The sequence below is a fragment of the Muntiacus reevesi genome, chromosome 1, assembly GCF_963930625.1.
Source record: "Muntiacus reevesi chromosome 1, mMunRee1.1, whole genome shotgun sequence".
NCBI classification, from domain to species: domain Eukaryota; kingdom Metazoa; phylum Chordata; class Mammalia; order Artiodactyla; family Cervidae; genus Muntiacus; species Muntiacus reevesi.
The window spans coordinates 49743871-49815959 of record NC_089249.1 but is presented as its reverse complement, the minus strand read 5'-3'; the positions used below and the strand labels follow the sequence as shown (position 1 = coordinate 49815959).

At 45.2% G+C, this 72089-nt stretch overlaps 1 protein-coding gene and 1 non-coding gene across 4 annotated transcripts; one reads left to right on the top strand and one right to left on the bottom strand.

Moving 5' to 3' along the window:
- Positions 1-31646: 31646 nt before the first annotated feature.
- On the bottom strand, positions 31647-63698 carry PARP11 (poly(ADP-ribose) polymerase family member 11). Of its 3 annotated transcripts, none has more exons than XM_065942652.1 (8): positions 63495-63698; positions 46489-46617; positions 45450-45570; positions 43011-43086; positions 39411-39483; positions 39191-39321; positions 37856-38007; positions 31647-36015 (listed from the first exon to the last, which is right to left on the bottom strand). In XM_065942652.1, the coding sequence occupies exons 1-8, from the start codon at positions 63510-63512 to the stop codon at positions 35699-35701; spliced, it is 1017 nt and encodes a 338-aa protein (XP_065798724.1). In that variant the 5' UTR covers positions 63513-63698; the 3' UTR covers positions 31647-35698. The 3 variants fall into 3 exon arrangements, with proteins under 3 accessions (XP_065798724.1, XP_065798733.1, XP_065798742.1); XM_065942661.1 differs by lacking the exon at positions 63495-63698 and adding an exon at positions 50486-50724; XM_065942670.1 differs by lacking the exons at positions 45450-45570; positions 63495-63698 and having other exon boundaries at positions 46489-46616.
- Positions 41212-41282, top strand: TRNAC-GCA (transfer RNA cysteine (anticodon GCA)). Its single transcript has one exon. It is a non-coding gene; the product is annotated as a tRNA-Cys (tRNA).
- Positions 63699-72089: the final 8391 nt, after the last annotated feature.

Here is a 72089-nt window from a genome sequence, read left to right as displayed (position 1 = left end):
CAGCCCTGCTTTCTTGGTGATGCAGGAAAGCAGGGAATGCCTGGAAAGCTGGGGTGACCCTGCTGGGGTGGAGCACTTGGACCCAAGTACTGTGAGTGGGGAGAGCAGTCAGTGGGCTTGCAGGGCACAATGCCAGGAAGGGGTGCTCCCCTCTTCCTGAGCACCCCCCTCTAATCCTCACACCCTTCTCCTGGCGTCTCTGTGTTCTCTTGCCCATGAGCTGCTCTCAACTGTAATGGGAGGTCAGTTCCTCGGGCGTGGCACCCAGGGGAACACTGTGGAGACATTCCCTGTTCCAGTACAGGTATTTCCTGCTGGTCTTTCTTCCTTATTATGAGCGGCTATGATTATAGAGTTTCCAACAGGTGGAGGCCAACAAAACAAACAGACCGTTCAATATTGACTCTCCCGGGCTCCACAGAAGGCTATCATCTGTCCTGCCTCCCAGAGCCTCGCCAGCAAAGGCGAAACCAAACAAGATGGTCAGAGCATGAGAGGGCTGGGCACGCTGCCCACGAAGCAGACTCCAGAAGCGATGGCCCTGGGTTTCCACACTGTCCACCTTTCTCCTCCTGGATCAGCTGGCCTTGGTGGGAAGGAGACATTTTCTCTAAGATCTCAGGGCCCAATTCAGGTTGCATGCTCATTGCTGGGCTTGAAAAAGAAAAGAAGGTAGGGAAATAAAGGCTCCTTGGGGATGCCTCTGAAAACCACAGGCTTCCTCTAGAGAATTCACACACCTAGAATCCTTTAGAGTGGGACAAGTAAGATTTCACTTCCTTGTGAGCCATGACTTTTTACTCTCTCCAGCAGCAAGAGTGGACTTCATCACTCAGATGGTGTCATGGTTAAAGAACCAGAAGAGAGCTAAAAGCAGTGCCAACCCCCCCACTCCCATGATCGTAGATGATGCAACTATGGTCCAGGATGACTTGACCAAAGCTGTGGGGACGGGATTCCTCCTGGGCTCCACTGTAGGACTGCATCTGGTCCCCAGGTCTCGAAAGTGGCCTGTCAGGGACTTCCCCAGTGGTCCAGTGGCTGAGACGCCACACTCCCAAGGCAGGGGGCCTGGCTTCTATCCCTGGTCAGGGAAGTATTAACAGATTCCGCAAACTGCGGCTAGAGAGCCCACGTGGTTCCGTGAAGACCCTGCAGGCCAAAACCAAGACCAGGCGCAGCCAAAGAGATGAAGAAATGCTGTCCTCCTGTGGTGTACATGTACTGCAACTTAGATATAGTGTATTAACACGGATAAGTGGAACCCAGAAAGATGGTACTGATGGACATTTTTGCAGGGCAGCGGACATACAGAACAGTCTTGTCGGAAGGAGAAGGTGGAACAAACGGAGAGAGTGGCGTGGAAACACACACACTACCGCGTGTAAAATAGATAGCCGGGGGAACGTGCTGTATGATGCAGGGGGCACAACCTCGTGCTCTGTGACAACCCAGAGCAGGTGGCCTGGGGATGGGGGTGGACGGAGGTTCCGGAGGGAGGGGACATACACACCTATGGCTGATTCATGTTGCTATATGGCAGAAGCCAACACACTATTGAAAAGCAATTCACCTCCAATTAAAAATAAATTAAAAAAAATTTTTTCAGCAGCGTCTGAGAGACAGAGTGCCTGGTGCTCTCCTGTCTGATGTACTACTGTCTCCTATCAGGAATTTCTGAAGCCCAAGTTTACAGAGCAAGGAAGGAAATTGCGCCATAACGAGGCTGCTCCCTAAAGGACGGTAGAAGCTGTATCATTGCTTCTGCTAAAAACAAATTTAAGACTCTATAATGAGTAATATATGGCTCCCCAAATACAGGAAAATACAGATAGAATGAGCTCCTTTGGGAGTGATGAAATTCATGTTTTATATCTACTATTTTGTTCTTTATAGAATGTTGGAGAAAGGAAAATATAGACATTTTGGCCTCCTAATTTCACCTTGTTGGGTGCACATACATACACACAAAACCCAACCCCAGTGCCCTGGCTATTGATGTAATAAATAAGGAAATAAGAAACTCTACTCCATAGAAGGCTTTTCAACCTAGAGTTTTGTGGCGTCGACCAGATTCTAAGCACAATGAGTAGGAAGAAAATTTGTTGCCAGTGAGGTTATGAGATGGCTCCAAATTATTTCTGTCTTCCACCATCCAAAGTTTGTCAGCAGCATCATCATTTTGGGAAGATGTTTTGTTTGGGTGCGGGAAAAGAAGCTTGATTTTTCTAAGCTGGTGTTCTCAACCAAGAATAAATTCTGGACATCAAAAATGTTACCAGCTGACAATTTGGAATTTGAGAGGATAAAAGCTGAATGACCTATTTTTTTAAAGCGATAGTCATCTCTTGACCCATTAGAGAAGAGAAAATAAGATACAACTGCGTAACACTGTTTTAGGAAAAACAACACAGAGGCTATGAAACAGCTCACTAGACAGTAATTAAAGATCAAAATTGTTGTAGGATTTTGCTACTGACTCAAGAGGTTGCAAGTCCTCCTAAGTTCTGTGGACTTCCTCGGGAGTGACTTTGGCCTCCCCACAGTCTCTTTTCCCGGTTTATGAGCTCAAGTTTTCTCATCTCTTTCTGGGCGATACCCTTGACTTCATTCTTTTATTTTCTCCTTCACCTGATACTCCCTACAAAAGATGCCCAGATGATGACAAAGGCAAAGCACAGTCTAGACTGCCCCTTCTCTGCACACACACAAACACACACACACAAACCTTCCATGGGCACCTCTTCTGTGCTTTCAGAATAAAATCCAAAACCTTTAGAGTGTGTGCTCAGTCATGTCTAACTCTTTTCAACCCTTTGGACTATAGCCAGCCCAGCTCCTCTGTCCGTGGGATTTTTCAGGCAAGAACACTGGAGTGGGTTGCCATTTCCTCCTCCAGGGGATCTTCCCGACCCAGGTATCAAACCCACATCTCCTGTGTCTCCTGCATTGGCAGGCAGATTCTTTACCACTGACCCATGGGGGAAACCCTTCAGCCCGGCCTTCAAAGCCCTCAGCACCTGTGAGCCTGCTTCCTGGGGCTCACCCCCAGCAGGCCGTTGAGAGCACCTTGTTGGGACTCCAGCCACAAAGTTGTGTTAACTCTGCTTCCCCACTCAAAGGGCCCTCCCTACTGTCTCCATCCAAAGTCCAGGGCCAGATCCAGCTCTGAAAGGAAGGCCTGGCCCTCATCTCAGGACTGGGAGGGGCATCCTTGCCCCGCCCGGACTCCCAACCACATCTCCCAGAGACGTGATCACTCCGCTGCCTTAGAACCAGTTTATTTGTGGAGTCAGGGCCAGGGAGGGGAAGAGAGGCAGAAACAACTAACTCTTTCACCATGAGCAAGCCTCGAAGTCTCTCTGATCTCGTTTCCTCATCTGTCAAATGTCCTTAAAGAAGGACTGACCCAATGAAGTTGTCTTGGGTGGGGGGTAAACTTGATAATTCACATAGATAGCGCCTAGTCCACAGCCTGGGACTAAGTCAGGGCTCACAGTGGTAGAATGACAGAACATGGGAGAGAGAGGGAGACAAAGGAAGAAAGGCAGGGCGGGGGGTGGGGTGAGGGTAGAAAGGAAGAGGAGGGAAGGGGAGGGAAGAGAAGGAAGAAAAAGAAATCAATGACCTTCTTTTTCTACCAGAGTCAAAGAACTTGCTGCTTCATAGAAGAAAACATACACATACATAACCTTCCTTGGAGAGAAAATTTGACATAAAAATGCCATCAAGATCAGGGAAAGGGTGAAACCAATTAATCTTCTGAGGTCCACCGTGTATATTTATGAGCTGAATTCTATTAGAAACTTAACATCTTCAAAACGGCATCACCTTGTCCACTCCCATTGCTTGTCTGCTAAAGAAACGGGGCAGAGGGCAAGGACTGGTCAGTGGCAGGGTCCAGATCAGAAATCTTTCCGCCCAGAGCTCCAACCTCCCCAAACATCACATCACCAGTCTTGGAAAACACACAATAAAAACCTCCCACCCGGAGGGGAACTTTCAGCATGAGAACAGGAAGAGTTTGATAAACGCTTTCTCCAAAAAGCAACTATAAAGCTTGGTCAGAACTGTCAGAAACAACCATTCCAGCCCTCTGGAAATTGGTTGAAAACACACAAACAAACTGAGCCATGTTTGTTCGTGAAAACGACTGAATTGGTGTTCTTGCCTGGAGCCATTCCCGTCCCCCGCAGTTCTGCTGTTTGATGACTCCACCAGGGCAGGCTGGGGAAACCAAGCCGCCTTTTGTCACAGCCAAAGTGGTCTCTCTTCATTTGGAGAGGTGTCAGTTTAAATGGTGATCTCGGAAACAAGGGGACAGGGAGGCCTGGCAGCTCTGAGAGCTTGAAATTGGGGAGCAACGGACCGGTGATGACCTGGAGATTTAACGGGAAATTGAGGGAGGTGAACCAGCCCTGGGGAGATGGATAAACCCTCCACATGTCATGGGCTGACCGAGGTTGCAAGCGCTCCACAGATAGCAGCAGCCCACGCCGCCCACACAGCCCTGGTCAATGGAACCTGCTCACACGCACAGTGGAGATGCAAGGGCTTGATGGAAAATAGAAGCCTGGGCAGACTTGGGGGCAAAAAAACCCCTGTACATTTGAATGCACTGCCCAGCTCAGCCTCAGATTTATCAGTCGAGAGTGGAGGTCTTATTGGCCCATGGCATTTCAGCTATAATATATATCTTATAACTGAATCACTTTGAGGTACACCTGAAACTAATACAACCTTGTAAATCAAGTTATATTTCATTTAAAAAATAAATAAAGGGGGGAAAAGATAAAGTTCTGAAGGGCATAGCCCAGAGACTAAGGTGCATGAAAAGGTTGAGACTTTTATCATAAAATTATATAGGATGCTTCCCCTCCCCAATACTTTACCACCACATCCACATAACAGGATCCTAACAGTAGGTTTCAACCAAAAGAGCAGAAAAACACGAGGAGCTCATGTAGCAGGAGCTACAGAAATTTTAAGATGTTTCAAACTAAATGAAAAGGAAATACACCTTATCAAAATTTGTCGAATTCAGTGAAAGAAGTGCTTAGACGGAAATTATAGGATTAAATGCATATATTAGAAAAGAAGAAAGATCAAAAATCAATAACCTAAGTTTTCATCTTAGGAAACTTCTAGGAAAAGAGCTAATTAAATCTGAGGGAAGATCTTAATAAATGAAGATGAAATAGTCATGGATTGGAAGACAATGTTGTTAAGATGCCATTTCTCTCTCAATTGATTTTTTGGTTGAAATGACAAGTTGATCCTAAAATTGCGTATGGAAAAATGCAAAGATCTAGAGTAACCAAGAAAATTTTGTAAAAGAAGAGAGAATATTGGAGGGTTTCCACTACATGATTACAAGATATATTAGGAAGCTTCAGTGATCAAGGCAATGTGATATTGGCATTAAGACAGGTATACGGATTACTGGAACAGAATTAAAAGTCCGGAAATAAAACTTGACATTTACGATCCATTGACTGTCAACTAAAGTAACAAGACAATTTGATGGAGATATTGTCATCTTTGCAGCAATAGGAGCTGGGATAAGGGATATATACAACCTAGATCCTTCTCTCAATCATCATAAAAATTAACTCAAAATGGATCATAGTGCTAAGTAAAAGAGCTAAAACTATAAAACTTGTAGAAGAAAGCATAGGAGAAAAATCTTGTGAAAATCTTTATGGCTCCAAAACAAAAGTCACTAAAAAATGGATAAAGTGGGAAGGTCATCTATACACTGCTACATTTAAAATGGATAACCCACAAGGATCTACTGTGTAGCAGGTGGAACTCTGTTCAATGTTAGGTGGCAGACAGGATGGGAGGGGAGTTTGAGGGAAAATAGATACATTGTACATGTAGCAGAGTCCCTTTGCTGTTCACTTGAAACTATCATCACATTGTTAATCACCTATACCCCAGTACAAAATAAAAGGTTTAAAGTTTGGAACAAAAAAAATTTAAAAAAAACATAAAAAACAAAAAACCTTTGTGCTTCAACAAATAACCTTAATAAATGGAAAAATCCAGCCATAGATTGGGGCAAAATATTTGCAAAACATGTACTTGATAAAGGACTTGTATCCAGAACACAAAAAGAACTTTTACAATTCAATAATAAGACAACCCACTTTTTAGAAAAATTCCTGGCAGGAATGAAAATGGTATATCTACTTTGGGAAAATGGTTGTTTCCTTAAGTGAAACAAAAAGTTACCCAAACCCTGCAAATTCACTCTAAGGAATCTACCCCAGAGAAAGAAAGACATGTTCTCACAAAGACTTATAAGTGAATGCTCACAGCAGCATCACTGATAATCACTTCAAACTGGAAATAATCCACACACCCACCAGCTGCTGAATGGATAAACTCCATGTGGAATATCCACACAGTAGAATACTATTCAGCCATAGAAAGGAATGAGATACCAGTGCTTTATTACAGCACGGATGAGCCTAAACAAATCATGTTCCAAGAAGCCAGTTGCACAGCCTATGTATATTATATGATTCATTTATATCAAATGTCCAGAAAAGACAGATTACAGACAGAAAGCAGATTCGTGACTACCTGGACTGAGGGGTGGGAGTCGGTGTTGACTGCAAATGAACTTGATAGAAATTTTTAGGGTGATGGCAAAGTTCTCAGACTGGCTCATGATGATGGTTGTACAACTCTGTGCATTGACTAAAAATAATTAAGTCATATACTCACAAGGAGTGAATTTTAAGGTATGTAAATTACACATCAATAAATCTGTAAACATAAAGTCTGATGTTCAGGGTCAATTCAGCAAGAGAGATGGAGCCCTTTGGAAGATGACAGGAGAGACAGACAACAAGGACAAACAGCAACATCCTGCAATGACATAAATTCCCTCTCCTTCCCCCTGGACCACCCTGGCTGACAGCAGGTGGGCCCGGCTGTAGCCAGTTCTGGTCAGGTCACGCCTTTCCTGTGGTCCAGTGTCCCTGGATTCTCGGATTTCACTGTCATGAGCTCTGGGACATGATGCCAGGTGTCAGCCACCTGCTCAATACTTCAGAGCATTGCAGTATGGTGGCACTTCTGTTACCGGTGACGGTCCACATGGATTTATTATAAATCTAACAAAGATAAATACGTATCTACAGTCATGGCCTTTATACACTCAAAAGAACTAAAATGTACCTTAACACTCTATACTTGCATAAGTTGGTGACACTTTCTGTCCCACTAAGAATACTTACAAGCACTTAAAACATACTTGATGCTTATCCCCCAGGAAGGAGTGTGTGTGTGTGTGTATATTCCGGTGAACTTAGGTGGAAGACTCCTTGTGAGTATATGACTTAATTATTTTTAGTCAATGCACAGAGTTGTACAACCATCATCATGAGCCAGTCTGAGATGTAGTCATCTGATGTTTCTAGTTTTAGCTGAGGGACACATCTGTGAAGGAATGAAAGGAATGAAGGTGATGTTATCACTTCCTCTGCCAACTTTGCCGCTTTTTAGTTTTTTCTTTCCTTTTTTTTTTTTTTTTAAAGGAGAGAATTTCATTGGGGATGCAGCTGGCTTCTTCCGAAGAGAGATCAAACCAGCACATTTCCTGCTCTTGACTTTCTCATTTACTCTGGACTCCATCACCAGCTGAGTTTTCCAAAATTCCTTAACTGCTCATTTCTTGATTCACATTCATTTCACAACAGATGTTTATGGAGCTCCTAGCTTGTGTAAAAGGCTCTCTCAGATACGAGATGGGGCTATGGAGGTGGCGGAGAATGGCCCATCCTTGGAGAGTTTACAATCTAATCACAGCAGGAGGCAAACAAGGTACCTACAAATACCTAAAGTAGTCACTAACGTCACAGTGATGCCAACTGAGCCATCAGGGCATAGAGGAAGGAGGAATCTTTGAGGGGAAGAGCCAAGAAAGTCCTTTATGAAGAAAGCATGGCTGAAATCAGGCCTTAAGGATGGATGTAACTGTGAGTGACAGCTGCTGGACCACAAGGAAAGATACGTGCCTGGAAGATGCGGCTTTCAGAAATGGTGTATGTGAGCAAAGGACCGTATCGTTTTGGTAAAACATAGAATAAGCATCAGGGAGCAGCAGCACATGTATTTATGAATATAAGCTGGAGTCCAATCACATGGGACATTGACTCCCAGGGAAGATTTTAATTCATTTCTGGACATGCAATGTGAACCTTCTATGACTCAAAAGACACTGAAATGATGAAGATGCAGACTCAGGCTCCACCCTGACCAGATCCATAAGTCAAATCCAGAGAGCATCCCCCTATGGTCACAAAATATGGATGGCTGTCCTGGGTAACTCTTAGGCTCCATCCAGCCTAAGACTGAAGCTCAGTGGGCCCTAGCAGGCCATGAATGGGAAATGAACTCTTGTCTCTTGGGGCCTGGGGTGGCCAGAGTCATGTATGGATGTCGGGGATAAGAACTGGCCTGCCGGAGAGATGCCCTGGGCGTGGTTTACTCAGAAGTCCGTCTCTTCTGCAGCTTTGAAAGTGAGGACGGCCTTCCTACATCTGTGGTCCCTCGTGTTTCAGGTACCAGGCAGGCTGGTACCTACCACTAGCACAATGGGAGGCCAACACCGTGTGTGTGCCCGTACTGATTCAAGATCTATGTGAGCGCTATTAATTCCACTGTTCCAGACAAAGGTTCTTAAGTGGAGTAACCAGGCAGCCTCGGGCGGGTTGTCAGAAGAGTTTAGAAGGCTGACAAATATGCGAAGTCTTTAACAGCTCTCCTCTGGGGGGGGTCATTCCCTGGACAACTTGAGCTGCCGCTGCCATGAATACGAAATTCCTTCTGAGGCCAGAAGTCCTGTGACAGGAGCAGAAAGGGAATAGGGAGGGCCAGGGTTCCTATCTCAGAAAGAGGGTTGGAGGGATGGGAGATATAGATCAGACGACCGCCTTTCAGAGCCTCAGGTATGGTGAGGGTGGCTGGGAGGAGGCTGGGAGAGTCATTAAAAGCACAAAATGCATGTCTTGCTAAAGGTACTGACTGCTGCGTAAACCCCACAGCAGCAGCTAGATCGGCCCCAAATGCACAAGGATAAGGCTGGCTGCCAACTGTGACAGCTGGACAATTAAGCTCTGTTAATACAGAGACAAGGACCAGCCAGCAAGGCCCAGGCCACCCGAATTCTGAAGAAGCTGAGATCAGATTCCGGGGTGCTCAGTGGATGTAATGAGCTAGACATCCCCTGGGTCCTTTTTCCGCTTCAGCCACTTGGCAGGCTCTGCTGAATGTGGACATTTTTTCCCTCTGCTGGACTGATCAGTGTCTGAAGTGCTTTCCACCTTTAAAACTCTCCAAGCCTTAACTTCGGTCAATTTCACTACCTGGGCTCAAAGTGTATGAAGGATCTGGGAAAGTCACGTGGTTCTGGAGAGTTTAAAAGTAACTCACTGGTGGATGGTGGTGATATTTACTATGCTGGGAAAAACAAGGGGGAAGAGCATGTTAAGACAGTTCAGGGGAGGCCAAGAAGGCTTTCAGATGCAGGATACTGTGGATCAGGAGAGCGGTCTGGGCTGGAGATGTGAAACTGAGAGCCATTGCTCAATAGACTAAAATCTACATGAAAGATTACCTGGCAGCAACAGAGGGGTTGCAGCTATAGGAGGAAAGAGAAGATAAAGGCAGATATGAGAATGCCCAGGATGGAGACTTGTGACCCTCCAGGATCTTAGGTCAGGAGAAGGAGGGACCACAGCCAGCAAAGGGAGCTCTGATCTTCTCAGTCCTAATCCATCCTTCACGTTGAGACCAGGGTGACCTCTCCAAACTCAGGTGGGTTCCTGACACCTCCCTGCTAAGGTTCTCCTGCCCACCTTACCCTGAGAAAATCTAGCACCTTAGATGTTATACAAGTCCCTTCACAACCTAGACCTAACCTTCTCTTATAGGGTCCTCAACCTCTTCTCCTCTGTCACAGCACTTTGAGATCATGTTTTGAGGGATACCCTGGCAGTCCAGTGGTTAAGAATCTGCCTTGCAATGCAGAGGACACAGGTTCAATCCCTGGTCCAGGAAGATCCCACATATCACAGGGCAACTAAACCTATATGCCACAACTACTGAGCCTGCTCTCAAGAGTCCATGTTCCACAACAAGAGAAGTCACCACAATGAGCAGCCCAGGTACAGCAACTAGAGAGTAGCCCCCACTCACTGCTACTAGAGAAAGCTTGCAAACAGCAATGAAGACCCAGCTGAAAATAAATAAACATTTTTTAAAATTGTGTTTGATTGTCTGGGTACACATCTGTCTCTGTTATTAGGTGTAAATGAAGGATCATGTCATTCACACTTTCAACGCCCTGCACATAGCAGGTGTTCAAAACTTTTTGCTGAATGAGATGAAGGAAGGAAGGAGGATGAAAAGAAGGAGGGGAGATTCCTTGTGTGGGACCCTTCGCATCAAGAATGCATGACAATGTCTGCGCCATCTTCCTCCTTGGCATTTTTGGAAACCTTGAAACCTGGGTTGGGATGAGAACAGTGCCCTCTACAGGGAGACAGATGCAGAAAGGGACACTTCCTCAAGTTTTCCCAGAAATATAAACCGCTGAGCAGGCAAAGCTGGAACTCACACCAAAGCAATCTTTTTAAGAAGCCAATTAATGATAGTGATGCTCTCAGAAGACTTGATCCTGTGTGTATATAGAGAATCTCTGAGACACAGTGCCAAAACTATTAGAACTGGTCAATGAATTCACTGAAGTTGCAACATACAAAATTAACATGCAGAAATGTGTGACATTTCTATATGATAATAACAAACCATCCAAAAGAGAAATTAAGAAAAAACCCTGTGTATAGTCACATCAACAAGAATAAAATACCTGGGAATAAATCTAACTCAGGAGATAAAAGACCTGTACTAGGAAAACTATTAATATAAGATGCTGGTGAAAGAAATTGAAGACAACACAAACAGATGAAAAGAAGGACTGTGTTTTTGTATTAGAAGGATCAGTATGGTTAAGTGACCATACCACCAAGGAAATCTATGTATTCAAAGCAATATCTATCGAAATACAATTGCATTTTTCACAGAGCCAGAACAAACAATTCCAAAATTTATATGGAAACACAAAAGACCCCCAATAGCAAACAATCTTGAGAAAGAAGACTGGAGCTATAGGAATCAGTCTCCCAGACCCCAGACTACAGTATGAAGCTATAGTAATCAAGACAATATGGCACTGGCTCAAAAACAGACACATCGATCAGTGGAACAGAAGAGAAAGCCCAGAAATAAACCAATGCACTTACGGTCAATTAATCTAAGACAACGGAGATGAGAATATACAATGAGGAAAAGACAGCCTCTTTAATAAGTGCTACTGGGAAAACTGGACAGTTACATGTGAAAGAATCAAACTGAACTACTCTCTCACACTATAGACAAAAATAAACTCAAATATACTAAAGACAAAAATGTAAGATCTGAAACCATAAAACTGCCAGAAGAAAACATACACAGTACATTCTTTGACACTGGTCTTGGCAGTATTTTTTGGACATGTCTTCTCAGGCAAGGAAAACAAAAGCAAAATAAAATAGGATTGTGTCAAACTAAAAAGCTTTTGCACAGTGAAGGAAACTATCAATAAAACATAAAGCAGACTATTGAATGGGTGAGATTTTTGCAAACAATATACCTGATAAGGTGTTAATACCTAAAATATACAAAGAACTCATCCAAGACAATATCAAAAAACAAACAACTGCCCAACAATTAAAAACTGGGCAGAACACCTGAATAGATGTCTCCAAAGACATACAGATGACCAACAGACATATGAAAAAGTGTTCAACATCACTAATCATCAGGAAAGCGCAAAGTAAAACCACAAAGAGAACCTCCTACCTGTTAGAATGGCCATTACGAAAAAGACAACAAAATAAATATATGCACATGATATGTACATACATATGCAGTGTTAAGCCTCTACAGTTGTGTCCGACTCTTTGCAAACCCATGGACTGTTATCAGTCAGGCTTCTCTGTCCACGGGATTCTCCAGGCAAGAATACTGGAGTGGGTTGCCATTTCCTCCTCCAGGGGATCTTCCCGACCCAGGGATCGAACCTGGGTCTCCTGCATTGGTAGGTGGATTCTCTATCACTTAGCCAGCAGGGAGGCCCCTAGAGGATGTTATGCTAAGTGAAATAAGTCAGACAAAGACAAATACTGAATGATCTCACTTGATGTGGAATCTAAAAAACAAAACAAAAGAAAATGGAAAGAGATTCCTAGTAGCAGAGATCAAAGAGGCGGTTTCCAGAGAGAAGGGGATGGAAGGGGTGTGAAATAGGTGAAGGAGATTAAAAGGTACAAACTTCCAGTTATAAAATAAATAATGTGCTCAGAAGCTCAATGAAGTCCAATTCTTTGTGACCCCATGGACTATAGCCTTCAAGGTTCCTTTGTCCATGGAATCTCGCAGGCAAGAATACTGGGATGGGTTGCCATTTCCTTCTCCAGGGGATCTTCCCTACCCAGGGATCAAACTCTTGTCTCCGACATTGCAGGTGAATTCTTAACCATGGATATACCTGGGAAGTCGATAAAATAAATAAGCCGTGGGGATATAATATACAACATGAGGAATATGGCAAATAACATATTATAATAATTCTGCACAGGGACAGATGGTTACTAGGCTTATCACAGTGATCATTTCATAAAGTATGCAAATATTAAATTACTACCTAGTGCTTTTGAACTGTGGTGTTGGAGAAGACTCTTGAGAGTCCCTTGGACTGCAAGGAGATCAAACCAGTCAATCTTAAAGGAAATCAACCCTGAATATTCATTGGAAGGACTGAGGTCGAAGCTCCAATACTTCAGCCACCTGATGCAAAGAGCTGAATCATTAGAAAAGACCCTGATGCTGGGAAAGATTGAAGGCAGGAGGAGAAGGGGACAGCAAAGGATGAGATGGTTGGATGGTATCACCAACTCAATGGACATGAGTTTGAGCAAGCTCCGGGAGATGGTGAAGGACAGCGAAGCCTGGCGTGCTGCAGTCCATGGGGTCACAAAGAGTCGGACACAACTGAGTGACTGAACAAAAACAACAGCGCCGTACACCTGCAAATAACATGTTATGGTATTAATACACCAACCATATTTTAATTTAAAATTTTTTGAAATAAATACCATGCATGCCCATGTGAACGATCACTGTAGAGGATATTTTTATGTCCAGTTTTATTTATTTAATTGATTTTTGACTGTGCTGGGTCTTCATTGCTGGGCGGGCTTTTCTCTAGTGACGGTGCTCGGGCTTCTCTTCATAGTGGCTTCTCTTGTTGCAGAGCATGGACTTTCCAGCGTCCAGGCTTCAGCAGCTGCAGCTTGTGGGCTCAGCAGTTGTGGCTCCTGGGCTCTGGAGCACAGTCTCAGTTAACTGTGGGACACGGGCTTAGCTTTTCTGCAGCCTGTGGGATCCTCCCAGACCAGGGATTGAAGCTGTGTCCCCTGCACTGACAGGCAGACTCTTCACCACTGGACCAACCAGGAAGCCTCTTTATGCCCCAGTTCTTATTTTAGTCCACTGTGTCAGGAAACTTGCAGGTTTGGTTTGGCTTTGGAACCTTGTATTCCATTCACTTTTTTATAAAAGATCCAATTTATACCCTGCTTCATGGTGCAGCTGAAACCACTAAATAGTACATGTAATAGAAAGAAAAAATGGAACAAGAGTAAAAGGTTGAGTTTCATCCCAGTTGTGAGATCTCAGGCAACTCATAGAATTTTTTATCTGAACATTGGGCTTCTGAAACATGAAATGGGGAGAATTTTCACTGCATTCCTCTCTCAGGCTGTTGTGGAGAACAAATAGAATAATGTCTATGAAAGCACTTTTTAACTTTAAAGAAAATCTTATTGAGGAATAATTTAAACACAATTAAATTTATAGAGCTTAAGTTTTTCCAAATGTACATACCTGTTTTTTTGTATGTACAAAGTGAGTTTTTCCAAATCTACATACCGTGTAATGCACATGTGTGCATGCTAAGTCATTCAGTTGTGTCCGACTCTTTGCGACCCCATGGACTGTAGCCTGACAGGCTCCTCTGTCCATGGGACTCTCCAGGCAAGAATACTGGACTGGGTTGCCGTTTCCTTCTCCAGGGGATCTTCCCGACCAGGGGATTGAACTCCCATCTCCTGCAGCTCCTACGTTGGCAGGCAGATTCTCTATCACACTTAGAGAAGGGCTCGAGGCCTAACTCAGCCCATGTGGGCCTGGTGCAGCTGGGGGTCGATGCCCCACACATACTCAGATTCACCACCGCTGGGATGGACAGGAGGTGAGGCAGGCTTCCAGTGGAGAAGAGGGACCCTTGGACTGACCTTGGCAGCATCGGCATTTCCAAGAGCGATGTGTTCAATTTGCCCAGCAAGGCTGGGAGTCAGCACTTTGCAGAACAGACATGATTGTCTAGAGAGCAAATCAGGAAGGACACTTTGCAATTAGAGAAGCTGCAATGGAGGCAGGAAAGTCAGGGTCCTGGGGAGAGAGGAGGAAGTGCTGACTGCAGGGATTGGTCACCATGTCACAAGTGCAGGCAACAGACCGGGCTGGACAGGTCCCTGACTGCCTCTCCGTCACATGGAAAGAACCCTTCCCACTCTTCACCCTCAGACCCACTCCCTTCTGGCAGGGAGAGGGGTCTTCACGGCTCACCAAGGTTGTGTCCCAGATCCTACAAACCTCAGTCTTAGACCCTCCAGGAATATCAAGAGCTCAGGTTGGGAGGGAGATGGTAAATGCTATTTTGCACAGAAAAAGTTTATCACCATTTTGGAAAGTAATAAAGAGCCTCCCTGAAGAGTGATCTTTCAATGATTGACTTTTGACTCCATTTCTTCTAGAATGTGTTTCTCAGCTATATCAACTCCGTATTGGGCATTTGCTCAGTTGAAGAGCCCTCAGCGTTCTGCGCATTTTTTGTACAATAGGCTTTATAACACCCTATCTCGCTTACCCAGTACCTTGGCAGCAAACAGGATGCATCTCATAGCTCTGCTCCAAGAGATGTTTTCACCTAAACCATCGGTTTTTAGGTGCAAATGCCTTTCTGAGTCAATCTATCTCCCTTTCGCATGATGGTGTTTTGGGCTTCCTTCCATCCTTGGGGATGAAAAAATGTACTTTCCATCTGTGCCAGTTATTAATTTCATGTCTTGCAGCTCCACCCGCCTCCCCCCGCCTTCTCCCGCTTTGTAATACTGGAGCTGGACTCTGCAGGCTAGTTTTCCCATTGCCAGCTGGCTGGCCCTGAGGTTGGACAATAGGAGCGTGGGCAGGACGATGCATGGCTGGGAGAGAAAGAAGGGCCTTTTTCTCCCCCTTCCCTGTGTCTGTTTTTCAGAGCGGCAGCATGCAGGCACCCCAGTGGTGTCGCAGGGGGTCGGCAGGCTGCCCTCGGCCACCGGCTCTGGGTACCTTCATCCTCGCCAGCATCACCACCACCTTGCTGCAGGCAGAGTGCTCCCTGACCCAGGAACCTCCCCTCTGGGGTCTGAGGCCCGCGGGCATGCAGGCTCTTTACTCTGAGTTCCTAAGCTTATTCCTTGTCCACTTTTCCCTTCATCCTCTTCCCCTTAGAGTTCTCCAGGCACCCTCTCCATAGCGCCAGTTTCTTCTACATTGAACCAAATCTTCCTATTACATTTCCCTCTTCAAACTTCTTGAGTTTTTTTTAACAGATGCTAAAACCATCACCAAATGGAAAATGTTAACTACCTGATGACCATGAACACATATCCCCAGGCCTCCTGGAGGCTGAGGACTGATAATGTTCATCCCTGTGACACCACCCCGGTACCACCATCAGCCCATCAGAGAACCACATGAGCAGATCACATACCCTGGACCCTCACCTCCCTCACCAGGCCTTTAAAGATGCTTTCTTGAGAAACCCTTTAGGGAGTCCAGGTGTTCTGAGCACCTAGCTTTCCTGGACTCTTTGCTGGGCACCTGCAATAAACGCTCCTTTCCTTCTTTACAACCTGGTATCAGTAAATCAACTTTACTGCACTCAGAGGAATGGACCGAGTTTGGTTCAGTAATGAGTTAAGTTCTGGAGATTGCAGTCTTGGGAAAGTAGAGGGAACACAGCAAGCCAGAAGCCTCAAGCAGTCTCAGAGAAGTAAAGCATTTTATAGTTTAAGGGAACATGAGCATAAATGTTATATTTTCTAAGTACATGTACATCTCAGTTCAGTTCAGTCGCTCAGTTGTGTCCTACTCTTTGTGACTCCGTGGACTGCAGCACGCCAGGCCTCCCTGTCCATCACCAACTCCCGGAGTTTACTCAAACTCAGGTCCGTTGAGTCAGTGAGGCCATCCAACCATCTCATCCTCTGTCGTCCCCTTCTCCTCCTGCCCTCAATCTTTCCCAGCATCAGGATCTTTTCAAATGAGTCAGCTCTCTGCATCAGGTGGCCAAAGTATTGGAGTTTCAGTTTCAACATCAGTCCCTCCAATGAACACCCAGGACTGATCTCCCTTAGGATGGACTGGTTGGATCTCCTTGCAATCCAAGGGGCTCTCAAGAGTCTTCTCCAACACCACAGTTCAAAAGCATCAATTCTTCGGCACTTAGCTTTCTTTATAGTTCAACTCTCACATCCATATATGACTACTGGAAAAACCATAGCCTTGACTAGATGGACCTTTGTTGGCAAAGTAATGTCTCTGCTTTTTAACATGCTGTCTAGTTTGGTCATAACTTTTCTTCCAAGGGGTAAATGTCTTTTACTTTCATGGCTGCAGTCTCCATCTGCAGTGATTTTGGAGCCCCCAAAAATAAAGCCTGTCACTGTTTCCACTGTTTCCCAATCTATTTGCCATGAATTGATGGGACCAGATGCCATGATCTTAGTTTTCTGAATGTTGAGTTTTAAGCCAACTTTTTCACTGTCCTCTCACTTTCAAGAGGCTCTATGACCACTTATTACATTCACGAGTCTATACGTGCACATGTGTACATGCACAAAGACACATATATTAAAGACAGGCTGACACTGAGCGTCTCTGTCACATCCATAATGCTTAGAAGACCCCAGACAATCCCCTCTGAGGAATCACAGAGTCTCAATCACCATGATCTCTAAATATTGTGAATTGATACAGAACATCTTCTTAACCAGAGGCTCAGGGTCACAGGAAAAGGATGAAGGGTGGGTGCTGACAATGCCAAGGCTCCAGGAGGTGAAGATTCAATAGAGACCAAGAACAGCCCTTGAGAAGTCCCGCTGAGACCCCCTGGAGGGGTGTGAGCTAATCCTGGCTCAAGGATGCTAACCCCAGGGCGCCCTCTGGTGGAGCTTAGCAGCTATTGCCAGTGTGGACCTGAGTGAGGTCAGAAGCAGGACCATCCTTTCTCTTGTTTGAGAGCTCATATGCCCCTTCCCTGCCATGCCTCCAGCTCCTCACAAACACAAAGGACTCCACCCCTGCCTTCTCGACCCAGGAGAGTCAAGATTGTTAGGAGAACCTCAAAGAAAGATATTTCACTGCCTCCCTGGCAAGTCATTCAATCACTCTTTTTTTCCCCCTAGAGCTCTGTCCCTACCTTTCTGATGCAGAGGTAAGGATACCTGTGGGGATTCAGCCAGGTGAGCAGCCAGAGACTGCTGCTGTTCATTCGCAGACTTGTGCTGAGCCCAGGAGGAGCTGGGCCCTGGGTTTGAAGTCCAGCACTCACAGCCCAGGCTGTGTCCTGACCCTCAGCTGTCCTCACCCACGCAGCCATCACAGCTGGGAGACCCGTGCTGCTTTACCGATGGGCCAGCTGAAGCACAGAGGGGCCACACGGCCTGCAAGTGCTCCTGGCGGGTGAGCCCAGAATGCCTGGCTCCAGAGCCTATATTGCTAAATACCATACTGTGCTAGATACAGACATACAGCACATGCCTCACTTACAGAGAACTGAAGTCTGGTGGGTGTACTCCCGAAACTCACTATTCTTTCAAAGTGGGGGCGAGCAATCCCACAGAAGGACATACACCCTGAGAAGATCATAATTCAAAATGACACATGTACCTCAGTGTTCACTGCAGCACTGTTTATAGTAGCCGAGACGTGGAAGAAACCTAGATGTCCACTGACAGCAGATGAATGGATAAAGAAGTTGTGGTACATATATACAATGGAATATTCCATTCCATACAGTGGAATATTACTCAGCCTGGATCATTTGTAGAGACATGGATGGACCTAGAGTCTGTCACACAGAGTAATCAGAAGGAGAAAAACATAGACAACTGCTTTCAGCTGATTTATTAGATCCAAGAAAACTGTATGTAAATTAAGTTATACTTTCCTGGTGAATATGGCAAGGAAGGAATCTATAGGTTTCTGAAAAAGGAGTCTCAGAAGACCAACAACATCTTTGGTCAAAAAGTAAGAAACTCACTGGGAGAATTCAATGCACAAGGCCCCGGGGCAGTGCACACCACATGCTTTGAGTTTGCTGTTTCTGCTGTAGCAGCCACACCCATCACAACCTTGGTCCTCTGTGACAGGCGTCTGATCACCAGTTCTTGCAGCGGATTAGTGACCTGAGACAAGAACAAATCAGCTGAAGGAGAGAAACATAAACCATCACATCGGGCTGTTGGCAGAGATTCTGCTGCCCGTGGTTCAGAGGCCAGATGGCAAGGGATAGAAAAGGGCTCTGCGGGTGGACACAGTGCTGAGACCCATGCGGGCCAGGCAGTAACACACACACACACGTATCAGGGCTCCAAGCACCCCTTGGTCACCTGGCGACCCTCATCCTGCCAGACAGCTGGAGACCTGCCTGTTCTTTTCAGGCTGAGGAGGAGCGGGCATAGGGCCAGCTGGGCTTGGGCAGCCAGACGCCAGAACTGGTCTCAGATACAGTGGGGACTTAGCTCCTCATACGATTCAATTCATGTCTCTCTCACCCTGGTGAACAGGATCCACTATCCCATCGTAGGAGACAAATCAAAGAGACTAATGTCTCTGTGCTTTTCCTCCTTGATAGACATAGGTATAGACATAGATACATGTACAGACATAGGTATAGACATAGATACATGTATAGATATAGGTATAGACATAGATACATGTACAGACAGGTATATGTAGATATACACATGGGCTTCTCAGGTGGCTCAGCAGTAAAAGAATCCATCTGCCAATGCAGGAGGAGATGTTAGAGATGCTGGTTTGATCCCTGGGTTGGGGAGACCCCCTGGAGAAGGAAATGGCAACCCACTTCAGTATTCTTGCCTAGAAAATTCCATGGACAGAGGAGCCTGGTGGGCTACAGATCATGGGGTTGCAAAGAGTCATACATGATTGTGTGTGCACGTGCACACACACGCACGTGCGCACGCGCGCGCGCACACACACACACACACACACACACACACACACACAGAGATAATCATGTAGGAGTGAACTCAGAACAGAAGTTGATTCTAAAACCTCAGTTTAGGGGCCAAGGGAAGTTTGCTCTCCACCCAGATAGTCATCACCCTCCACATCCACAGGTTCCCCATTCATGGATTCAACCAACTGTAGATTTAAAATATTTTGCAAAAAAAATAGGCCAGGAACCTTAAAAAAATGAAACTTGAATTTTGCACATGCTGACAATTATTTAAACAGAATTTACACTGTATTTACAGCTATTTAGAGCTCATTATTTTAGGTGTTATAAGTGATCTAGAGATGATTTAAAGTATACAGAAGGACGTGTTTATACACAGTAGAGCAGAAGGACCCCGGGCTCACTTCCTCTCACGAGCACACCAAAAATCACAATTATCTGCAGAACAACCACAGATGAGAGAGACCAGAAGGGTTCAGTAAAATCTGATCATTACCAGATGAGTAAAGTCCCATGGACTTGCAAGGAGATCAAACCAGTAAGTCCTCAAGAAAATCAACCCTGAATATTATTGGAGGGACAGATGCTGAAACTGAAGCTCCAATATTTTGGCCATGTGATGCAAAGAACCAATTCATCGGAAAAGACCCTGATGCTGGGAAAGATTCAGGGCAGGAGAAGGGGGCAACAGAGGATAAGAGAGTTGGATGGCATCACCAACTCAACGGACATGAGTTCGAGCAAACTCTGAGAGATAGTGGAGGGCAGAGGAGCCTGGTGTGCTGCAGTCCATGGGGTCGCAGAGTCGGACACAACTGAGTGACTGAACCACAATGGCTGAATGAAGTGAGAAATTTAACCCTGATGAAGACCTAAATTATGAGATCACAGGTTTCAAATAAAAGGAAGAGTTTTGGGGGGATGGAGACCTAGAATTACTCTGTTGTAGATTTCAAAAGATGTGACCTACAGCGTTAAATAAAAAAGAAAGAAAGAAAGGGAACTTCCCCGGTGGTCCAGTGGTTAAGACTCTGAGCTTCCAATGCAGGGGGCTCAGGTTTGACCTCTAGTCCCTGGTCAGGGAACTAAGATCCCACATGCTGCATGGCCAATAAAGAAAAGAAAGATAGAAAAAAAGAGAAGCTAGCGACCCCCTCATGGACTTAGACATGGCCTTCTCCCTAAGGAGGACCGTGAGAGAGGAAAAGCTGGGTGAAATCAGAAGTGGCCTGGGTGTGAGACAGCTGGTCCTCCTCTGTTCCCTTGGACGCTGGCATCCTTCAAAATGCCTCCTGGGCCTCAGATCACTTCCTACGCTTAACTTAGGTGGGCTTGTTCCTTCCAGGACTTCCAGGGCTCAGACAACCTCTAATCCAAACATGACCTTCGAGTCTCTATCTCTGGTCCTGCTCTTCCCCTTGAGCTCCACCACCAACCAGAGGAGAGTCTTTTAAAAGGCAATGTATCAAGATCAGACTTAATTATCTCCTTGTCTTCATTAGTCAGGACTCTCGGTTGCTAGTGTCAGAAACCCAATAAGAACTACCTTCAGCAGAAAGGGTAATTTATGGGTTCATGTTAACCAAACTGTAGGACAGGAGGGGATGAAATTAACTCCAGGGATGTCTGGAACCAGAGGCTGAAAGACCACCAGAACTAACTTCCTTCTGGGCCTCACATCTGTGTCTCTGCCAAGGTTAAACTTTTTTCTACTGAAGGCCATTTTTTTTTCCCCAAATAGTAGAGACATAACCATTAGCATCGCTAAATTTGCAACTTGACAGATTCACCATCAGGAAAAAAAAAAACCAGCTCTTTCCCTTAGTGACGATTCAAAATTCAGAATTATCAGGGGAGGTCTCAGATTGGGGTCACATGCCCGTATGCTGATCAAACACTCCAGACAGGGTGATATGATAATATGACTGAACTACCTTGTATCTGGTATCCACCCTTAGATCAATCATTATAGCTAAGGAGATGGCTTTTTATTAAATGTTTTATTATTTTTAAATTTACATTTAAAAGGCAGTTCTTGGGAAGGCTGACATATTGAAGTTGGGGCAGGGGAGAACAGGTACGTCCAGGTGTGTCTGCTGTTCCCAGGAGATGGGAGCTGCGCCAGGTGAATAAAACATTGATGTCCGCCGCGTTCTCCAAGGATGCTCTGTGCACTGGACTCTTTTTCTGAGGCCACATGTGCGACTGGTGGGGTCTCAAACCTCGGCATTGGGAGCACAGAGCCTTGATCACCAGACCTCCAGGGAATTCCTTGTGCCTGTATTCCTGATCTCCACCCACAACATGTCAATGTATCCAGTCTCGCCGACCATGCCTCAGCTTCCTAAGAACTTTGGTCAGTTTCCCAAACAAAATCCAACCTCCTTCACTTAGAACACGAAGCCCCTCCCTCCCTGGCCCGAGCCCTCTCTCCGCCACATCCCCTGTGATTCAGCTGTCCCACTCTGCTTCCTGATTAAGCACATGGGGCTGCCACGCCCACACACTGCCCCTCAGACACAGACCACCTCCGCCCCTTCCAGCCCCGTACATTCGCCCGAGCTCATGTCTGCCTGGACTGGACTGTCCTTTCCCACTTGGTCAGCTGTATACCTTCCTTCATGGGAAAAAAAACCCTGATGCTAGGAAAGACTGAAGGCAGGAGGAGAGGGGGGAGACAGAGGATGAGACGGTTGGATGGCATCACCAACTCAATGGACATGAATTAGAGCAATCTCCAGGAGATACTGAAGGACAGAGAAGCCTGGCGTGCTGCAGTCCATGGGGTTGCGAAGAGTTGGACATGACTGAGCAACTGAACAAGATGAAGGTAGGAAGTGGCCTTACCCTCAAGTTAAATCCACCTGCTCTCCAGGCACATCTGACACCTTTGTATATCCCAGGATGTGTGAGTTCATCTCTCTGATCAGTACTTATCACACGGAGTTATCATTCACTTGTTGACCCATGTATCTCTTCACTTGACCAAGAGACCTCAGAAGGTGAGGACCACACGTTCTTCATCTTTCAAGTTGGTCCTAGCACCAGCCTGGTAGGTGAATGAATGGCTATCCCCTGGCATACAGTGGATGACCAATCGATGTTTTTTTTTTCATTTTTTTTTTATTGAAGTATAGTTGATTTACAGTGTTTTGTTAATTATTACTGTATGGCAAAGTGATTCAGTTATACATATATAGCAGTCTTTTTTCATATATTCTTTTCCATTATGGTTTATCATAGGACATCGAATAGAATTCTCTCTGCTGGACAGTCAGACCTTGTTGTGATGTTTAACGACTAAAGCAACAATCAACAGTTTCTAATGTTGAACATTCATTTGGTAGTTTTAATAACTGAAGCCTCATATTACCAAAACTTCTTAGTTCTTTTTATTCTCTTTAGGATGTGAGTGAATTAAAGGCTAATGAGTGGGTGGGTTTGGTTTCATTACTTCCACCCCAAATACTTTATTCAGATTTGCCAAAGTGAAAATCACTCAGTTGTGTCTTTGCAACCCCACGGACTACACAGTCCATGGAATTCTCCAGGCCAGAATAGGGGAGTGGGTAGCCTTTCCCTTCTCCGGGGAATCTTCTCAACCCAGGGACTGAACCCAGGTCTCCCGCATTGCAGGCAGATTCTTTACCAGCTGAGCCACCAGGGAAGCCCAAATGCTACTGCAATAATCACCGCCCCATACTGCTGTGTATTTCTGAAGCTTCTTCACTGCCATATTAGTCCAGAAAGTACATAGATTTTGATCTTCCCTGAGTTCCAAAGTGCACACTGTGCCACTGGCAGGTAAGTGAACCATAAACCTGTGGCACTGGCTACAGGCACTGGCTACTAAATAATGCAAATGCCTGGTTTCCCATCCTGAGTTTCTCCCCTTGATTAGCAGCTTCCAAATAGCTATGATGTGTAAATTGTTATCATGATGAAGGGCATTTATTTTTGAGTGATCTAACTTTGCATGTGCATAAGAGTTGATTCGAGGTGAACGCCCCTCCATCTCACTTCAGTGCAATTTGCTTTCTCTTGTAGAAGACCAAGGCATGAAGTCAGCCTCTTGGGATGCAACCGTATTCTCTCTGCTCTAGGTGGGGATTTACCACCCTGGGTTGTGCCAGCTACCTTATCCTGCATGACCTCAGTCACTGGGGGAAATTCCTCAAAATCTAGAGCCCCCCTGAGGTTCTTGCCTGCCCGTGGATGGCAGACAACCTGTGTGACAGTAGAACACACTCCTGGTGCTATCATTCCTCTTATTACAATGGACCAGACCCTCAAAGGTCATCCGGCAAGAGGGTCCACATTCTCTCAAGCAGCTCTGGCTACACTGTAAACACCCTCGCTCTCTGCTACTTCGTCCTTTATTTCAATATATGCTGCTTCTTATTTGGTGTTCTGTCTACTTGTCTTTTTATGGTCCACGTCTGATGCTAAGCCGGAGAGCTGTGAACATAAACTGCTTTGCAGAGGTGACCTTGCTTTTATTTTCAACAGCTTTGAGAGAGTGGGAGCTGTGTTTCACAGAAGACAGGAGCCGGAAGGGGCCTTCGACCACCCCCTTGTTCTACAGCCACGGAGCTGAGCCCCAGGGGGAGGAAGTGGCCTGCCAAGGTCGGGGAAGAGCCAAGATGAGACCTGGGTTAATGCAGATGACTCTAAAACCAACAAAGAGACATGCCAGTATTGAAGGCAACGAGCTAGGTTCTGCCAGAAGAAAAGAGAAGAAAATGGTTCAGATGGTACGGAATCTGCCTACAATGCAGGAGACCTGGGTTCAATCCCCTGGGTCGGGAAGATCCCCTGGAGAAGGGAATGGCAACCCACTTCAGAATTCTTGCCTGGAGAATCCCATGGACAGAGGAGCCTGGAGGGCTACAGTCCACGGGGTCGCCAAGAGTCGGACACGACTGAGTGACTAAAGGACTGAGGACCTGAGAGCAGACCACGGTCACCTAGGAAAGCCAAAGCATTAAGAGCTACTGCTGCCATCGTTGACGATGAAAGTATACGAAGCCTTCTCAACAGAGCCCTCGGGCTGGAAGGAATGTCTGAAATCCTGCTACCCTGGCGCACCCCGCGCTCTGCCCCAGCACGCCGGGGCTGTCTGGAAGTGGGCTGGCATCCAGATCACAGATGGATTCTTCCCGTGCTGCTTGGCCCATTTGTGCCTTAGTTCTCCTCGCCTGCATCTCATGCTCTCAAGCTCTTTGAGAGGCGAAGGTCTGTGCTGGGCTCTGACTCTGGCTCCGCAAGGTCACTTCTCCCAGACCTTCTGGGCCTCCACCTTGGCCCAAAGGGATGGACGCGCACCTCTGGGAAGAACTCAGCCAGCCATAAAACCGGGCCCCAGCGTGGAGCTGCCAACATACGTCAGACACTGTGTCGAGCGCCTTCACATGCCCAGTCTCTGATAACTTACAACAGCATTAGAAGCCAAAGAGGTCTTCCTTGGTGGTCCTGGTAGTTAGGGATCCACCTGCCAGTGCAGGGGACACAGGTCTGACCCCTGGTCCAGGACAATTCCACATGCCGAGGGGGCAACTAAGCCCAAGCACCCAAATTACTGAAGCTGGTGTGCCCTAGAGCCCATGCTCCTCAATAAGAGAGGCCGTGCTCCTCAGTAAGAGAGGCCACTTCAATGAGAAGCCCACGGACCACCTGAGCACAGCCCCCACTCGTGGCAACCAGAGAAAGCCCATGTGGCAATGAAGACCCAGCACAGTCAAAAATAAATAAAAATAAATAAATACACAAATCTGAAAAAAAGAGCAGCAGCAGCTCGGAGGAGCTGGGTGACTTCCCCCAGGCACGTGGTTAGAAAGGGGCTAAGCTGGGTCTGTCACACAGGGTGGTCTGACTCTGAGACCTGTATTTTCTATGACAGCACACTGCTTTACAAACAGAAAATGCTAAACCCATGACACGTATATTTTTTAAATGCTAATCTCATAATACATAGTTGTTTTTTTTTTTTTCAATGGAGGGTATCAGTGCCAAGCTCAGGCAACGACGGCCACGTTACAACAAAGAGGCAGGAAAAGCCAGATCACTGGCCGGGTGACCACAAAGCCTGTGTCTGGGGTCTCCGCCAGCTCTGACCCTGACACGTGACCGCGGGAGTCGGCCTCCTGTCCTCACAGCGACAGGTTATTACCTAACCCTCCACCCCACCTCCATTTCACAGGGACAGTGTGCCTTTAAAAGGACAGTTTGCCTTTTAAAACTCCGCAGTGCAGCAGGTTCAATTCCTCGCACTTTGAGAGAGGGATTTCAGAAAGGGGTGTTGTGGGAGTTCCCTGGGGGCCCAGTGGCTAAGACTCTGCACTCCCAATGCAGGCGTGGGTTTGATCTCTGGTCAGGGAACTAGGTCTCACATGCCACAACTAAGACCCAGTGTGGCCAAATAAGTAAATAAATAATATTCAAAATTTTAAAAGAAATACGTGTTGATATGTCAAAGATTCCCATTTTAAGCTAAGTTTAAGGCCCAACTTTTGGACACACGTTTGGTAAAGAACATAGTGTATGCAGAATGTCCTAAGGTGCTGACTTTGCAATGGAGTAAGGCAAGAAAGAAGTTACAGGATGAGAGATGGTGATTTTACTGAATTTGATGACTGGAGAGGGAAGCTTTGAAGAGTTAACTATTTTTGTCTTTATGGACTCAGAAAGTACTCTGAAATTACTTGCTGGGTGACATAAAATTTCATATGAGAAAATAAAATAAAGATTCAGTGATGGGATGGGAAAAGGTTATCTGGGCAAATCTTTTAGAGGTTAGATGTGCTGTGCTGAGCAGCTTCAGTTGTGTCGGACTCTTGGCGACCCCATGGACTATAGCCCACCAGGCTCCTCTGTCCATGGGATTCTCCAGGCAAGAATACTGGAGTGGGTTGCCATTCCCTCCTCCAGGGGATCTTCCCAACCCAGGGATCAAACCTGGGTCTCCTGCATTACAGGCAGATTCTTTACTGACTGAGCCACTGTTGGACATGATGCCAATTAAAAAAAAAAAAAAGAATGGGACAAAGAAATTTTTCCCCCAGCCCTTCCGAGGACAGGCTTCAGACATAATATCCCATCACACTGTTTTGGTGGTATCTAAAACAGAAGAGAAGGTGTGTATGTTTTAAAGAACCTGATGTAGGGAGTTCTTGCATTGTGTGCTTCAAACAAAAAGCAATTGCTTTAAAAAGAAATAAACAAAACCTGTTAAGAGGTTACTGTTCGAAAGGGGCTCACTTCTCCCAGCAATTATTACAAAAGGGATGAATGCAGGCCCGTATGGACTTGAGCAGAGGAGACCAGAAACTTTCTGGGGGGTCCTTTCCCCCTGTTCTCCAGTTGAGCGCTGGGAGCGCAGCGCCTGACTTTGCTGTGCGCGGTCTGGGTGAGATGCTGCCCTCTAGTGTCCACTGCTTACAATAGCATGTAATGTGATGGACGTGAGCTTGAGCAAGCTCTGGGAGTTGGTGATGGACAGGGAAGCCTGGCGTGCTGAAGTTCATGGGCTCGCAAAGAGTCGGACTCGACGGAGCGACTGAGCTGAACTCTAAGGTGGTCTCTGACCTCCAGACAAACACAATCACCCTACAGAGCAAAGCCATTCAGAGAGGTCAATCACCATTAAGGAGTTCGATGAATTAAAATCGTCCTCTGAGAAAACTACGAGAGGAGCGCGCACAGCGCTGAGCTGTGAGGGTGTCGAGTTCCCTTACCCCTCCTGACTGTGGACCACACGTGGATACAGCATGGAACACGCACAGAGCACCTAGCCCCCGGGCCCTTCCTGGGCAGACACAGTCCAAGGGGTGCAAGGAACGGGGAGCGGTGGCAGGTCCAACCTTCACACTGAGTTCCTAACCCTGCCTCGTGGGAGCAGGGGTTTGGGAGTTCCAGGCAGGATGGAAAACTTCTTGGTGGCAAGCTGATGAGCAAAATAGACTGACACAGACGGTCTTTCAGTCTTAACTTGTGACTTGGAGCTCCTTGAAGGAAGGCCGGGTTTTCACCGCTGTATCTTGCCTGGCACATTGTCCATATAGATACTCAGCTATTGTTTTGTTGCATGAATGAATACGTTCACTTACAATTTCTCTTGAGGAAGAAAAAACTAGTTCAAATAAATAATTAATGGGTCAAGAGAGAGAGAGCAGCTTCTGACATTCAGAAAGTGGCCATAAACTTGCAGTGGGGTCGCAAAGAGTCAGACATGATTGAGCGACTGAACTGAACTGATAAACCTGCAGAATACCAACCTCAGGAGAGGTTATGAGGAGACACTGGCTAGATGAGACAGAGCAAGTTCACTCCATAACTGTGTCTAAGCACAGATAAAAATAAGGTCAGTGAGCCACCCACGGAATGCCAAACCACCACCCCTTAGCCGGAAGGAGCATCTGTTGCTCTGTGACCAAGTCCAGCTCATCCTCCGGCCTGTCTTCCTGTCCCACAGATAAGACCCATCGAAATGCCCAGTTGCACACTTGCCTGCATCTTGGCAGCCTCCAATCTCGGGCAGAGCCCCACATCCTTAGAGGCTCCCCCCAAATCCTCAATAAGCCCTTCCTAAGCCCCGCTTGCTGGGACTTCCCATGGCTCCAGGTCTGGACTCTCACTGGCTATAACCCTGATTGTTTAGCTTCAGGGCTGCTTCTGGGGCTGTTTGGCTGAAGGGCACTGACCAAGTAAGTGCTAAGAAGAAAAGAATGCCCGGACTCCGAATGTGGAAACTGTCAGGCTCCCAAGAGCTCTGGGTCTTAATATTAATACCCAATAACCCTTCCTGAGGCATTCTCCTAAGCACTCCAGTCAGCTCATGACAGGAGGTAGGCACTGTTGTTGTTTAGCCACTCCGTCGTGTCTGACTCTTTGCGATCCCCCTAGACTATAGCCTGCCAGGCTCCTCTGTCCATGGGAGTCTTCAGGCAAGAATACTGGAGTGGGTAGCCATTCCCTCCTCCAGGGGATCTTCCCAACCCAGGAAACAAACCCGTGTCTCCTGCATTGGCAAGCGGGTTCTTTACTGCTGAGCCACCGGGGAGGCCTAGGCACTGTTATTATCCCCATTTACAGACAAAGAGGTGCAGCATGAAGAGGTGAAGTAGCCTCTGCCTCTGCAAGGTCAATCAGCTGGCAAAAGATGGAACCAGCGCTCAGCCTGGTTATCTGACCCCAGAGCCCAAGCTTCAGATAGACGGGACTCTGAAGGACTCTGAAGGTAGAAGGAGGAATGTGTGTGCATTTTCTGGGCTAGCAGCGGGAGTGGGGGAGGAAGGCATGAGCAAAGGCCCAAGAACAGGAAAGAGCAACTCTGCATAATCAGCAACTGGATTCCAAGTCGAACAAAAATCTCCGAAACGTCCGCTGATGTCCCGGTCACCACGCAACCCCCTTCCCCACCCCCACCCCCCGCACTGACCTGGCCCCCTGGAGGCCAGACCTCCGAGCCAGATGCAGGCACTGGGGTGACAGATTCTGTTTCTTGAAGTGGCTTGGATCCTGCCATCTTCACTCGAAGGACAAAGAATGTTCCGTTGGCCCACACCCACACCTGGCCCTCATCTCCTGGAACCTGGAGGCATAGCGGGGTGTGGCCAGGCCCAGAGTCCCCCTAACTAGCACATGCCCCTCTTTCTGATCTGTGTGTCCAGACGTCACTTCTCAGGGAAGCCTCCTCTGATCCCCTGGGATTGGCTACATCCTTGGTCACAGGCTGCCAAGCAGCCTTAACGCCCCCTTTACTAAAGCCTGTGACAGTTCAGGACGTCCTCCTGCTGGACCACGAGTCCCACAGGGCTGGGGCTTTGCTGGACTGGGTTGCTGCCTGGCAACTCCCTGGAACTCAGAGACGTGAACTCGAGGGGGACGGACTGAGGGGCGGGAGATTCAGGGAGAAGTAAGTCAATACCTTTCCCTTCCCATCCCAAACCCTTGCCTCTTGGCCCTCAGTCAAGTCAGGTGTTCCTAGAGAAATCAGCCACAGGTTGTTCTTCTACCAAGAGCCCGGTCAGTCCCCAACAAACTTTACCTTCTAAGAAGTGACTGTCCCCCTCTGGTGAGTTATTTAAGGTCACCCGGAGCCAGCGAAGTTAGAAATAAGACTCAGATCAATGTTGCCAAGGTGGTCTTTTTCTTAAACGAATAAAGAGGAGGAACTGGGCCGGACATTGATTCTCCATGACTTCTCTAAGAATGTTCATCAAATACGGACTGAGAATGTCTATTAATTCTGTATGGGACCTGCAGAGACACTCAAGTGTCATGAGCCCTTCAGGACAAGATATTTCTTAAAAAAGGAACAGGAAAACACAAGAAACACCGTCTGGGTTCATGGTTAATACTGCAGAGATGAGCTGAATTCAGCTCTGGGTTGCGACTCTCCTGAGCTGGCTTGAACAGCGGGGTGGGAGCCGGGATCAGCTTGCTGTGTAGCCTCTCGGTGGAGGGCAAAGCACAGCGGAAAAAGCTGCAGACAACACGAGCGTCGTTGGCATATCCCAGCATGTTCCCTTCTCACGAGAAGCCATTAAAAATAAATAAGACCAGTGCTAATTTCTTAGATCCACAGCCACACAGGGAGAAGGTTCAAATAAAAGCCAAGCTCTTAGCCTGCAGGGCTGAGGAACGAAAGCCAGGCAATTAGAGCTGAGAAAACGCTTTACAAAATCTTGCAGCAGGAGGCCAAGCTGAGTCACTTTCAGGAAGGAGCCCTCAGGTGTTAGGAAGAAGACGCCTTCCCACCTGGGATGGGTGGAACACAGCACAGCAGGGGTAGCGGGAGAGGCGGGACAGACCAAACCAACTCCCCAGCCAGCTCCCAGCCTAGTCTGGGAATGATACCCGCTGAGGAATAGTGGGGGTTGGTGATGAGCTGTGAACATCTTCCCCATGGGACTCACCTCTCCCATGGACATCATTCTCGATGACCAGGCAGCCCCTGACAGCCATGTACCTCGTATTTCTTTGAAATGTTCCTCTTTTCCATCAGCAGTGCCCAAGTATTATGATCCAGTGATCCGCGGGAAGTGAAGCAGGATGGCTTCTTTCAGCAAACCTTTCCCTGCATTTAGGGCAAAGGGGTAAAATGAAGCAAAGTCACGTTGCTGAAGCTTCTGATTAAAAATAATTTTTGACAAGGCTTCTATTTTTCTTTTCCTTGCTATCTTTTCATTACCTTCCCTTTTTCACTTTACAAGTACATGGATGTATACTCTCATCTAGAAATGGACTATTTTATGCAAAATACAATGTTTCTTGAAAAATAAATAAAACATCCTTCCCCCGGGGGCCAGAGGGCAGTCTGGGATGGAAGGGTGCCTAGAAACACTCACTATAAGATGGTTTTTAGCACTGTTCTTGGCAACCTGTGTGTGTGTGTGTGTGTGTGTGTGTGTGTGTGTGTTTGCGCACGTGTCGTCCATCAGTCGTGTCTGACTCTTTGCGACTCCATGGACTGCAGCCCACCAGGCTCCTCTGTCCATGGGATTCTCCAGATAAGAATACTGGAGTGGGTTGCCATGCTCTCTTCCAGGGGATCTTCCAAACTCAGGGATCAAACCCAGGTCTCTTGTGTCTCCTGCTGATCCACTTGGGGCAACCTGGGAGGTGACATCAAATACCTGGATAAGCTTAGACACATTTCTGTAAAGATAGCACCTTTCTACATCATCCATTAAAGCTCAGCAGAATTTTCATCATAATGAGTCCCAATAAAAGTCCAATTTAAACAGACTGGGACCTAGCTTCAGCAAACGGAAAACCTGACTTGTTTCCGTGGGTAGGTAGTCTTAGTCATTCTGTTTTGCCTTTCTACCACTCTACAATTAAGGGATCTTTTAACACCTCCCTTTTCGGCCAACAGAAGCCAACAGATTAAGTGAAGTGTCTAACTCACTTCAAAAAGACCTACCCGGGGAGGGGCTGGAGGCTGGTGGACTCAGGAAGCTCGCTCTTCGGGTGAGGGCAGACAGCCTCCTAGGTTCTCCTCTGGGCCAGGAGCCGCCGAGAGTGAGGGCGCCAGGCCCTGGTCTACTTTGGAATTTTCAGTTGCATGGAGTAAATGTTTTCCACCACAGGTTATGTGTTTAGCTGTGGCTTGTGATGATTCAAACCGAGAACAAGAGATTTCCCACACCTGCTAGTGGGTTACGTTAAGAGTTACAGGAAACAAACACCTCAAGAGTCCATTAACTCTGAGCTGAGAACTGAGGTTTAAATAATGCAAGGTGGAAATGAGACACAGACATCGCAGAAAGAAATATATAACATATGCAGCCCTCCATGACCCGCTACAGGGAGCGTTGACTATTCCATGTAGAAAGAGTGTTATTTGTGAGTGCAGAGCGGCTCCCAGGTCTTGACCATCCTCACAGGAACAGTCTAGAAATGAAAGCGACAGTGATACAAAACCTTCTTCTTTGTCACCACAAGATTTAGGAGATTATTTCTTATAAAGACATTTTTTTTTAACCCTGAGGCTGATATTACCAAAGTGATAAAAGAAAAGTTACTATCAGCTGCAGTTTATTCAGGGCAGAATTTTAAAAATCATTTATTCATGAATCTGGAATGGATTCCCTCTCCCCCAACCCCCCACACACACGATGACAAGAGGAAAAGATGGCAAACAGTGGTGTCTGGTCTTATTACACAGTGATGATACAATTCTCAAATCAGTCTGCTGATCACAACAAAGAGGATGCTAACATCAATGAACTCGACACGATCACGTTTAAGAAGTTCATCAAAATCGGGTCTTTCTTATGAAAGAGGATTTGGAGTACGACCTCAGACAAGAATAACAGCACGGTTCTCTCTTACAATGTCTATTTCACGGCACTCTGCCTCCACAGAGGAGCTAGCTAGTGAAGTTCAGAGTTCACTTGGGGGGTTGCCTTGCAAGTTTCAACCTCAGCCTTAGTCTCCTGGAGGTCAGACTGGCTAATGTCCAGAAGTTGTGTGTGTGTGTGTCTGTGTGTGTCTGTGTGTATGTGCACGCATGCACGCATGTAATCAGTCCTGTCTTTCTGTGACCCCCATGGACTATAGACCACCAGACTCCTTTGTCCATGGGATTTTCCAGGCAAGAATACTGGAGAGGGTTGCCATTTCCTTCTCCAGGGGATCTTTCCAAAACCCAGGGATCGAAACCATGTCTCTTGAGTAGCCTGCCAATGAAAGTGAAAGTGAAAGTTGCTCAGTCATGTCCTACTCTTTGCAATCCCATGGACTATACAGTTCATGGAATTCTCCAGGCCAGAATACTGGAGTGGGTAGCCTTTCCCTTCTCCAGGGTGGTCTTCCCAACCCAGGGATCAAACCCAGGTCTCCTGCATTGCAGGCACACTCTTTACTAGCTGAGCCACAAGGGAAGCCCAAGAATACTGAAGTGGGTAGCCTATCCCTTCTCCCGAAGATCTTCCTGACCCAGACATCTAACCCGGGTCTCCTGCATGGCAGGCAGATTCTTTACCAACTGAGATAAAATCTGCCAGTTATTCCATTCAAGCATTGGGGAAGCCATCGAATTAAACTGGAAAAGACAGCCGTGTTGAATTGGGAACTGTCTGAACATCAGTTTGTATGTAAGTAACAAACAGGTAGAAAAAAAAGACTTTCAGCATCTGCCTTCCTTCTGTCTCTGAGGTTGTTTTTGTGGGCGAGTTTGGAGCAGTGGTGAGCCACCTCCCACAATGTAGCAGCCTGCTGACTTTCTCTCCTGTATTTCCATAGTGACTTCCACATGTTTATAAAATGTGTCCTTTCTAAAAACACTAACAGCACTTGCCAAAACCGGCTGTTCGTCTGCACATCAGAGTCAGGAACTCTTTGCTGTCACTTGGCTTCAATGCACTGGACGTACAGCTTCCTGTGTACCAGGTGTCGGTATGCGTGACTGACTCTGTACAGTCACATGCCCTCAGGGCTGCAGCGAGCCTGGGGGAGGTGGCAGCTGAAGAACCACCTCACCTAACCTGCTCCCTATACCTTATTTGTATGACGTCTTTGCAGTTCAAGTGACAGAGCTGAGTGTCCCAGTTGTGAACTTTTACTGGATTTTTCTTAAGAAGTTAAATTACCTTCACTACCTTTCAGCCCAAATTGGGTGAAGGTAATGGAGATGGACGGAGAAGGCAATGGCAACCCACTCCAGTGTTCTTGCCTGGAAAATCCCATGAACGGTGGAGCCTGGTAGGCTGCAGTCCATGGGGTTGCTAAGAGTCGGACACGACTGAGCGACTTCCCTTTCACTTTTCACTTTCATGCATTGGAGAAGGAACTGGCAACCCACTCCAGTGTTCTTGCCTGGAGAATCCCAGGGACAAAGGAGCCTGGTGGGCTTCTGTCTATGGGGTCACACAGAGTCGGACACAACTGAGGCGACTTAGCAGCAGCAGCAGCAGCAATGGAGATAGAATTTAGTACCAAAGTGAGTTTGAAAAAGGTTTTCCAGGAAAGATACCAGTATTCTGGGGATTTCTCTGGTGGTGTGGTGGCAAGACTCTGCTCTTCTAAGGCAGGGGTGTGTGGCTTCAATCCCTAGTCCAAGAACTAAGATTCCACATGCCCTCGAAGTACAGACAGAAAATAAATCAATCAATCTAGGAGTTGACAAAACTCTAAAAAAAAAAAAAAAGAAAAAAAGGATACCAGTGTTCTTCCCCACCCTCAACCCCCCCACCCCGCAGGTATAACCACAGAAAATCAAGGCTGGAAAAACTCTTTTAACAATCATATGACCAAATCCTACACCCAACACCTGAACCTATGTAACATCTCTGCCAAGTTGCTGTCCTGTCTCTGCTAGAATAGCCTTAGGGGCAGGAAGTTCTTCCAACGTCACTTATTCCTCCTTAAAATAGAACAGCCAGGCAGATGGAGCAGGTAAACAAACTTCACTGAGCATGATTATGAATTGTACCTAATTTTTCAAGACAATGAGCAGACTGTCTACTGCTACTCAAAAGAACAAATCAGATTTGTTGCAAGCATCCCAGGCTTTCTGCAATGATTCAAACTGGGGAATTTAGAAGTGTGGGTTTTATATATCATAGCTGAATAGCTGTGCATTTGGTGGGGGGAGGATCGGATTAAAAATCTCTTAGAAGCAATCACTGTAAGGCCCCGAAACAAAGGGAAAGTATGTGCTTGGTGCTAGAGAAGACTCTTGAGGGTCCCTTGGACAGCAAGGAGATCAAGCCAATCAATCCTAAAGGAAATCAACCCTGCATATTCATTGGAAGGACTGATGCTGAAGCTCCAATACTTTGAACACCTGATGTGAAGAGCCCATTCATTGGAAAAGACCCTGATGCTGAGAGAGATTGAGGGCAGAAGGGGGAAACAGAGGATGAGATGGCTGGATGGCATCACTGACTCAATGGACATGAGTTTGAGCAAATTCTGGGAGACAGTGAAGGACAGGGAAGCCTGGCGTCCTGCAGTTCATGGGGTCGCAAAGAGTTGGACATGACTGAGCGACTGAACAACAAGAACATGTGTTGTAAAAAGTAAAATTTCCTTTTGAAGATGCAATAAATACTTTGTGCAGTGAGTCTGGGTACAATAATTGGGGAGCTCTGGGGGATGAGGTGCCTGCTGACTGCAGTCAGTTGGGCTGCAGAAGGCAGAAGAGGTGAGCAAGGCCAGTCATAGCCTGCGGAGACTCTTTGCCTCTCCCAAAGGCATCAGGAGAGGGTATCTTGACTTGATCCTCTCCTTCTGGCCTGCTTGGCAGCACTGCCAATGATTCTTTTGGGTCTGATTTCTCTCAAGTTACTCAGGCTGCTTCAAGGTTTTAAACTGCCTCCCACCCTCCCAAAGACTAACAAAGTAACACATAGATCAGTGGATGATCATTTCAGAATTTGTTTACAAAGGCTCAGTTCCTCTGAACGGACACTTTTATGTCTACATTTTTATTTTTTGATCATATATAGGAATAAGTCTACTTGAACTGAAAACCTTCACCCTGAAGACACACATGTAAACTTTAAAGATGGAGTGACTCAGACGATTCCATTTTGAGCGCCGCCCTTAAATAGCAGTGATATTGCGCTTTAACAGAACATCAGTGACAAACGGAAACAGGACAACAAACCAACCATAGAGTCAGTGTGTCTTTTTATAGAGAGGCCTCTTTCTGCTTCGAAAGGACCAGAGCACTAACACTGAGTGGCTAGATGATCAGTGAGCAGACCTCCCTGCGAAAAAGAATATAGCTCCCTCAACCGCAGAGACTTAGATGTGAAATCAGTAAAAGTCTATCAGGTACTCGGGGTAGATCTGGTTGGCGTCGAACACCACAAAGACCCTGGGATTCCAGGTGTCATCCACGCAGCTGTCATACAAGTTTACATAGCTGCCGTCTTTGGAGGGAGGGCGAATGTATTTGGAGTCTCCGTTTATGTAGTCTCCAATCAGCACTCGGGCGAGAAACATGGATTTGTGTGCTCGGAACAGATGCCGCTGTTGCAGGCTGACCCCGTGGATCTGGAATGTGTTGCCGTGCTTTACGTCATCTTTGCAGAAGCGGCTGGAGTAAGCAGCATCTCGAGCAAAATAGGTTCCTTAGACAAAAAGGGCCCCGGAGAGCCAAGGTTACTCCTAGGAATGTATGAAACACAAGCGAAAATACTGTGATGGCTAGGGGGATAGACACATAGAATCATATAGCCAAAATAGATGTGGAATTCCCTCAACTGTAGGTGTTAAAGAAAAGAACAGAAATCTGTCTGTTGTGGACAGCTGCGATGCAGGCGGCCACTGGGGTATGTGTGTTAGTACAGACCAGTCCCCACCACCAACACCATCCCCATCCCCACCAAAATGCAGCTACTAGACTTGCGTAGTGGTATTCAAAAAGAATATTACAGGGACTTCCCTGGCAGTCCAGTGGTTAAGAGTCCAAGCATCCAAGGCAGGGGGCCTGGGTTGGATCCCTGGTTGGGGAACTAATATCCCACATGCTATGTGGTGTGGCCAAAAAAAAAAAAAAAATCTTATAAAGAAATCCAATATATAAGACAGACACAAGTGGCTTCTGTGATTACAAGTGGCACAACCTGCCTCATAAATGCTGGGACCTCCCTCCCTCTTCTGTTTCCTTCTACCCTTTCCCCACCTGCTACCCACCCATCTAAGCACCCATCACTGGGGAGCACAGTGAACCCACGGGTCTGCACAAATGATTTCAAACCCCAAGAAACCACGTTTCTATTTTACGAGGTGACAGTTCAGTAATATTTTTGGAGATGATAGAACCCCACATCCAGGAAAAGATTTCTGGATAGAATGCGATGCAGCTCACACCCAAACGTTCCAGAAGGACAAGCTCATGGGTCCACTGGCTAAACAGGAATCTCTGTGAAGCGTCTGACTCTTCCAAACTGGTAGGTCTAGGAGGCTGCCCTCAGTAAGGGAATATTTACCCAAAACTTTAGAAATGAATTACAAAGTCCCATATTACCCAAATCCAGTGGGATTTATGTAACACCTTTCTGATCCTCTTACACAGTTAAATAAAGGGGATGGCCTTTTCAGGGAAAGGCCTCTCTTGCTGGAGGGAAGGTACAAAATAAGGACCAAGCAATGTCTGCATACATGCTAAGTCGCTTCAGTCATATCCGACTCTTTGCAACCTAGTGGACTATAGCCTGCCAGGCTCCTCTGTCCATGGGATTCTTCAGCCAAGAATACTAGAGTGGGTAGCCATGCGCTCCTCCAGGGGATCTTTCTGACCAGGGATCAAGCCTATGTCTCCTGAAATGCAGGTGGATTCTTTACCACTGAGTCACTGGGGAAGCCCAAGTTAAAGTCCACCTCTTACCTTTTCCCCTCCCCTCTTTCCTTAACATGCTTGTCTAGTGAGCAAAGACTAAAGAACTCAGACTTCCACAACATTAGAAAAAAGGGGAGGATTTCCCCCATTATTCCTTAATGCTCATCAACATTCCAACCTATCATTCTCTAAAAAAACAAACAAAAAATAGACCTATGTACCATGTACACATTAACTGATTTATTTTTTAGTGCTCTGTGTACTTGACATAAAACAGTTTGATATACAGGTTTATCCAAGGAAAGGACTTATATGTGGAAACTAAATGACATAATGCAAAAATGAGCAAATCTAAACATGATGCCCCATCCAAACGGCTGGGCCTTGGGGGCGGCGGTGGGGGGTGGTTATCTGACCTCGGAGAGATGTGAAAAGTCTTCCTTCCATCTTGCACAAGCAGGAAGTGGCTTTCTGGTGGCTCGGAAACTCTTGAGGGTGTGCCAGGAGCCTAGCATTTAACTTTTGCCTCTAACATTTAACTTAATGCCTCTCGAGCCCCTGAATCATCATCAATCCTCTCTCAAAGAGCAGACTATCTCCTAGCACTCAAACTAGGTTTGGATGATTACCTTTTCCAAAGAGAGCACCGTGGATGCCGTTGATTCTCCAGTCAAAGTTGTGAATGCAAATCGCCTCCACAAACTCACTGCTGGTGCCATGGAACAGCATTTGTTCATTAATCTGAGGCACGCCTCTCTTTTTCTTGAGCTGAGCCTTTTTCCTAAAAACACAACGCACAGACACAGAACACAGAAATTACTGTAAGCGGCATCATTGATTCCTCAAGGAGTGAAGCGTGACAGAAAGGGCGAAACAGAAAACAGTAATTTAACGTCTACCATAAGTGGACATACAATAGCTCTCGAAAAAAGATAATCTCAGATGCTCTTGGGACATCTAAATTGGTTCATCAAAAATTACTAATTAACAGACAAGGGTAAAAATTATACCCAAAACTACAATATAAATCAACTATACTTCAATTGAATATTTTAATTTTGGAAATTAAAAAAAAAAAAACTATAGATCTCCCAGATGATGTCCCATCACAGTAAAATGACTGCTTAAACCAGTCAAGCTTTACTGATACATAAAAATGACACTACAGAAAATAAATAACAGAGTTCTCAGAGTCTTTAAGTAGTGAAATTCCTTGAGCAAGGACTATGCCTTAATCATTTTATCCCCAGAGTGGGACATGTTGGTTGAACTGCATTGAATTTTGAATCTTCAGGCTGGAAGGGACATAAAACCACCCAGTTCAACCCTCTTCCCAGTGGACAAACCTCTTCCAAAACATAAAAAGATATTCCATGTAGGACTTGTTGTAAAAGCAAAAAAACAAACATGATGAAAATGGCCTAAAATCCTCTCAAGAGAAAAAATTGAACAAATAATTATATATTTATATATGAAAATTAAAATAATGAAATAGGTCTACATGTATTAACACAAATAACTCTTGAAAAATAATGCTGTCTGTAAAAAAGAATGATGCAAAAAGAGACCTACAACTCAAAGTAATAATGTGCATTGTAGAAGTATACAAATGAAGGTAATAAAAAATATCAAACTGTGGATGAGAACGGCTGTCCCCAACCTTTTAGGCACCAGGGACCGGTTTTGTGGAAGGCAATCCTTTCACGTACCAGGGATGCGGGGATGGTTTCGGGATGACTCGAGGGAAGGACATGTATTGTGCACCTTATTTCCATTATTACTGTATCAGCTCCACCTCAGGGGGTCAGGCATTAGACTGAAGAGGTTGGGGACCCCCGCTGTACAGGAAGCCGGGGCTTCCAGAGCAGCTCTCCCAGGGGTGAGGAAGAGGCAGCGAGCACCAGCGAGCATTTGCGCCTCGCCGTCTCTGAGGCTGCGGGAAGTCTCAGGGGCCGAGGTCTCACCTGCAGAAGAATTCCCACAAGTCTAGGTTTTGAATTCTCTGAATCCTTTGGATTCTGTTGCGGTCCATCGTTTTCCCAAAGAGACTAGCGACTTCATTGTATTCGTGCGTCTGAGGGTGCAGAGGGATAAGCTGCAAAGAGAAGGTGGCGCCGTGTTACCGGGGTCCTGGCCCACCTCCCCGCGGGCGGGCGGCCGGGCGGGCGCTGGCGCTGCCCTTACCTGGTAGGGCAGCTCGGTGTTCACGTTCTCCCAGTGCAGCGGCATGGGGATGGCCTCGTTCTCACAGATGTAACTTGGGGCAGAAAAGACAAAACGACATTTCAGAAGCCGATTATAATCACTGTCAATGACTCAGACACTTTCTCCCAAGCTGAATTATCATGTGACAAAAGCAATGAAGTGTCGTCCTTGGTTTATTTTAAAACATTTACTGAATATTGGCTTGTGTGCAACTTTTTTAGGGGCCGCGTTGAGAAATCTGATGGGAAACTTCAAAAACGATCTTATTTCGATCTTGTTTTCCTGAATTTGCCAGAGTTTCTCTTAAATGTAGGAAGACTTTAGGTGAAGAAAAGTAATTTCCAAGAAGAAAATCAACTTCTTGATTAAAATAAAACTCCTTTATCGGATTTATGGTGTCTGTTAAATACCATCCAGAACCCTCAACTACATGTTCAATGTCCTCTAAGATCTATTATTAACTCAAATCTAAACCCTTCTCTCTTTATTGTCTACTAGGCCCCTGCACGGTCCTAATTAATTCACCCTAAGCAGAAGCCGGTAAAGTCATCTACCATGTTTAAGCCACTGGATGTGAACACAGAAAAAGACAATGACCTTTGGAAGCTTGACGGCAGAAGTCTATAACTGATACAAGAATCCTGTCTGGTGACTGGAGGTTGTGGGAGAAATGTATCAACTTCTAGCCTATCTTTAACTTATTTTTTAATTTTTTTAACTAATTTTACCTTTGGGGACATCACACAATCATGATTTAAAGATGAGGACAAGACTTTGAGCAAGCTCAGGGAGATAGTGAAGGACAGGAAAGCCTGGCGTGCTGCAGTCCATGGTGTCACAAAGAGTCGGACACGACTCAGCAACTGAACAAAGGTAAACGAGAGTGAACGGTGGATGGTTTCCCTTCGTCTCCAGTCCTTGGTCTAGTTCTCACCTCTTGCCTCCACACCAAGTATAATCACTGCTTTTAGTCTCTTGGGTATTCTAGAACTTTAGGTTAACACAAACCTATGGGGTTTTTTTGTTTGTTTTGCACACAGGAATGGTAGCATATTCCTGTGTCTTTTGCAGCTGCTCTATTTTTTTCACTATGTTCTCAGAGACCCTTCTGTATCAGGGAGAGAACTCCCTAGCACACAGCCTGGCACAGGGCAGACACTCTGGACACTGGAGGCTGAAGGTGTGTATTCTACTGGACTGATGCGGGGTACCCCAGTGCATGGACACACCCCCTCCTATTGATCACAAGTTCCCTATAGGGGACATTTAGCTTTTTTCCAACTCTTTGCTGCCATTAAGGATGCTACAGAGAACAAGTCCATCCACTTGTCATTGTACATGGCCACTTGTCATATTTTAAGATAACATTTTTGGAATGGCATTTCTGGGTCAAAGAATATATTTATTGCTGACTTTAACAGAAACTTCCCAGAGGCCCTCCTCGAAGGCTACAGTCATTGACATTCCAAGCAGAAATATATAGAATGCCTACTTGTCCACAAACTCTCCGAAGAGGCGTGTTATCAGACTCTGGAATTTCTGTCAATCTGATAGTAAGAAATAGCCTGGTATAATTTGTATTTCTCTTTTTTATAAGTGAGGCTGCATGAACTGCACAAATTCCTTTCATTCTTCTAAGGGGCTATTGGTTTTCTACTTAGAGATTCTTCAAAGTACTTCATATACTACAGAGACTGTGATACCATGTAACAATACCTTTCCCAGGTTTTCTTTGTTTTTTGTTTGTTTTTTCCACTTTGCCTGAAGTATCTTTTTGGCTTCCTAGGTGGCTCAGTGGTAAAGTATCTGCCTGCAATGCAGGAGGCCTGGGTTCGATTCCTGGGTTGGGAAGATCCCTTGGAGAAGGAAATGGCAACCCACTGCAGTATTCTTGCCTGGAGAATCCCACGGACAGAGGAGCCTGGTGGGCCACAGTCCATGGGACTGCAAAGGGTAAGGCACAACTTGGCGACTAAGCGACAGCAGAAGTATCTTTCAGCTATGCAAAATGTTTTTGTTTGCTTATTTGTTGAATATTTACAACTTTGGTTAATTGCAAATTCCTTGCCAACAGGAATGTGCTATTCACTTTGCATGTCATAAGCGCTCGATGTATTCCTGCAATAAATAAACAAGCATTTCTGAATCAACACCTCCTTGTTTTCATTGCTCTTCTGTATCCTGCCTAACCATTCTTCCTTTTATTATCCTGAGTCTTGGACTCTATTCTGGTTATTTCTCTCCTTCTCCTGTCTTTGTGCTATGGCTTCAATGGTCTGTGAGAGAACAAAGTGCCTTGCATTACATGCCTCTCCCGACAAAAGTACACCAGATATAGTGACATACAATTACTATAACATTTTGCATTATTATGTCTCATTCTCTCAGATTATATACTCTTTGAAGATAAGCAATTCCTTTCTTAAATTCCTTGTACTTAAGAATGAGGATATGATGTAGCTGGTAAGGAAGTAAAGTTCTCTCCCTTCCTAGAGCATTCATTATACAAGTACTTACATAACTTATAAATCATGATCCTAAAATATATGCCAAAAGTCCCAAGAAGCAAACTGATAGAAACTTCAAAAACTTTTTTCTTTAATCCTTTCAAAACATCTCCTTGGAAGAAGCAAATGGGCATCTCCTACAATTCACATTCTATTAAATAGCATTGTTTGTTTGTTTCATTTTAAATTCTTTGAACAATAGGAATCTCAATACTCAATTGAGGAATCATTCCCAATAATAGGAAATATGCCTTAAAGTTTTTCCCTTCAACTTCATTCATGTGAATAACACCTATTAATTCTCTTGTTTCTCTTGTGGCATTTATAGCAAGGCTTCCCTGGTGGCTCAGTGGTAAAGAATCTGCCTGCCAATGCAGGAGATGTGGGTTCGATCCCTGGGTCAGGAAGATCCCCTGAAGGAGGAAATGGCAACCCACTGCAGTATTCTTGCCTGGAGAATCCCCATGGACAGAAGAGCCTGGTGGGGCTACAACCCACGGGGTCGCAGAGTTGGACATGACTTGGTGACTAAACAACAAGGCATTTATAGCTTTTCAGGATATGGACAGCAGGCAGCCAAGCCATCGTCCCATGCACTCCTGTTTTCCCAGGCCCCCTTTGGTCACTGAAGATCTGAAATTACCTACACGAGCTGCCCAATGGGGTTCAGTGGAGGTGAAGATAAAGTGGGTAATTACTAAGGATTTACAACCCAAATAACTGGATGGCTCCAGGAGAGCCTTTCCAAGCTAAACTGAACTTACCTCGGTAGGTTATTTTAAGGATTTATAGTAGAGACCATCAGGCATTTTTTAAACTACCACGCAAACTGCTCTAAAGAATTGAAAAATACATCTATCTAAGGGAAATGAAAAGGACGACAGGAAAGGAAATGCCAGTCGAAAATAACAGTACAGCTCGTGCACCAACAAGTGTGAAATTCAGTAAAGATTAATATTAAGATCATTAAATAACCCACCAAAACATTTTCCGTCTACTTATTCCTCTGCCAAATATCAACGAAGAGGAGAGAGCGAGCCCACTCTCTTTGCACCCCATTCCCCCCTGATACCTGAAAGCACTGATGGAAAAGGGGGCTCTTTTTATTAAGCGCTGCTTTCCCGTGATGAGGTTCATCTGCTTCATTTCTGCGCACAGAGACAAAGAGGTGAGTCATGGGAACACGCCGGGCGACGCAACGTCACGAAGCTTTGCAGCCACACAAGGGCCACGGGGCTTCAGGAGCAGCCGCCCAGCACAGCGTTGTTAGGGATGCCTGACCACACGTCTGGTTATCAGCTTCCCTGCTTGATCTAAGCACACACAGGAGGAAGCCAGCCTCACACATGGCTCGGTATGTAGGGTCTAATCCTTTTCATACCATGCTTGAGTTAAACACATGAACAGAGAGGAGTTCTCAACTTTGGAAAATTAAAAGTACTAGGAAGAGAAAGAAAGTATGGAATTTTCTGACTGGCTTCCTAAATCTTTACTTGGATTGTTCCAAAAATTTTGGAAATAACAACAACAAAAAAAAAGGATACATTACCATGATAAAACTTGCACAACTCACAGTTTCAAAAATTTGTGCATTTCTTGCCTTCTCTTTAAATTGTACACCTGAGCCAAAGAAATGGAAAACCTAGCTAGACTCAACACAGACTTACAGGAGAGATGCTAGTGATAAGAGGCTAATGAACTGACTGACGTATCACTTTCTTCTTTCCTCTTTCTCAGCCGTGGCAGTATTTGCCAAGTCCACCTCATCATCCCCACTGCGGTGGGTGCTAAGTCTTACCGAGGGAATTCTGGTCATTTTACCATCTTGTCTAACTGAGGTCATTCCACTCCAAGATGAGGTGGTTCGCCCGGCCGGGCTGATGCTGTGAGAAGTGTGTTCACCCCTCCTGTGTACTCCTAGGCTCTGTACACGCTGGCACAACCATGAGGCGGCAAGAAGGCAAGGCCGTCCCAGCACATGGAGTTAAGCCTGTGATGTCTTCGTCTTATACCAGCTTGTTTCGAGTTTACTTCTCACAGTTTTTTTTATAAACAGAAGCTGAGCTGGCTCGTGACAAAATGATGGGGGCTAATTTTGCCAATGTACCTGGGAAATGCTAATACCTACACTTTTGAAACAGTGTCATTATATAGAGGGGTGGGAACTGGTGTTTATGTGACTCCTGTTCTTTGACTGACGTTTTGTTTTTGTTTTTTTTTTTAGATAAACTGCACTGTCCGAGAGAAATGCTCCCTCAAATACAGTTCACTAGAGAGTATTCTTTCAAAGACACGTGGCTTGTTGGAGCACCGACCAAACGCTTTGATGAGCTCTGCCCTCCACGTGAAGCTTGAGGTCTGCACGTCATGATGTCTCTCAGTGTGGCTTCAACACTGACAGGTGTGCACCCGCCTCAAGTGTCCACCAGCACCTTCCGTCTAAGACAAGTGTCAGGCACCCTGAAAGCAGCCAATTTGCCTACTATTGTAAAAAAACGCTAGGCTTAGTCAGGTGTGAGAATCTGATGCCGCTAACTCTTAATTAAAAACAAACAACTCTGGGGCACAGCAGTCATCGGAGACTTGCCTGCATCGATGTCTTAGTGGACAATTTAACCCCCTTCAGTATGTCTGGGCCTTGATTCCTCCAAGGGAGTCTCCTGGGTTTCACCAGCCCCTCTAACCCCATGACAGCCAGCACTCGCTGTCGTAAGGACTCTACTCTCAGAACCAGGAAAGAACACCTGACTTGGAAGACAGAGCTGTGCTGCAGCGCAAAGGCACTTTTGTTAAGAAAGCTGCCCTCCCTCCGGGTCCGGTTTGCCTCTGAGCAGTGAACAGCTGAGGCTGGCAACTGGAGACAGCAATGTGAATGCAAGAAGTTTGTCATGGGGTCCCTAAAAGCATACCCTTGGATTTCATCACAGATCAATGTTCGTCCCGGATTAATTTCATCATGGATGAAATCCAAGCGGGGCTGATTTCCAGATTAGCGGGATAACCCATGAGACAGCCAGAAATCAGAAAGTGGCTAAGGCAATGTCCACCGAAGAGTGGTTTTCTAAGAAAGACGCCAAGAGATGGGTCATTTGGCTGAACTTTGGTCTTAAAACTAGAACCGGATACCTAGGACTTTGTCATGTAACTGCTCTGGTGGATCCTGAAATCACCTGATGGCTCCTACCTATTTCAAGACTGAAAGGACGAGGAGCGAAACAATGGCTTAGAGGTGTTTTGTATTCCTTAGGTGAGAAGCATTATATGAACTCAAGATATACAAAACTCTCCATATACATCAGTATCTATAAGCATAAAAACACACCTTTATAAAAGGCAAATCCAAAAGATTTTAAAGGTTGAATTTTTGTGGAGGCATCTTTATGTGTTACCAAAAGGGTTTACTTCACTGTTTGCAAATATTAATATATCAACTAATCCTGATCTGCAGAACTGTAGATTTCACCATATCAACACACTAAGAACACACAACTATGAGGGAAAAAAAACATACCTGCAAAGTCTATCTTGTAGCTGAATTTGGAAGTGGTAAAAGAAATGGAGCCACAAGGGTTTGCTTTGAAGCTTTTTTCGATATCTTCACTGCTAACTGAACACTGAATGTTGGTATCCGGCTTTAAGACAAACCAGAAAGTTCATTTACCAGCTGTTCACAGAAACGGCTTGGCCACAGAGGCAGGTACTGGGGGACAAGACAGAGAATGGAGGGACAGAGGGAACTTGCTGACCTGTCCTAGTTACCAACACATGGGGAGAATGGCTAAGACAATATGTGGGCAATGGCTTAAGGATTTTCAGCATACACACACAAAAAAAACCTTTAACAACTGGTTATAAGGCCTTTTTCCAAAGTATTGCAATGTTTTCAGATTATTGCCAAAATGGCAAATTGCCAAAATTGCCAAAATGGCAAAAATTATTGCCAAAATTGCCAAAACATCTTAAGTGGCTCAAATCAAATCTTTTAAGTAGCCTCATAAGTGAAAAAAGAAAAAAGACCACAAACTTTTGAGTGTGGACTCCTGTCTCAGTTTAACTGTTAATTAGCTGTGTGACTTGGGACCAATTACATTGACTTTCCTGAGCTTCCCAGTCTTTGGCTGTAAGACAGTGTTAGCATCTGCTTTCGGGCTGCTACGAGGCTGGAGGAGAACACATATCTACACCCTCTGACCTGACACTGGCAGCACAGAGGCACTTCATGCAGGCTTGGTCTCTTCCCTGACCATTTGTCCATCAAACCAGGCCTAGCCTTATGCACGCATGTCCAGACCACACACCCCACAGACACACTTACCCTGCAGACACACTCGCCCTCCAGACAGAAAACACGCACCGTACCTTCTAAGAAAACACTGTGAAAACCTGGGGAAGGGGAGAGGAGCCAGAAGAGCTTGGTTTTTCTTCTAGTTCCACTCTCTGACTTCTCTAAGGTTTGGTTTCTGGCGGGTGCAGCTTCTATTGATTTTTCACATGAGCATGACGATGCTCCATGTGTTTAACTCCCACCGCCCCACCCCGAGGGGCGCTACCTGAAACATGTGCCACTTGCCGCACTCCGCCAAGTAAAACCAGCCCCACTGTGTGTCTGACGTGTCCATCTCATCCACCTCGCTGTCTGTCGTCTTGGATAAAAATTCTTCCGCTTTGTGAAACATCTCCTGAAGTGCCGGAAACAGAGAGAGGAAGAGATCGTTTTTCTTAGTAACCAGTGTGCTGTTTACACATCACTTTTTTTTTTTTAATTTTTCCTCATTTATTTCATATATTTACTTGGCTGCAGGTCCAGGGGCGCTAGTGGTAAAGAATCCACCTGCCAATGCAGGAGACTTAAAAAACGCAAGTTTGATCCCTGGGTCGGGAAGATTCCCTAGAGGAGGAAATAGCAATCCACTCCAGTATTCTTGCCTGGAGAATCCCATGGACAGAGGAGCCTAGCAGGCCATGGTCCATAGGGTCACCAAGGGTCAGACACAACTGAAGTGACTTAGCATCCACACCGTGTCTTGTTGTGGCATGTGGGATCCCGTTCCCTAACCAAGGATTGAACATCAGCCCCCTGCATTGGGAACACTGAGTCTTAGCCAGTGGACACAAGGAAGTTTCTACACATCATTTTTCTTCTCACAAAGAGCTGTATGTCAACTGTGATGCTGACAAACAGCATACTGTCTCACATATTGGCTCTGAAGATAAACATTCAAAATGATGAATTTCACATTTGCACATCGGACATGGAACATAAAGTTCCAGTTTTTAGCAGCAACTGCTGGAGAAACAGTTTGGAGGTTTTGGATTAACTGCTTGTAAGAGAAGTTCCCAGAGTGGGCTGTTTAGGGAAAAAAAAAAAAAAAAAAGAAAGCTTCAGTTTGCATGTGCTCACTCTCTAAGTCATGTCTGATTTTTTTTGCGACCCTAGGACTGGAGCCCGCCAGGCTCCTCTGTCTGTTAGATTTCCCAGGCAAGAATACTGGAGTGGGTTGCTGTTTCCTTCTCCAGGGAATCTTCCCAACCAAGGCATCAAACCCAAATCTCTCATGTCTTCCGCATTGGCAGGCAGGTTCTTTACCACTGCACCACCTGGGAAGCCTTGATTCAGACTGGGATTATGAAGTAAACCACAAATTTTAATTTTACGTTTAAACGGTCCATGGTCTGTTTAAAAAAAAATCTTGGTGTTTATATAAAAAATATATTGACTATCATTGCTTAACAAATAGAACAAACAATCAGACACTTGGGTGGATGTATCCACGTCCATGCAACCACTTAAGTAAGCTGTGTCAGCACCGAGAAGCACTCTAGCTTCTCAGTTTAGCGCCAAGAAATGTGTCTTATCCTGTGTTCATGCATTTCGCTAAAGGATCCACGCTACCACAACTAGTTAAGACCAAATACTGACACATTTGATTTTTGTTTTAAATATTCATATTTCAGGAACTCCCTGGCGGTCCAGTGGCTGAGACTGAAGAGTTTTCACTGCCAGGGCCTGGTTCAATCCCTGGCTAGGGAACTAAGATCCTGCAAACTGTATAGCATATCTTTAAAAAAAAAAAAAAAGCAATTATTTAAGTATTCACATTTCATTTAGTGGCATGGAAAGATGTTTATACTATATGGTATTGAGAGTACAAAGAAGGCTATAATAAATGGAAACAGTATGATCCAATTTTAATAAAAATATACATCTATCTTTACCCACATAAATGTGTATATGTCTATACATGCACATGTGTATATGCATACACACAGAAAAGTCCAAGTGGATATACATTTAACATGGCTTTTTCCCTGAATGTTAGGATAATAATAGTAATAATAGTAACCCTTATATGACTCTTCAGTTCAGTTCAGTCACTCAGTCGTGTCCAACTCTTTGCAACCCCATGGACTGCAGCACGCCAGGCCTCCCTAGCACCAACTCCCGGAGTTTACCCAAACTCATGCCCATTGAGTTGGTGATCCCATCCAACCATCTCATCCTCTGTCATCCCCTTTTCCTCCTGCCTTCAATCTTTCCCAGCATCAGTCTTTTCAAATGAGTCAGTTCTTCGCATCAGGCGGCCAAAGTATTGGAGTTTCAGCTTCAACATCAGTCCTTCCAATGAACACCTAGGACTGATCTCCTATAGGATGGACTCTACTAGGTGCCAAATGCTGTCCCGAGTACTGCACAAGTAACACTCACAACAGCCCTATAACAGATACTATTATTACCCCACATTTATAAATGAGGTCACAAGAGGGAAGCCAGGATTCAAACCCAGGCCGTGCAGACCTAGGGTCTGTGCACTTCCACACAGTGGAACACTGCCTTATATTTCCTTATCAATGACTTTATAATCTTGTCTATATCATGTACATGTTATTATTTTTGAAAGTTTTAAACATTTTTGGGTGGAGAATGTGATGAAGAGATCACCAGAAAAAAGGGAAAGAGGTAAGTCATGATCAACTTTACCTAGAATGTAGCTTTCTGTTCTCATTCTCTAAGGGTTTTAAAATTACCAAATTTGCACTGCTAATATATGAAAATATTCTCCTTGCAAAAAAGCAGAACATTCAAGATAAAGCTCAAGACTTCTTTGACCGTCACTTCCCTTCCTGGTAGCTCTCATCTTCTTTCTCCACAGTTAATCAATACTATTCACTTAACTGTGTATCATTCAGACTTTGCTCTGTGTGTATGTATATGCATGTGTGTTTCATCATATACACACACACAAAGTTAAATGGTTACCAGTGATTTGTCAAAACTTTAATTTCCTATATCTCTGATTTTTTTTTTTTTTTTGTTTGGCAAAGAATATGTACTACTTGGGTAATTTGGAAAATACTCGTTTTAAATTTCATCCTTTAAAGTATCCAGAAGTGGTGTCACCTGGGATAAGCTTCTATGCCCTTGTTGAGGCCATGGTTTCCTTCTCACAAACCTGAGATGAGAAGCTCCTTCCTCCCGGGCTGCTGGGAGACATGATGCTCAGTCCTGCAGAGTACCAAGCACAGTACCTGAGCACAGGGGATGGGGCTTGTTATTTTTTCATTCATGTTTTGAAACTCTCTCCAAGGAATGCTTTGTAATTATGTTCAGGAACTTCCCTTCATGTTTTAAAGTGGATTGGCTGCTATGAAATGAAAGCCAGAACACTCTTGGAGCAAGAGCTGTAGATTGAGGCTCTGCTGCTGGCTCAGCAGGTGAAGAATCCGCCTGCCAACCCAGAAGACGCGGGCTTGAACCCTGGGTCGGGAGATTCCCCCGGAGGAGGAAATGGCAACCCACTCCAGTGTTCTTGCCCGGAAAATCCCACAGACAGAGGAGCCTGGCAGGCTGCAGTCCATGAGGTTGCAGAGTCAGACGTGTTAGCAACTGAGCACACATGCACACGCATTTAACCTTATTTATTTTAACCCAGTAATAAAGGCAGTGATTTAAATTTTAAGATCAGTAGTGTAAGTTATTCACAGTGCCTACTCTTCCTTCTTTATTACTTACTGTTCACCTAATTTGCCCATCTTACTGTGAGAGACACAGAAAGCAAGAGTGACCTAAATTTAGTTTTTCTTCTGAAAATAACTTGAAAAATTGGGAAGGATGAATTTCAAGGAAATAGTTCAGATAAATATTTGGCTTATGAGTTCCATCTAGGAGGAGAGGGATGGGAAATAGAAAAGCCCCCTGGACACAGCATACAAGCAACCGGCGTGCTGCACTGGGGCACACTAACCCAGGAACACACTCTGAGCCAGGTTCCCGGGGGCGAGCCCCCCCAAAGTCCTCTCCAAGCGTCCTGTCATAGGCAGCTGTGTCAGCAGGCCGGAGAGGGGGCGCCCAGGACAGACTGTCCACCATCCCTGTAAAGTGAGGGCCACAGGCTGGTACCACTGCCCTAGAGCGCTTCAGATTTGATACAATTCCTCGCCAATTTACACTCATTTTTTCCTCCACAACCCAAGGCACAAGAGAAGTCATTATTTTCCAATTAATGTTAGCAGGGGGAAAAAAAAAAGAAATAGAGAAAAGATAATTACATTGTCTAGAATCACACAGCTGGCAGTTCAAAGAAGATTCTAGAAACACCCGAGGCCTCCAGCGAGTCGGTTCTTCCCTAAGATGCCAGCCCCCTGTTTCTTCTCTCCTCTGGGGCGAAAGGTGAATGTGACCGCTTTGCTTCACAGATGCTATGACTTTCTTTCTACTCAGTTCATAAGACTAAACCTGTATAGTTTTCAACAAGTTCACCCTACAAAGGAATGGCTAGTCTATATAATAAGGCTCAAAGAGTTAAGTCAAGCTTCAGTGAATACCTTTAAAACACTGTAACCACGGAAGTAATATATCGAGGTTATAATACATTTATAGGCAATGAAAGCAGCGTGTGCAAGCTGTCCACTGGGGGGAGGCAGTCAATAAATGTCAGTGAGATGGGTTCGGTCAGCCAGGGTGCCATACTCTGCTTGATCTTCTGGCTAACTGGCAGACAACGATACTTCCTGCACATCAGGCTGAGGAGAAAAAAAAAAGGTTAATATAAAGTGGAAAAAAAAACGTTTTGTAAGTTTTCAAGTCCAATGTGTATGCTGGCGGAGCCTGTCTACAGCGCTAGCTATTCCAAGGGGAGTATTTATGGGGCCTGGGAGCAATCAGTTTGGATCATTAAATTGAAAGGCCAGGTGGAAGATAAGTTTAAAGTCAAAAATCCTGGCCTGTGGGAGAAAAATAACCTTCCAGATGGCTAAAACCCTCTGATGAGTTTATTAAAATAAATATCATTCATTTGGTTAGTACAAACATAACACCTTGAGGAAATAATATTTGGTAATGAAAACCTCCGTGTTTCTTATATGTGTCAAAGATTGAAGTGTTGGTTGCTCAGTTGTATCCCACTCTTTGCGACACCATGGACTGCAGCCTCCTCTGTCCACGAGACTATCCAGGTAAGAATACTAGAGTGGGTTGCCACTTCTGGCTCCAAGGAATCTTCCCAACCCAGGGATCGAACCTGGGTCTCCTGCATTGCAGGCAGACTCTTTACCATCTGAGCCATCAGGGAAGCCCCCCTTCTTATAGGAAGAAGGTCCAAAATTGGATATTGAAAGCTTCAAAACAGGGTGGAACTTCTGGAATGACAAAACTGCATTTTAACTGGTGGACATTATTTAAAAGAACAACATTCAAAGTCTCTGGAAATTGTCCTAAGAGCGTACAGCAAAAGAATTATTTGTTCAAGAACATCTACTAAGTCTCAGAGCAGGCAAGGAGGGTCTGGCCTGTGAGCCCAGGTCTGCTCCATCAGCCCCGCTCCCCCTGCCCTGTGCTGCAGACAAGAAGACAGGGGCCTCCTCTCTCTCCAGCTGCTAGTCTGGGGCTATGACACCCTGGAAGGGGCCGCCTGCCCCCACGTGCACAAGGCCTATTTCGGGCAGGCAACACCAAGGACTCACCTCCTTTCCTCTGCCCCGTCCCCACTCATTTGGTGGAAGCTCCTGTCCACACCCAGCCAGCTGTGAATACGGGGCCCTGATGGCTTCCACCTAGTTTGCTCCCAGGGTAGAGGTTTCATGGCAGGAGGTGTAAGTCAAGAAGACCAGGGGCTGTCATCTCCCCTCTCACCTAGTGCCCACTCAGAGAAAGGTGGCACTCTGGGAAGAATGGGCTCCCATCTCCAGCTCCAGGTGCAGTGATACTGGGGTTCTATTTACGGGAGGAAACGTACACCCCCACTTAGGGTGCAGAGATCCATGTATCTGCCTGAGGGGGCTGGCTCTACATGAACAGACAGTAGAGAACCTCATGCTTAAGAGCATTATTGGGGGAAAAAAAGCTCTGATATAAGCAGAATGGCAGACTAGTCAAAAAGTAATGTAGAGAACCAGGGAAAGCCAACAAGAGCCCACCTGGAATCAACAGTGGGAGTGGGAAAGCTGTGCACAAGCTCTAGGCTGTACCCACCCAGGAGCGGTCAGAGCAGGTCCTGGGGCAGATGTGACATCTCCAAGGCTGCACACCAATCCATCAGCATGGGGGGAACCTCGCTGGCACAAGGGGCTTAAACATTTCTTCTAACAAAACACTGAGTGAACCATCCTTTTCTGCCGAGTCTTTTATTAAGACTGGAGAAGGAAATAGCAACCCACTCCAGTATCCTTGTCTGGAAAATCCCATGGATGGAGAAGCCTGGTAGGCTACAGTCCATGGGGTCACAAAGAGTGGGACATGACTGAGTGACTTCACTTTACTTTTATTAAGAAATCAGTTGTTCATATGTTTGTGGGCCTACTTCTAGACCTTCTATTTTTAATAAACATTTTTTCTATCTTGAATACACGGTTTTGAGTGCTGTTTCATGTCATGTTGCTTGCTCAGTCATTTCCCACTCTCTGAACTGTAGCCCGCCAGGCTCCTTTATCCATGGGATTCTCCAGGCAAGAATACTGCAGTGGATTGCAATTTCCTCCTCCAGGGGATCTTCCTGATCCAGGGATCGAACCCACGTCTCTGGCATCTCCTGCATCAGCAGGCAGATTATTTACCACTAGTGCCACTTAGGGAAGGCCAGTTTCATACTGAATCTTTTAATCAGGTAGTGTTAGCCTTCCAAATCTGTTCTTCTTTCTCAGAACCGCTTCGGCAGGTCTAGGTCCGTTCATGTTTGATTGGGATTGAACAGTGAGTGAGCTACCCGGAAGAACGGGCATCTCAACAATATTTAGTATTCCAACCTGTGAATGAGGTATGTCTCTTGACTTATTTACATGTTTCTTTAACTGTTTTCAATAATGTTTTATAGTTTTTGGTGTACAGATCCCACATAACATTTCTGCAAGATTCATTACTAGGCATGTCATATTTTTGATACCACTATAAATGGAATTGCATTTGAAATTTCAATTTCTGATTGAATGTTGCTAGTATGTAGAGATACATTGATTTGGGGATATGGTTTCTGTATTTGGCAACCTTAGTAAACTCACTTATTAGTTCTAGGAGACTTCTGAACATTTCATCACATTTTCTATATAGGCATCATACAGACAGCTTTCCTTCTTTCTTCTAGCATACAGATGCCTATTCTTTCTTATCTGTGCTTTCTTTTTCTTGCCTTATTGCACTGGTTACAATCTCCAGGATAAAGGTGCATAAACAACAAGCATCACTTCCTCATTCCTGATCTTAGTGGGGAAGCATTCAGTCTTTGACTACTAAGTTTGTATTTAGTATTCATAGGTATTTCATAGCTGTCCCTTGTGTCAGGGATCCCCAAGGTCATCAACCTCAGGCTCATGAGAGAAAAATTCACAGGACTCAGAGTTGGTCGATTCATGGCTAGTTTATTACAGTAAAAGTACACAGAATGAAATAAACACCACGGGGAAAGGGGACGGGGTGAGGTCCAGAGGAACCATATTCAAGCTTTCAAGTGTCCCTTCCCACTGGAGTCACACAGGACACTTATTTCTCCCAGAAACTATGTGGGCAACAAAGTGCTGCCCACCAAGGACATTCACCTGAGCCTAGGTGTCCAGAGGTTCTACTGGGTATTGGTCATGCAAGCATATAGCATCTGTGGGTGACGTCAGCTGCCAAAGCTCCAGGCCACTAGAAGGTTAGAACTCACCAAGAATCACACTGCTAGTGTAAACTATCTGGACACTGAGAAAGCGTGGCTGAAGATCACGAGCATGCAATTATACTCATTCAATAACCAATTCCAAGAGTCCAGTTCTTTGGAGTTCAGCAAAGGACAGTCATGAAAACAGGCTTTTTCCTAAGAATGTGCAGAGTTTGAGAAGCCCAGGCCTGTTCAGGTAACCTTTTCTGTACACCCCTTCTCAGGCTGAGCATGTTTTCTTCTGGTCCTAGGCAGATCAGAGCTTGTATCAGGAATAGATACTGGATTTTGTCAAATGCGTTTTCTGCATGCGTTGAAATAATCATATGGTTTTTCATTTTAGTGTGTTTGCAGATGAGTTATACTGCTGCTGGGCTTCCCTGATGGCTCAGATGGTAAAGAATCTGCCTGCAATGCAGGAGACCTGGGTTTGATCCCTGGGTCAGGAAGATCCCCTGAAGAGAATGGCTACCACTCCAATATTCGGCCTTAAGAATCCCACGCACAGAGGTGCATGGTAGGCCACAGTCAATGGGGTCGCAAAGAGTCAGACACGACTGAATGCCTAACACATATTGATTGCTATTCAAATATTAAACAAACCTTAAATCTGGGGGATAAACACCACTTGGCAATGATGCATTAACCTTATATATTATTAGGTCTGATTTGCTAAAATTTACTTGAGAATGTTTGCATCTATGTTCATTAGGGATGTTGATCTGTAGTTGTCTTACACTGTCTTTGACTAGTTTTGGTACTGGCATGATGAGTTTCATAGAATGAGTGGTGAAATATTACCCTAACTTCGATTTTCTGAAAGTCTGCACAAAATTGGTATTATTTCTTCCTTAAATGTTTATAAAAATCACTGGCAAGCAGCTGCACCTGCAGTTTTCTTTGTGGGTAGGTTTTTTCCTACAAATTTAAATTCTTTAGTAAATATTGGGCTATTTGTGTGATTTATTTCTTGAGGGTGCTTTGGTGATCTGTGTCTTAGAGAGAACATGTCAATTTTATCTTAGTCTTCACACTAATTGACATTCAGTTGTTCGTAACATCCCCTTACTCTCCTTCCACGTTTGTAGAATACGGAGTGATACTATCTCTCTCATTCTCAATATTGGTCATTTGTATTCCCTATTTCTATTTTTTCTTCTGGTTTCATTTTCTCTGTTGTTTCATTTTCGTGATTTTCACTCTAAACTTTATCTCTTTGTTCCTGCTTTAGTTTAATTTGCTGTTCTTTTTCTCATTTCTTAAGGAGGAAGCTGTGGTCACTGATTTGTGACTTTTTTTTTTAAATATAAGCATCAGTAGAGCTATAAATTTCCCTCTAAGTACTGCTTAGCAGCATACCACAAATGTGATAGGTTTTCATATTTTATTTTCCCTTATTTCTTTAATCAATGAGTTTTGTGAGGTTACTATTTACTTAGCAATACTTAAGGATTTTACAGATCTTTTGTTTACTGAATTCTAATTTAATTCCATTTCACTCAGACAGCATACCTATGATCCAAATTCTTTTAAATGTATTTCGACTCCTTTCATGGCCCAGAAATATGATCTATCTTGCTAAATATTCTCTGTGTGGTTAAAAAAGAAATGTGTATTCAGCAGTTGTTTGATGTAATTAATGGTCTATAAATATTGATTAGCTGAAGTTGATGTTGATAATGTTGTTCAAGTCTTCTATACCCTTGCTCATTCCTAACTACTTATTCCATCAATTATTCAGGCAGGAGTATTAAAATCTCCAACTAAAATGGGATTTGTCTATTTCTCCTTACAGTTTGATTAGTTTTGTTTCATCTATCTTCATACTTTATTATTGGGTGTATAAATGTTTAAGGTTGTTACTGATTAACTGATTTCTTTATCATTAGGATACGGCATTCTTTATAACTAATAATACCATTATCACTGAAACCTACTATAATATTAATATACCACTCTTTCTCTCAACTAGAGTTAGCACTGTATATCTCTTTCCATTTAGTTTTACCCTACTTGTGCCTTCATTTTCAATGTGTTTCCTGTAGACAATTTACAGTTGGGTTTTGCTTTTTAATCCAATCTGACAATCTGTCTTCTAACTGGGATGTTTGGAGCATTATTTATTATTACTGAATGCTTAGGTTTATCGTTTTGCTATTTGCTTTTTATTTGCCCACTGTTTTTTGTCCCCTTTTCATCTTTTTTTTATATCTTCTTTTCGGTTGAGTACTTTGGGGATTCCACCTCATCTCCTTTGGTGGCTTATTAACTATAACTTTGTGTGTCTACACACACTATGTTTATTGTTTCACTTTCCAGGCACGCTAAAATCTACTCTAACTTGGGTTTTCTAGCTTCTGGCCCAGCATCTCCTACCACTGTTACAGACAGACACGCACACACACAGGCACTTGCCAGGACCTCCAATGAGCTTGCACTTTTATCAGACTTTATCTTATTTAACCTCTCAATAACATTTTAGCCATTAATCTAAACTACTTTTTTCTCAGTTTTCATTGAATCACACTCTCCAAATAATCTCAGATTTCTGGCCATGATTCTCAACTGTTTGCAACTTTACATCTATTCATCCTATAACTTCACAGGTTCCTAGTGCTCAGTCCTAGTCCCTTTTATCTTCCTTAGCATCTTTAAAACACGGTCCTTAAGAATTAGGAAGTAGTTCAAAGGTATTTTCAGAAATACCTTTTCTGAAAAGGTAAAGGAAGAGAAAAAAAGGTAAAGGAAGAAATTTGTTCACAGGCAGTTTGCAAAGTTGAAATTTAAGATTAATAATGGTTTTCACAAAAATCCTTTATTTTCTTACCATAACGTCTATGTTCGGTCTGTGTTAATCAGTTCATATAAGCTGGTGTTCAGCAAATATAATGGTGTAAACACAAATAAACTTCCACACAATTTTCAAACAGAGCCCAAATCAATCTGCTTTGTTGATAAGGATACAGAAGCAGCCCAGGCTAAACAGGAATCACCCAGCCAAAATGGGTAAAAGTCTTGATATTGCGAAGAACTTGTCAATCCAAATTTAATGCCCAATTTAACTGCTGTGACCATAAAAAAAAAAAAAAAAAACAAGCTACTGACAAAATTTCTTTATTAAATTACTCTGTTGGAAGTCACATCTTATCAACGGCACATGATACAGCAGAGTGATTGTTATCACTTGAGTGTTTCAACATGTATTTAGTTTTAAAATTGAACAGACTACTAGAGAGAAAATACAAATCCATTCTTGTAGTGTATGTAGTATGTAACAGGGGAGGCAAACTCGACAGCCTTCTGTTCTGTTTACTGGTGGGAACTCATGGTACAAGGGAAGTTAGCTTTCATTCAGGCAATGATACTTTTGTGGGCTGTGACATGGGCTGAAAAAGGTGCAATCCATTCACAACCAAAAGCTCAAGCTATACAAACAGCAAGGAAATGTGCTGCTGTGCTCCTAAATGATTCTTAAACATCTGGGACAGTCAGAAGGCAGCGATGCGCCTCCCAATTGTAACTGGGTGTGGAAAGAAAGAGTGAAAACCAAATACTAGCAAGTCCTGACCCCTCAGAGCACGTGCTCTCAGATGCTGAAGGAAGAAATGGCAATGCCTCTAAGACTCCCCTTCCCACCTGATTTATTGGCTGCCAGGAACAAGAGTGCTGACAAGAGTTGCTGAAAGGAGGGATGAGTAAAAACATTTCTTTGTGGTACGGATAAAACCTATGGTCATGCTTGATTTCCAGAGGCCTATGGAAGTGGATGCTGAAACATAGTCAGCATCATAAATAACAACCTACTATTACAAGGCCAAAATACCCCTAAACTTTTTTTCACCCAAAATTTTAATGCTGAGAATATAATACCAGATTTCACAAAGTCACCAAACTATGCTGGAAATGGCTCAATTGCTAGGCTCTGATTTCTTCCAAGAATCTGATGGTTTTCCTGACTCACTGGAGAGTAAGACTGACTTTAGTATTGTGAATATATAAGGAACACAACCAGTGTTACAAGAGAACAGGGACAGATACTTTCCAGAGACTAAAGCAGTCCAAGAATCCACTTGCTCCCATCTTCCAAACATCCTCGCTGGTTGAATCCTACAATTATCTGATACTGTAAGTGTGTCAATCTGGCAATTTTGTTGACCTGGGTTGACCCACCCTGCTCTCCTCAACCCTGGACCACACTATAGCTCCCTAAGAGCCTCCCCACGGTCCTTCAGATGTCCATCTGTGTAAGTTCCAGTTGCTGCCAGAACAAACAACCACCAGCTCAGCGGCTCAAAAGAACACATTTTCTCATCTCACAGGTCTGTTGCAGTCTGATGTGGGACTCAGGCTAAAATGAAGGTAGGCTCGGTTCCCGTCTGGAGGCTGTCGCGGGGCTCAATTTCCTTGGCTTTTCCAGCTTCTAAAAGCCAGTTGCACTGCTTGCTTTATGGCTCCCTTAGTCCATCTCCAGTCAGCAACGATGCACATCTGTGATTCTTCCTCCAGCCTCACGCTCCCTCTGACTCACTCCTATCTCCGTCTTCTGCTTTTAAGGACCCCAGTGATGACGACACTGGGTACACCTGGACAATTCAAGATACACTTCCCATTATTAGTCAGCTGACCGACAATCTTAACTCCCCTTTGCTCTGTGACCTGACAAGAACCACACTTTCTGGTGACCAGGATGTGGAAATCTTTGGCAGCCCATCACTCTGCCTCGCACACTCCCTAACACAGAACTCATTTTCCCCATAGCAGCCAGAATGATCTTTGTAAAACCCCGCCTCCAAGGGTAAAAGTCAAATCTTAAACAGGTGCCGCAAATCCACACGTGGCCTGTTCCTGACTACCTACAGGCCCCAACTCCTGGCTCCCCGGCATTCCAGCCACAGACAGTTTCTCTCTCAAGCTCCTTCCTGCCTCGGGGCATTTCTGCTGTCTGAACAGCTCTCCTCCCCTCCCATGCTGGCTATACCTGGCTAATCCTTGCTCAATCCCTCAGATCTCTGCAGAAGGAGCTCTCACTGGGTGGCCTGACTGACTCTCGGAGTCCAGCACTAGCTCCTCCTGTTACACATTCCACTGTGCTTTTTCTTTCAGAGCTTCTACTATGGTTGGAGTTGAATGCTATGGTGCAGTTATCGATGTAATGTCTGCCTCACTGCACAGACCGCAAACCCACAAGGACTGAGCCTGTTGGGTTGCTCACCACCGTGAACTCGGCCTGAGAACTGACTGGCTTATAGTAAGTGCTAAATAAATGAGTGAGCGCCCTCAGACCTTATTTCCAAAGCAAGTCTAACTCTGGAAGGGGAAGTTGCACATGCCAAAGGCCTCAGCACCCTGCGTGAGCACCAGGCCAGGTGGGGCTTCCTCGGTGAACCGACATCCCTTCAGGCCTCAACCACGAACATGCTCCCCCAGCTTTGTCCCCGACTCTGTGTTCTGCCTTGACACCAAAACTATCAGACTCACCCCTAAGCCCTGTGCGGTGCCCACCATGCCAGTCCCAGGAAGGCCACATTGTCTCTCTCCTCCTGCTTGTGGGTGGCATCACTAGAGAAGTCCTGAATCCCCAGAGCTGTCATCACAAATGTTTTCTGCAGCTCAGGAGCCCTTCCTTTAGCTCTGATTCCCTGCAGCTCTCTCCCCAGAGGGTCTTTCTTACTCACTCTAAATCCTACATCCTAAGTTGGAACGGGAAGAGCACTTATTCTGGGGCCAGAAAGTTCTGTGTTGAAAACTGGGCTGCCCTTATTCAGCAAGTGCATCCAAGGTTGACCTTTGTCTCATCAATAAACAAGAGGACAGTAATTTACAAGTCCCCACCTCACAGAGGTATCGGAGGACCCATAAACTATTCAGTGTTGCCCCCAGCCACCAAACACCACACACATCACATGCCTCTCTAAGCTCAGCTAACCCCACTGCCCGAACAATTATAAAGAATGCCAGGACAATGCCAAAGTTCTCAGTGACCTCCTAGCAAGTCAGGTGCTGGGACAGAGGTGGGGCTGGGGGAGCTGAAGTTTGAGTAAGAATGACAAAAAGTGTAAGACTATTCTCTCAAGACACTGGACAGAGAAAGGAGAGAAGTCTGGAAGCAGCTCAGCTGTGATGATAAAACAGAGGAAAAGGAGGCTTGGCAGGTGGAGCGCTGCACTGACTTACAAACCCTATCACAGCTCCCGTCAAGCGGCAGGACAGAGGCAGCGAGGACACGGGTGCTAACGGTTCTGTGGCTTCCCCACCTGCCTGATCTTGGGAAAGTCATTTCCTCCTCCCTCTGCTATGTCACTAGACTGTTCTCACCATCTGAGCTAACAAGGGAAAGGGAATTTTGCAAGAATATATCACTCTTTATGAAGTAAGGCCTATTACTGCAAGATGATTTGTTATCTTAAGAGACGTTTGTCATTATTCACTTTCTGTCATAAGAGAGAAGCTGGAACTCCCTCCCATGTAACGCTCACACTTTATCTATTTTCAGCAAAGAGGGGTAAGACAATGGCAGAGAGAGCAAAAGGCAGGGTAAGCTCAGGGTATGCAGAGTCAAGGCAGGGATGGCGCCCCTTCCAAGTCCTTTCTACAGGTCTTGCCGTTTTCCTAAACTGGCGGACACTGGCCAAGGGCTGCCTCCCCCAGTGGGTGCAGAACTGCCAGGAACCCCCACTGGAACTGAGAGCCTGCCGCCGGTCAACCGGGTCTGCCTCGGTCGGTGCCTGGCTGGTAAAAGACTTGAACAGAATCACCACCAACCTCATGACTGTCTTGAAAAAGGAAAAGAAAACTGTGTGCTGAGATAAAGTTTATTTATAGTTCCTTGGTTTTCTTGTATGGGGTTTCCCCCCCACCCAAGGAAATGCTGCAAGCTCATGGTGTTTTCCAACTCCAAACATGTCTGGGGGACTTTCCAGGTGGAAGGGGGTGGCTGCCTCTAGTATTACCACAGCCAGAGTCAGTGCAGTATCTCCCCAAAACACTTGTGAGTAGAATACAGTATCATACAGGAGGTGTATCTGCCAGAGGAGATTTGCAGATTACAGGTGGCATATCAGCATCATGGATACTACCAAAACAATCCAGGGAGAAACTAGCAGACATCTTCAATTAAAGCAGTTCACTATGCCTTCCTCCACAAAGTAGAATTTATTATACTGTTCAATGGAAAGAAATGGTAAACAGTAATTTATACTGGCGGGCAATACAAGAGTCATCTGTATTTATCTTTAGGATGCATTTTTTTCCATCTTCCAAATTTGGTTTAGAGAAACATTAAAATTAATTTTTATTCCAGGAGCACAGTTGGACAGACTATCCAGATGCTTCTTCTATTAAAAGAAACGAACACATTACCAGAGGAAACCCAAATGCAGGATGATGACTGTATTTATACAAAACAGACCTGGGTTCAATCCCCGGGTTGGGAAGATCCCCTGGAGAAGGGAAAAGCTACCCACTCCAGTATTCTGGCCTGGAGAATTCCAGAAGTCCATGAGGTCACAAAGAGTTGGACATGATGGAGCGACTTTCACTTCACAAACTGTCCTTATTCACAGCATTCACGTGCTCAGAGGAATAAAAACAGTATCAGTAAGAAAACACAGGAGCATTAAGACATATTAGAGTGGCATGACAAGGGTCAGAAGAATGTGGGTTTGTAGGTGGAAAGTTCATCACGATTAACAAAAGTCAGGCTGCTCTACTGAAATCAAGCAAAATCGCTAGGGTGATTTCAGAGAAAACCAAGTATTCCTTCCAAAGAAGTGAGATAATGCCATAACAAACTAAATAGAGAAGATATCCACTAGTGCCTCTATAATCCTCACAAACACACCAGTGACCTAACAGTGAATTCTGATACGTACGTGAGGGAGGAGAAAAAAATGGAGCAAAGGAGTCTTCCCAGTGTCGATACAATGGCCTTTGTGAAGTCAACGGGCATTTACTGAGCACCTACTATATGCCAGGCTCTCTTCCCTAGTCTGTGGACGCCACAGGACACAAAACAGAGAAAAATCTCTGCCCCTGTGGAGCTTACAACACGCTGAAGGATTTAAGACATGTGACTTTGAGCAAGACATGTACTTAGATGAATAAAGATGTGTTATGGAGAAACCAGGAAGAGGACAGCCAATAAAAACTGAATATACACACAAACACACTTATATAATAATAATATATGAAACTGACTGATGACAGCGAAAGTGAATATATAAGCAGAATACATTCTCACAATCTGCAATTATTTTTGCTAAAGTCAAAACCCTGCAATTACTTTCCTCTGATGTGGGCTTATATTAGAGGATTCTATGTTTGAGCCAAAAAAAAAAAAAAAAGGTCTTAAATGATGACCATCATTACAGGAAGGTCTGGGATGGAACCACAACATGCAGCGAAAAAATCCAGAGCAACAGACTGGTTTCCACTGGGGAAAAACAAGATGGGAATTTACTGATAACTCCCTTATTTACCTGAAAATATATTCCAGGGATGGGGAGGATGAAGTACTGATGACAGAAAAGGAGTTACTTCAAATATGGAAACGGAGTTATTAAAGTAGATTCAGGAATTTCTCTCAGCAGACGGGGTAGCTGCACATATTTTGGCCAAAAATTCGCTGATACATGATTCTGCCATTTTCCAGTTAACTCAAAGGTTGTAAACAGCGTCTATTTGTGTTGCCAGGCGACTTCGCCTCTAACAAGAGAATACTAACTAGAGACTACTCTAACAAGGGATACTCCTGGGAAACGGACTCCTCTCTTTGAAGGTACAAAGGCGAAATAAACAAAAATATATGTAGACACAATGCAAATACCGGAGGGAGAACGACTTGCATAGAAAACGCTTCAGGTCATCACTTCTGTCTACCCGGGGGAGGAAAAAAAAATCTAAGAACACACGCTCGCCCCTCCACCCCTCCCACCCCAGTTTTCGCAGGCTGTCCATCAAAAAAGGGAAAGGAGCCCAGGCAGTTCCCCTTAGGCCCATTCAGGGGAGAGCCCGGGGGGGAAATCCCCTTCGCTTTGGATAGGGGTGAGGTGGGGGGCTAGCAAGTACACCTGAGCCTAACGAAGACTCACAGGTTCCAGGCCCAGGAAACGCCAGCCAGACAGCAAAACAGTTTAAAACGACGGTGTGGAGAGACGGGGGGCAGAGAAACCACAGCGAGTCCAAATCAATCAGTGGGACGGGACAGACAGTCTGCCCGGCGCTGGGGACCCACCGAGCCTTCTCCACTGTTGGCAATGCGCTGCTGGAGCCGCCGAAGTCGGGACCTCAGTGTTCCCGGAACTCAACAGCCGGCCGGCAGGGCCAAGAGGGGCGCGGGGAGAGGGGTGGGGCGCAGTTCCCGGGAACTCCGCCCGCCCTCTCCCGTCAACCCCGCCCATCGGTCCGCCCCATCCCACCCGGCTACTCACCGGATTCGCTTCCCACATAGCGGTGGCGAAATCGAGCGGAGAGAGCCTAGGGGAAGGGGCCGGCCGCAGGGTCGGGGCACTGGGTTTTTCCCGAGGGTCCCCGGGAGCCAAGGAACGGAGAGGCAAGCCTCTCGTAGGCCTCCTTCTCCCGTCACAAGCCGGCGTCTTCGGACCCCAAACGTTCCGACTTCCGGCTGCAGCCGGCCAACCAACGCCGGCCCCGCCCCGGCCCCGCCCCGGAAGCCCGCCCCGCCCCTGACGCTCCCTTCCGGCCTCGGCACGGAGTGGGCGGGGCCCGCGAGGGTCTGAATGGTCCTGTGGTTTTTAAAGGGTTCTCCGTCGAAGCACCGAGAAGGCAGTGGCAACCCACTTCAGTACCCTGGCAAACTCAATGGATGGAGGAGCCTAGTATGCTGCAGTCCATGGGGTCGCTAAGAGTCGGACACGACTGAGCGACTTCCCTTTCACTTTTCACTTTCATGCATTGGAGAAGGAAATGGCAACCCACCCCAGTGCTCTTGCCTGGAGAATCCGAGGGACGGGGAAGCCTGGTGGGCTGCCGTCTATGGGGTCGCACAGAGTCGGACACGACTGAAGCGACTTAGCAGCAGCAGCAGCAGCAGTCCAAGCACCCTCCAGGACTGCGGTTACCGTGTAATGTGCTCTCTGAGAGAACCTCAAGCCTCGCTGGCAGTTCTTCCTCTATTTATTGATCACCGCGGAGTGACCAAGAGGTAGACAGGCCTGGGAATTAATAGCCCACAGGACATGCTTTCACGCTCAGACTCGGTTTCTTCACGCTCAGAACTGAGGTGATACAGTATCGAAGGGTGTAGTGAGGTCGTTAAAGGCACCTGGCGCGGTATTTGGCAAACAGTAAGTGTTCAATTAGTGACGGTTATTTGCCAGACACTGTGCTAGGCTCCAGAATTGTGCTAGGGTGACCTGTATTCAGCCCTCGTGGAGCTTGGGGTCCAGAGAAACAATAAGGTGTAATTTAGATAAGTAAGAAGGTGCAGGATGGTTTTTAGGTAGTATTGCAAGTACAGGATTCTTTGAAAGGATGCTTACCTAGGACAGGGTGTCTGCCTACCCCCTATGGCAAGCCCCCCTACCCCACTCCCGCCAAGAAATTTGAGCTAAGACTTCAAGGATGCCCTTCTATTGAAGTTACCTAGTAAAATGAGCTGCAAGAGGGGAAGAATTTTCTAGGCAAAGAAGTACTATTTGCCCATAGGAAACAAAAAGGAAACAATTTCAGATCCTTCTGAAGGACTTCCTTGGCAGTCAAGTGGTTAAGGCTTCACCTTCCAGTGCTTGGGGTGCTGGTTCCAGCCCTTGTCAGGGAGCTAAGATCCTACAAGCCACTCCTCCAAAAAACCAAAATGTAAACAGCGGAAGCACTATTGTAACAATTCAGCAAAAACTTCAAAAATGGTCCACATTAAAAAAAAAATACTTCTGAACTTTTATATACCTCCACCGATTACAATTTTTTGTTTGTCAAAGGACACCTACAGATTTAGAGTCTGACTTTTTTCACTTACTATAACATATCCTTCAATCCAATACATATAGTAAATCTATTATAAAGTGGTGGGGAAACTGGATTATTTAGTAAGTAATATTGGGGCAATTGGTTAGCCATTTGACAAAAAAATAAAGTGGGAAAAAAAAAGTTTAAGGTCCCTGCCCCATAGTTTGGCAATATGAAATTTCCATAATCTTTTATTGAACAATTCCATTTCTAGGAGCTGATTTCAAGGAGGTAAATGAATAAATATACAGAAATGGTCTGTACAAGAATGTTTTATTGCTATATTTTTTGTAATAGTAAAAACTTGAAAACGACTTAAATATTAATCACAATGGATATTTCAAATGTAAATGTATGTAACGTACATACAAGCTATGGAGTGCTGTATGTATTTATCTTGAATACTACCCCACTGAAAATGTCTTATAGTTTTAATAACTTATCAACTGATGTCTCTGAAATTTCTATTTTAACAATCATATCACCTACAAATAATGCAGTTTTCACTCTTGTTCTTGCATTGTCCAAAATATCAACACAGGACAAGAAAATGGGCATTCAGTCTTTAACTCAGGATGACAAGCATTTGCCCCTAGTTGGTGCTAGAACACTATCATCTTTAAGGACTTCCCCGATGGCTTAGGGATAAAGAATCTCCCTGCTAATGCAGAAGACACAAAAGACGTGGGTTTCCGTGGGTGGGAAAGATCCCCTGGAGGAGAAAATAGCAACCCATTCCAGTAGGCTTGCCTGAAAAATCCCATGGACAGAGAGGAGGACCGGCTCTTGTCCAGAGAGTCATAAAGAGTCAGACACGACTGAGCACACACACATCATCCTTCTTATTTACTTATTTACTATAAGCATTTAATTGGGAAAGATATTAAATTTATCAGCTGTCTTATCACTGTGCTCCTTTTTTATTCTGACTCATGAATATATGAACTACACTAGTGAGAAATGGAATATGTCCTGCCATATCAGTTAACAAAGGATGTCACAGTCACCAACAATTGCAGTCACCCTGGATGGCGAGCTGCTGAGCCCTGAGGGAACCTAGGATGCGAAAATACTGGAGACTGGCCCCAGAAAGCTGAGATGCAGATCAAAGGAATGATTTCAGTGCATCCAGACTCTTGCATCTTCCCATACAAAGAAAAGTGCTAAATCCCTTAACTTGACCTTATCTGGTTTCTTTCATTAACAGTAATCTTTTAGTGTTCCCAGATGACTACCTGCCGTTTGTTGCAAAACTCCTATATATTCTGACTCCTCCTCTTGCCTTCTCGGGGCAGTTTCTCAGAGCCATCCGGAAGGATGTAGTCCTCATTTTTCCCCAAACAAAACTTAACTCACAATTCCCACCGTTTTCAAATTTTTTTCAACACAAGTATGAATGTGCTTAGTCACTCAGTCCCGTCTGACTCTTTGCGACCCCATGGGCTGTAGCCCCCAGGCTCCTCCGTCCTGGGACTTTTCCCAGCAAGAATACTGGAGAGGTTGCCATTTTCTTCTCCAAGGGCTCTTCCCAACCCAGGGATCGAATCTGGATCTCCTGCATTGCAGGCACAGATTTTTTGCTCTCTGAGTCACCAGGGAAGTCATAACACAAGAATCAACAGATTTTCTAATGTTCAACCCATCCTTACCTTCTTGAAATAAACTTTGCTTAGTCATATATTCATTATTCTTTGAATAAACTGCTGGGTTCAATTTTTTCATCTTCTATATGGGAATAAAATTCATAATTATGAAATTGTGGTGGTTTATGGTGATAGTCTTTAACAAGTTTTGCAAAGTGAGCAGTAGTAAATAATTTAGGAACTAGCGCTTCCTTGAAGATAGAGTGGATTTTCACAATGAAAGTTTAGCTGGAAAGCTTAGGGCCTTTTGTGGGGTTTGAGCTGTACTTCATTTCTATGAAAACTTGGAGTTGCCTGTCCTAGCCAGAGAGTCAGATGCATAGATCTCAGGTTCAGTTCAGTTTAGTCACTCAGTTATGTCCGACTCTTTGTGACCCCATGGACTGCAGCACACCGGGCCTTTCTGTCCATCACCAACTCCTGGAGCTCATGTCCATCGAGTCAGTGATGCCGTCCAACCTCAGATGGATATGTTCTTAAAATATACTGCTGTGTCCCAAATGTGAAGAGAACACATTTCATAAACTGGAAAAAACAGTTCAAAGTTCCTCAATCATCTTTTTTATTATTATTCTGGATTTGTAACCACCATTAGAGAGCAAGAGTGGAAAGTGACCCGAGATCATTAAGTCATAGGGTCTCAAACTGTGAGCTAAGAAGCTTTATCACACAAAGTATTTTAACAGTTTTGATAAGTGGCCACCGTTTTGAAACTTGGGAAATTTCACATGAAATAATAGGTCTCTCGAGCTCCCCTTACACAACATCTTCCTGTGCCAAAAACTGGCAATGCCCACCACTTTGGACTAGGAATGGACTCCCTGTTTTACCTGAGTCACCAAACCAGTATCTCTTATCCTCATTCAAATTACCGGCCCGAGCCCCTTGGGTATTTGGGCTCCTAATTAATCATAACACTCCTCTCATGTTTCTGAGGAAATGGAATGGATCTGGGACTTTCTAGAATGTTTTCATAGGAAACATCGTCATGCACTTTTCTGTTACTGTCTCCAGGGATGGTTCAGACATGTGTTCAGCCTCTCATAGTCTTCCAAGAACTTACTCTCTGTGACACAGTCTGGGGCTGGACTGGCTTCCCACTGCATCATTGTCTGGGGCTAAATGCCACAGCCATAGAAACTATGCATCCTGACCACGGACAGTCACTAGCTTTCTCAGGAAAGCCAGACAAAGAGAAGATGTTTTCGTTTGTCTTTCATGTGTTCTGGGTGGAGATGTCTTAAACCACACTAACCCCAGCCCACGGATCCTGAGGGACAGAATCCTCCCTCCCACCTGGTTGAGTGGATTCAATTCAGTTCAGTCACTCAGTCATGTCCAACTCTTTGTGACCCCATGAACTGCAGCACACCAGACTCCCCTGTCCATCACCAACTCCGTGAGCTTGCTCAAATTCATATCCATCCAGTCAGTGATGCCATCCAACCCTATCATTCTCTGTCACCCCCTTCTCCTGCCTTCAATCTTTCCCAGATCAGACTCTTTTTCCAATGAGTCAGCTCTTCCAATTAGGTGGTCAAAGTTGGAGCTTCAGCTTTAGCATCAGTCCTTCTAATGAATATTCAGGACTGATTTCCTTTAGGATTGACTGGTTTGATCTCCTTATCACCCAAGGGACTCTCAAGAATCTTCTCTGACACCACAGTTAAAAAGCATCCATTCTTCAGTGCTCAGGCTTTCTTTATGGTCCAACTCTCACATCCATACATGACTACTGGAAAAACCACAGCTTTGACTAGACAGACCTTTGTCAAAGTAATGTCTCTGCTTTTTAATATGCTGTCTAGGTTTGTCACAGCTTTTCTAGTTGAGTGGATTAGATCTCAGAATGCCTAGAGAACAGAGGAAAAGCCCAAGGGGCAAGGAGAGGTGGAGGTGGGGAGGAGCAGAGGAGATCCATCTTGTCTCTGGAAAGAAAGAAAATAATCAGATGGAGAAAATATGTGGAGGAAGGAAAAGAGTGGCAAGGTGGAAAAAAATCAGTGTCCCCTAAGACAACAAAGAATAGAGAACCAAGTGATTGGTGAGATGCAGGATTTAGTCTTAGCTATAATTTTAATGGTATTTTTATAACTAATTCTTTGTATGTTTTTTAAAAATTTATTTATGTGGACCATTTTAAAAAGTCTTTATTGACCTTGTTACAATATCACTTCTGTTTTACATTTTGGGTTTTTTGGCTGCAAGGCATGTGGGATCTTAGTTCCCCAACCAGGGATTGAACCTGCAACCCCTCCACTGGAAGCGAAGTCTTAAGCACTGGACCACCAGGGAAGTCCTTGATTTTATATTTAAGGGCCACGTGGACAGCCAAAAATGGGGGCCAGCATACTAGGAATGTATAATATATGGGAGCCGGCGGGATCTGACAGAAAGGGTAAGCAGGAGACAGAGAGAGGCATAGAACGAGGATGAGGGGCCACAAGAGGGTCCAGGAGTGAGGGGAGAAAGAGCTGTATTTGTGCCCATCGGCCCTGAATATAAAGACCCAGCCTCCGTCTGAAAAAGAGCCAACAATGAGGCAGTCGCAGAATCAGCCCTGTTTGTCGGAGTCTGACAGTTAACAACTCCAGCAGGAATTAAGAGGTGAAATAAGCAGATGAAACATTTGTCAAAGCTGGGTAAGTATCCCTGGGAAGGATTTTTTTGATTTGTTTTTTTCCAAAAAATCAGAACGAATCCCGTAAATCTTCCTAATTAGGAAACAGGACAAGGAATTAAATTCAACCGAAAAAAAAAAAATGCAGCATGAAGTAATTCACTCACACTAAATGGAAAGGCTGTCTCGAAAATCCCACTGATGATTACCCTTGGCTGCTGGGGGAAATGATGCAGGCACAGTGATGGACATCAGCATGCAGCTCACAGCCGCGGCCCAAAGCAGCAGCTGAGATGAGCGACCATCCTAATTAGAGGATGGAGAACTCTGAAAAAAGCCTCTGAGGCTGCGACATTCCTGGCCAAGGTTCGTCTTCCAGGAACGCCACTCCAGGGTTTGGGTCATCACTCTGTCAAAAAGGACTTAATGGGGAGGGGGGGGGGGATCCAGAAAGAGACCACAGACATGACTCAGTGTGAGAAGCTTTGAGTTTAAAAGCAGAAAGCACATCTATAAGAAATCCTTTTTAAAATTAGGAGGGAATCAAGGAGAAGCCTTGAGTGGTGGAAAGGAAAGCTGGAGGGTGTCCTGCGTGCACTCAGCTCACCGCAGACACGGGGACCTTGACACAGGAACTTTCACCGGTTCTTAAGAATCACGATCAGGGAAGTCAGGACACCAGGGCAGATTATCTAATAGGAGTTGCTCTTCAGTTCTTCATTCAACAAAGATTTAGCAAGCTCCCTCCATATTCCAGGCACAGGCTGTAGCCTCTTAGGATGTATCAGGGAACAAAACAGAGGGAAATACCTACCTTTGTGGAATCTACATGCTGGGGAAGGCTGGGGGCCTGGCTTGAGGCTGGGGAGGGATGGTGAGAGGTGGCCGCAGATGCTGTAATGTAATAAGTAAGCACATTGTGTGGTATGCTGTAAGGTGACAAAAGCTAAAGAAACATAGACAAGAGTAAAGGGCATTGAGAGCATTCAGGATGGTCCTCGTTAGGAAAGTAACATTTGAGGAGGTCAGAGAGCAAGCTGAACGGTACCCCAGCAAAGAGGGTTCCATGTAGAGGGAACAGCCAGTCAGAATTCCTAAGGGGTGTGTGTGTGTGTGTGTGTGTGTGTGTAGGTAGAAGGGGTGCAGATGGAACAGGGCCTGGTATAAGAGCAAGAACGGGCCTGGCACTGTTTAAAGCTATTTACAATATGTAATTGACAAATAGAATTCACACAGCAACCCTATTCAGTAGGCACTGTCTTTACCCCCTTTTACGTGAAAGGAAATTAAGGCACAGAGATATCCTTTAACCTGCCCAAGAACAAGGATGCAAACCTCGGTGCCTGACTTCAGGATTGTGCCCCTGGCCACTGCTCTGTTTGGTCTCCAGCCGTCCACTGCTGCCGCCTGCTTTGGCCATCCGATCGCAATTGGCATTTAAGTACTGCCCTAGGACAAATTTATGTTCTTTTTTCTTTTTCTTTTAAAAAGCAGGGTTTCTTCCTGCTTTATCACCTACCACCCTCTCCCTGTCCCTTTGCTCCCTTTCCCATCAACTCAAGAACTCTTCTTTCCTGCAAGTTCATCACCGAGACCATTGCTTCTGCCCAGCAAATCAAGCGAACACGGATAGAGCTTCTGTTCAGTTTGGGAGGAGCAGCTGGGGAGCAGTGAAGGTGCGCTTCTATGGATTAATAATGCCCTACAGGTCACGCTTGCTCCTTGGAAGGAGAGCTACGACAAACCTGTGCTGTGCTGCACTCACTGCCTCAGTCGTGTCTGACTCTTCAAAACCCCACGGACTGCAGCCCACCAGGCTCCTCGGTCCATAGAAATTCTCTAGGCAAGAATATTGGAGTGGGTTGCCATGCCCTCTTCTAGGGGATCTTCCCAACCCAGAGATCGAACCCAGGTCTCCCTCATTGCAGGCAGATTCTTTACCAACTGAGCCATGAGGGAAGCCCAAGAATACTGGAGTGGGTAGTCTATCCCTTCTCCAGGGTGACAAACCTAGACAGCTTATTAAAACACAGAGACATCACTTTGCCGACAGAGGTCCGTCTAGTCAAAGCTATGGTTTTTCCTGTAGTAATGTACGGGAGTGAGAGCTGGACCTTAAAGAAGGCTGAGCACTGAAAAATTGAGGCTTTTAAACTGTAGTGCTGGACAAGACTCTTGAGAGTCCCTTGGACAAGGAGGTCAGACCAGTCAATCCTAAAGGAAATCAACCCTGAATATTCATTGGTAGGATTGATGCTGAAGCTGAAGCTTCACTATTTTGGTCACCTGATGGGAAGAGCTGACTCATTGAAAAAGACCCTGATGCTGGGAAAGACTGAGGGCAGAAGGAGAAGGGGGCGACAGAGGATGAGATGGTTGGATGGCATCACCGACTCAATGGACATAAATTTGAGCAAACTCTAGGAGATAGATAGTGAAGGACAGGCAAGTGTGCTGCAGTCCATGGAGTCGCAAAAAGTTGGACATGACTTAGCGACTAAACAACAATTACAGATCAGGAGGGGAGGATGGAGCATAAATGGAATTTAAAAATAAAAACTACATGTTGCTTTTCCTTCTACTCTAACAGGTGCTGTGTGAGGATGTGCCTTTGCAGCTGTTCACGCAAGACAAAGCACCTCTATCCCCAAAGCCATTCAATTATGCAATTTAAATGGAGGGGTTGTATGGTATGTGAATTACATCTCAATGAGGCTGTTAAAACAATTAATTTTTTCAAAAGAAAATCTTGGCTTTCCTCTCCCTGGTTTACCCTCCTTCTGACGTCTATCCTC

Bases quoted from the DNA above. Each gene is read 5' to 3' on its own strand.
- PARP11 (XM_065942652.1), bottom strand. The intron at 39,484-43,010 runs GTATCAGGGGGG...TTCTGCCCCAAG, and splicing joins TTTTCCATCAGTGCTTTCAG to TTACATCTGTGAGAACGAGG. The intron at 39,322-39,410 runs GTAAGGGCAGCG...TTCTCTTTGCAG, and splicing joins ACACCGAGCTGCCCTACCAG to CTTATCCCTCTGCACCCTCA.